Below are 72,089 nucleotides of genomic sequence, written 5' to 3'. Positions count from 1 at the left end.
TTGGTATAAAGTCTGTATGCAGAGCGTCAGGAGGCTTATACAGCAGCTCAACTGTGTCATGGGGGATTTAGTTTTTTTCTGTCTTAATACTTTGCCATGCATAGCATGATGGTTGTTTGTCATAGTTATAGGATAGTCGCTATAACTCCTGGCACTATGTCTGTACTCACAGCAAGGAGAAAGGGAAATGAGTGTCTAGTCTTTATTTAAAGAGGGAAATAAAATTTTCACAAAAAAATTTCTAACATATTTCAAATTATGCATCATTGACAAGACTGTAGCACATGACTACCCACATCTGCAAGAGAGGCTGAGAAAGTGAGTATATGGTATTTATAGCCTCCATAGTGAAGGTAATCAAGAAAAGAACAGGGTTGGGAATGGGTGTTAAGTTAGCTAATCTAGAGTGTAGTTTATATTGATTACAAAAACAAAACAAAGCAAAATAGAAAATCCAATGTCATTTAAACAAAAGCTGATTCATTTTTACATCTGTTAATTTTCTTAATGAGTGACTGAATGCATGAATGCCTTGTCAAAGTACACAATGTCCTGTAAAAGCCTGAATAATTGAATAAATGAATGAATGGCCTAATACGACTGCCACAGGCAAAAGATTGTCTTCAACTCTTGATGGACAATTGTTTTGGCTATTTCTACTACTTCAATTGCTGATTTCAGTAAAAATTATCAACAAGCCTGAATATAATCTTAATTATTATCAAAGTTAGCATGCTTTAAAAAGTTCCACTCAATAGTCATTTATTAAACAATGACTATAAGGTAAATACTGTACTAATCCTGAGAGTTGCATAGAAAAATAAGACAGTATTTAGGCTGTGCGCAGTGGCTCACGCCTATAATCCCAACACTTTGGGAGACCGAGGTGGGTGGATCACAAGGTCAGGAGTTCGAGACCAGCCTGACCAACATGGTGAAACCCTGTGTCTACTAAAAATACAAAAATTAGCTGGGTGTAGTGGCACGCACCTGTAATCCCAGTTACTCAAGAGGCTGAGGCAGGATAATCACTTGAGCCTGGCAGGTGAAGTGAGCCGAGATCACACCACTGCACTCCAGCCTCAAAAAAAAAAAAAAAAAAAGAAAAAGAAAAATAAGATAATATTTCTATGTCAAAAGGTAAATGCTCAAGAAGAAACAGATAAGCAGATCTGCACATAGTGGGACAACTAACTCTGCCTGGGGGAGTCAGAAACGTTTTCAAAAAGAGTTGTGTATGTGCTTTTCTGTTGTGTGTGGAGAAGGAGATGAAACAGAAAAGGAAGACGAGGAAAGAGACAGATATAGGCTTTTTCAGGTGAAAGGAATAGCATGTCAATGTCACAAAGGCATGTGAGTACACATTAAGTAAGGGTAACACTTTGGTATAGCTCTGTGGCATGGTACAATGTTAATGAATGTCAGAATCATGCATACCTGAGTTTGAATCCCAGTTTAGGTTCTTTTTTGTTGTGAGACCTAGTAAGCTCCTGAATGTCTCAGTTTCCTCATCTCTAAAATGGGGATAAAATATCCATTTACTTGCATCATAGAGAATTTGGAGCATAAAATGCCATGATACATGCACAAGAGCTATGATGCCTGACACAAAGATAATATCAGTGTCTGTATCTGTTGTTGTTATCATTATCATAATAATTACCAAAACAATGTTGTGTTTTGAGAGTAATGGGAGACAAAGAAGGAAAGGTCTGGAAGTATAGGTCATGAAGAACGCACGGCAAGGCGTTACTAAGGTATTAGAAAATATAGCCACAAATTTCTCACAACCCTGTAGACATCCTCTTTGCAATGTAATGTTGCTGTTCCTTCCTTCAGGAGGTAAAATCTATTTCTCCAACATCTTGAATCTGGGCTGGTCTTATGATCTGTTTTGACGAATAAAATGTGGCGGAGGTGACATTGTGCAATTTATGAGCTGAAGCCTCAAGAGGTATTTCCAGCTTTCAGTTTTACCATCTTAAAATCCAGCTGCCTTACGAGAAGATCCCAGCCAGCTTGCTGGAAAGCCCATGCGGAGGGGAACTGAGGCACACTAGCTGAAAGCCCTAGTCAACTGCCATCTGGGACCAGCTAGTAGCTAGGTGAACTGCCACCTGACCACAAAATACATAAGTGAGCCCAGCAATACCCCAGGGAGCAGGGACAAAGTATCTCAGCTGATCTCTTCTTCAACTGCCAAACCCAGAATTGTGAGCAAATACATAGTGACTGTTTTAAGCTACTGAGTTTTGGGTGTTTTTTTTAAATGGCAATAAATAACCGAAAGAGAAGCATAACAAGTTCTACTTTACCTAGGAGATAAGAAACAATCTTCCAAAGATTTTTAACAAGGCAATGACCTCAACAGATTTTTATTTTAGGAATTTCACCCAAATGCCAGCATAGAGGGTTCATTGAATAATGTTACTGAAAACAAGTACAGAAGATACAAGGTATTAGGAGTAATAGTTAAGTAAAACTTGATGAAGATCTGGGCGATGGTAGAATAGCAAGAAAAAAGCTACTTGCCTGAATGAGGAACCTCAGAAATGCCCTGCACTCTTCATTGAATGCTCTGCAGAATCCTTCCTAAAATTCTTAATACTTTTTGAACAAAGAGCATGCAGTTTTACTTTGCACGGAGCCCCGAAAATTATGTAGCTGGTTCCAAGGAAGGAATTCACGGAAACTGAGTTTCAGGCCTGACATATTAGGAGGTAAAAAGAATCTGACTCAGTATATTCTTGGTTGTGGCAGTTTTGAATTGTATAGCCACCAAGACTCTCAGGTTTGTGAATGTTTGGATCTCTCAGTGGCAGTCAAGCTTTGATTACTCTGAGGCTAAAATCAGTGGCAGTTCCACACAACAGAAACATCAAGAAAAGCATTTCCAATCTTCTCTTTCCTAAGAGCTACCTGAGTGGCCTTGAGTGAATCAACCTTCTCCAGCTTCCTCATTCATGAAATGCAGTGCTAATCTTGTCCCTACACAGCCACAGGATTGTGACAATTAAACAGACATGTGAATGAAGCACTTTAAATTCCCCACAAAGGAATGCATTCAACTAAATAGAGGGACTAAAAATAATTCTATTAACAACCATAATCCTCAGGCAGTGTCCTCAGCTCAGGTCCTTCTGAGGTGGCTATGGCTGCATGCTGTTTAGAATTTCTGAATCAAAATGCCTGACGCTTTTCTGAGAGATAAAGAGAAGACAATAGATAGATAATCATTTGATTGGGCTGGCTATGTGTTTATATGTTATAAACTCCTTTTCCTTTTTATTTTTTTACACTGTCTCATAATTTAAATTTTCTGCTGTATTCAATCATCAAACATTTATTGAACATATTGTTATGTACTGGGCACCATGCTGTGGGCTAGAAAAGAGGAACCAGTAGGGGCCCCTGCCCTCAAGGAACTCGTAGTATATAAATTGGAGATTGATACAAATAAACAACTAGAAAGTAATGTGCCAATGTTAAAAAAAAAAAGTTACAAGCCAAGTGTTAGTGGAAAGAAACCATTTATAGTCTCGAGGGACAGAGAGAATAAAGGCTTCTCTGAAGAAGTAACATTGAGTTTTTAGGATTTCATTCTGGCATGTTAAGAAAAAACATAATCAATATGGAATGAATTTTCAAGATTGAAAAATATATCCAAAATGTGAAAATAACCTTACATTGATAATGCCATATACATAGGGACTTTTTTTTTTTTTTCCACCATGCTTCTGAGTTAGTCGTGTATTCTTCATAATTTGATACTGACTTACTATAATACTGATTTGGCAATTGAACCAATGTCAATGAATATTTCTAGTCCCTAAACCTTCTGAGCCTGTTTCTTTTGAAAATAAGATATTTAGAGATAACACACAAGGTTGTTTTAAGATACAAATTCGAACAGACTTTTAAATGAATACATCAGAACTTACACTTGTGAAAATGTCAGAAATTTGAATATGGCTCTTCTGGGAGACTATATTCACATGCTAATGGTGTTACCATTGTTCAAAGCATTTTTTTGCAACCATGCTTTAGAACTGACTTAATGATTTGAGGATTTGATAGAATAGGAGAACAACCCAAGGAATGGGGAAAATTCCTCTCTGGGATAAGAAATCCCCTTGGAGACAGAACAATCAGAGTTTGCATCAGAGTGTATAAGCTCATTCTCTCTTTCTCTCTCTCTCTCTCTCTCTCTCTCTCTTTTTCTCTGTCTCCCTCAGGTTCTTTATAAGCCAGGCTTTGTTGTACCTACCCAGCCTAGTCTAAAGAATTGCAAGTAGATAACAAATGGTAAGGTTATGTGAAATTGTAACCATGAAGCATAATATAAATATCTTCCTTTGAGTATAAACTTGATTTTGGATCTGAGCCAAAAGGCATACAAAGTATTGTCAGGTAAATAAGGTGAATGCTATTTTGGGTCATAAATGACCATTGATTTTTGTCTTCAATTTGTAAATAGATTCCAAAGGTAACTCAACAGGATGACTTTTAAGAAGTGAAAGGACTTTCTTGTTAGTCCGAAGACATGGTATCCCAGCTGCGCATGGTGGCTCATGCCTGTAATCCCAACACTTTGGGAGACCGAGGCAAGAGGATTACTTGAGCCCAGGAGTTTGAGACCAGGCTGGACAACATAGAGAGACCCTGTTTCTACCCAAAATAAAAATTAGCCAGGCACGGTGGTGTAAGACTGTAGTTTTAGCTACTTGTGAGACTGAGGTGGGAAGATCACCTGAGTCCAGGATGTCAAGGCTACAGGGAGCCGTAATTGCACCACTGCACTCCAGCCTGGGCAACAGAGTGAGATCTTGTTTAGAAAAAAAAAAAAAAAATGGAAAACATGGTATCCCAAGATGACTACTTTTGAAACATTACCAATTTAAAAACAATTGTAGTACCAATACTAGAGTCATAATTTATAAGGTGTGTTTTGTATATGATTTTGAAAAATTATCAGTGGTAGAGATTAGTATCGTAAGTCATGTTTACAAAGGAGTGAGCTACTCTAAAATGCTCAATGATACATTTGTATGGACTTTACCATTTAATAAGTGCTTTGTACAAATCATCTCATTTGAGCCTAATCACAACACTGTGAGGTATGTTTTAGTTTTATTCTCAGTTTACAGTTGAGGAAATTGAGGATTAGCTGAAAAATGATACTGGGCCAGTTGTTAAACTTCGTGAGCCTTAAATTAGCCACAAGGCAGTGTTTCAGTCCCACAAAGCCTGAATCTGAAGTCCTTCCATGCTTATACACATATTTAGACTACTAGATATCTTCATTTTACTGATGAATTTATTAAAGCTATGTCAAATTCGTCTGGATGTCTGGGACTGTCCAAACAGCTGTGTCTTCTCACCTACTCAGGATGCCAGTGATCTGGGTTTATGACATGTTTAAACTCATTTCTTTGTGTCTATGTCTTGGAAAGGGGCTGTTTCCCACCCTAAGGTTTCATCTGGTAGTCACGTGGCATAATGAGTAATGGATTCTTTTCCCCTTTTTGAAGGTATGTAGCATGGCTAGAAACAGAGATTTGACTTGCTCATTTCCAACCTCTTCCTTCAATTGTGCTTAAGCCCTGGCCTTGAAATGAGGCACCTGTTCGTGCTCACATCGCGTAATAAATAGTCAGTAAGGCAGGGTTCCTAATGGACTCCTGGGCCCGCACCAGATTCCCTCTCTATGGTTTGCTAGCCACACCTACCAACTCTCTTGTCTTTTCCATCCTCCTTCTCTTCCTCCTTTTGTCACACACTCTGTCCACAGATGTCAAGTGTAGAAAAAGCCACGTGGTGTTAATGCTTTAGTGCTGGCACAAGTGTACTTCCTGAAGAAGATATGGCCCCTCGCAGAGTTGCTCCGCAGGCTGCCCATCCGTATTTATCACTGCCTAGTGCTGATTCTTGATTCAAATGGCTTGACAACTTTTGAGCTGGCATGATGCCACCCAAGATATCAGTCAACGGGCCATCTAGCCGTATCAAGTGCGGCTGTTAAGGGCAGGAATCCTAGCCAGGAATTTCTAAGCTGCTGTCTGTGAAGAGGTTCTATGCATTTTGGCTGGGGAAAACTTCCAAAAATAAAAACTAGATACAGAGGCCATTTGTTTGGACTTTGTGAAAGAGTTATTAGTCACTGGGGAGAGGGAAAAGACAGCAGAGGAGACAGCATGAAATTAAATCTAATTAATCATTCTGACAAGCAGAGGGAGAACTGAGCCCACTCTTCCCAGAACAATTGTTGGAAACCTAGGAAATGGAAAAAAAAAAAAGCATTTAATCTTACTAAATTGTATTTATTTATTCAAAAATTGGAAAGTGCAGATGAAAATAAGTACATGAAAGTAAACGATGTAGTCATCTGAGGAGTATGTACACACTTTCTTAGACTTTAGATGGAAAAGGGTCAAAATGAAGACACTTGTTTCAATCTTTGTAATTGCCTTATTCCACATGATGTTTGCTAATTTAGACCTTCCTGTTGGAGGAGCAAATCCACTGCTCTTTTAAGTCAGGGCTGTGAGTGACTTTGAGGGTCTGTGAAGTCTCTCATCAGGGCATGAGGGGAGTTGATATATACCTTTGTTAAAAGCATGGGCTCTTGAGTCAAATAAAACTGGAATTAATCCTTGCCCCCTCACTGGAAAAATTGTTTTCCTTCTCTATGCCTGTTTCTTTGTCTATTAAAAAGGGCTACTAGTGATTCAACTTCATAAGATTATTTTGAAGAAGAAATAAGAAATTACACAAAGAGCTTCCTGGCATTAATAAGTTCTCAATAAATATTAATGAACATAAAATTGGTCCACTATATACATGACTCACATAGCATAGGAGTTTTTGTGTTTGCCTTGTCTAAATATTCTCATGGCTTTTTATGCCTGTTTTCTTTTTCCTGGTCTCCCTGGGATATGCTGAAGTCACTTCGTGCTGCCTTGTGAAGGCAATTGTTACTTTTTTTTTTTTTAATTGAGATCTGGTTGTTAAATACTGCCAATATTTAAAAAGATAAAAGAAACATACAATTAAATAAGTTATATTTGAAACAAAGTTGATAATTGAACCTCTGGCCAATCACCAAATACAAATAATATAAGGTTCCAAATGTGTTCTAAAAGTACGTGAAGCAAGATATGTTTCCTACCAGAGTAAAAGATTCTTTTTGCTTATACAAAGATTCATAAAGAACAAATCTAAGACCAAGATTGATAAGCCAGTTTGTGATTTTATATCTATTCAATAGGCTTTCTTTATAAACAACTGAATATATCTAATTTACTCAGAAACTTTTGAAGTTGAGGCTTGTCTCAATTTTAGTTTGAATGAGTAAAATAATGTATCTCTAGTAAACAGGGGAAAAATGGAAATTTCAGGTTTTTTTCTACTCAATGCTTTATAATACATTAGAGTACTGGGGTGTAAGTAAGAGAGCTAATTAACATTCATCAAGTTATATTTGGTTACATCTATTCTCTTCCTTTCTAGCTGACTTACCTTTCCGGTTCCACAGGTTCTTTTCAGTTTAGGCTCCTTGAGATCCTTTATCCTTACAACCCACCCCTCCCCACCAATCCAGAAAGTACCACAAGGATGAGTTAGAAGTAAGTAAGGAAAACAAAGGAATGCTTTGCAACTTTCTTTCTAACTGATCACTTTTTTCTTGTTTCTTTTTCTCTGAGCCATTAATTTTTACAGAACGGCTATGAGTACTCTTTTAATAAAAGTATGGCTGCATTTTCTAAACGCATTTAAAGGATAAATGCAGTAGAATTAAAAGTAAACACAAGGTCATGCAGATCCAAAGTGGTTTAAAAGAAAATAAACTGGTAAAGGGACATGCAACGGTAGCATGTCATACAACTTTAGTGTGATAACAGAAGATGTATAGCCTTACCATATCCCTTTTTATTCATGTCCTAGGATTTGTTCATAACTTCAAGAATCAAGATGCAAATCATGTTCATAAAAATTTATCCAAGCATGAAAAGCAGGTTGTGAAAGAAAATGTAAAAAACTGTAAATCCGGTATAAATCAAAATTTAGCCAGCTTCCAACATGTAAATTTTTTTCACAGCAGATTGAGCGGAACATCTTTAATTGATAATACCTGGTGCTTATGGAATTAGAGCAGGGATAACCACTTGTGCTTTGCAGACATTATTCTATTCTGAACTGATTAGAAACTCATAAGTGTGTCCTTTTATAAACATGAGGATTACACAGCAGCCAGGAAGTAGTCTCAATGGGGATGTCCAGTGAAAAGGAGTAGAAAGAATGAAGGATTTTCCTATCATTTCTGCTTAAGTTGCCATTTCAAAGTCCCCATATTTGTATTTTTTTGCTTTGCACTAAAATAGATAAACTCAAATTGCTTCAAATAAGTTAGTTGTTTGAAGCATAAAAGAGAAAGATTGTAACAAAAGCATCCCATTGTTACAAATTCTCACTCTAATTCCCTTTAATTTTGTCTTTCTACCTTCACCTACCATACACACACACGTCAGATGCTTCTCTCCTTTATGATTTCTCTGACTTCATTCCTATGTCCTGACAATTCTCTTCTATTTTAAAATGAAGTTCTCTGGCCTATAGAAAATGTAAATTTGGCTTCTTGTCTATTTTTATGCCTTCCATATAAATGCAGTGCAGCAACTCAGATGGAGGCACTCAAATTTTAGAAGAAAGTCAGATCAGGAAAAGCCCTTAACATTGTGTAGAGCTTCTTCATTTTAATGTAAATATAAAAATGGACTGGGCACAGTGGCTTATGCCTGTAATCCCAGCACTTGGGAGGCTGAGGTGGGCGGATCACCTAAGGTCGGGAGTTCGAGACCAGCCTGACCAACATGGAGAAACTCCGTCTCTACTAAAAATACAAAATTAGCCAGATGTGGTGGCGCATGCCTGTAATCCCAGCTACTCGGGAGGCTGAGGCAGGAAAATCGCTTGAACACTGGAGGCGGAGGTTGCAGTGAGCTGTGATGGTGCCATTGCACTCCAGCCTGGGCAACAAGAGCAAAACTCCATCTCAAAAGAAACAAACAAACAAAAAAGCCATTTCTTTCCTTCTTGACTCAAAACAGTCTGGTAAAGAGAAGGACCTTTAACTATAAATTTAATCTGATTTTTTTGCAATTAAGTATTTCAAAACTTGCGCTGCTATGGGCAGTCAGAAGAAATGTGTGCTATCAAACTCAGGTTTCCACGTCCAGTATCCAGTCTCCTGCTCCTGCTTCTGGTTGGCTCTCTCTAATCCTCATGTACAATTTCAGTCTGTTTCATGTTGTTTTAAAAAGGATTGCTCAGCAGCATCATACTTAAATATGAAGAGTTGGAGTGCAGTGGTGTGATCTTGGCTCACTGCAACCTCTACTGCCCAGGCTTAAATGATCCTCCCACCTCAGCCTTCCGAGTAGCTGGGACAACAAGCATGTGCTACCTCTCCTGACTAATTTTTTGTTGTATTTTTAGTAGAGACGGAGTTTCACCATGTTGTCCAGACTGGTCTTGAACTCTTGAGCTCAGGCAATCCACCCACTTTGGCCTCCCAAAGTACTGGGATTACAGGTATGAACCACTGTGCCCAGCCAAAAATTACTTCTTTTTAATGTCATCTTTTTTTAAATGACTCAATAAATGCTTCCAGTAAAAAATTTAATGCATACAACATTTAGGTAATAAAACTAGGGATCCAGTTGACCTTTGGTATCTAGTTTAATTCCATATAACTCTCTAATATGTGGAAGCTGGGAATATCTTTAGAAAGGCATATTCCAAAGGAATCCTGAAAACATTGAAAATCATGAGCATGTCCCATATATGGTACCTTGGATCTGTGTATAAGGATGACATTTCTATTGCACTTTTTCTTGCTGTCTCCTCTAGTAGCAAGATTATGAATTCTGTTAAGATTTGCTCTAATAACCTATCTTATATTTTTTCTTAAGAAAACATTTTTTTCCTTCCATTATTAAGCTATGCTAATCAGATCTGTTTTACTCCACCTGAGTATGTAACGGCAATGTTGCCTTCATTCAATAAGCTCTGAGTCTCAGAGTCTACTGTGAATCCCCTTCAAATGAGTCATCAGTTTGCTCTCTTAACATACGTCATAGATTTACTAAATGTTTTGTCATCATGTGTGTCATTGGTTTAAGCAACTTCAGTTCATTTCATTGACTTCTTGTCTGACATTTCTGTTTTTCATGAACTAGAACAGAATGTTTTCCTAGACAAACACCGAGAACTTAGTAAACAGCAAACCAAATAAACAAACAAAAGCTGTGATTAGGCCCTGACTGAGTGGTGTTTTGCATTCATGAACAAGATTGCTAGTATCTTGAGGAATATGCTCTCTTAAAAATTCTGCATCAGTCATCCTTGTATATACTCTTTAGCTCCTCCCAATTCCCTTTCCTGTTACATTTTTTCCCCTAGTTTTGCTTAATGTGATCTAAAATGTTCTTAGACTTTTATATGACTAGACTAAGAAATTCATAGACTTGTTTGAGCCTTATGGAAGATGGAGATGCTTTAGAGGTCAAAGGAATGTTTTACTCATTTAGAGAAACAAAAAAGTTCTTTAGACAATGATTCATCAAGTCACGGTGTGATTCTCTTAAAAATCGTTCATATTAAAGATTTCTTAAGCAGTTACTACATATCAAATGGGTACTAATAAAATGTCCCCTGTCTAGTGAACAGCTGTTATTATTGGTTAAGCTCGTTGAAACAAGAGAGAATTATAGCCAGCTGCAAAACACATTCACGAGTGGTGAGAGAAACTGGCAGCTGTTATTCCACTTGCTATAAATGTTTTTAATTAAAATTTGTCCCCTGGTTTTTAATTTGCGTAATAGCAGGGATTTTAGTTAGTTACTTTGGCATAAAGGGATGTCTGTCTCTTCAAAAAGAGCTTTTTAGTTCTTCCATTAACAATGACTGTTAACAACAGTGGCAGCACCCTGCTGGCCAATAGAAAAATGAACTGTGAAACTCTCATTCTTGTCTAGAATTATATTTACTTAGTGGTGTTTTGCATTCATGGGCAAGATGGCTAGTATCTTGAAAAATATGCGGTCTCGTAAGAAACACCAGAAATATTGCATCAAAGTCATCCTTGATACACTCTTTAGCTCCCCCCTACTCCCTTAACTGTTACATTTTGGAATTTCAGTTTTGTTTACTTTTAATACTTGCATTTTCATAGAAAAGTTTCTGCTATGGATGGTGAATTCTTATAAAGAGTGAAGATAGTGAATAGAATTACCTTAGAAGTATCTAAATGGGACCACCATTAGCAATAAAACACTTACACACACACACACAACTCCATACATTTTCACACTGAAATTCTGCCCTTTTGGCTTATAGGACTCTCCTCCCACTCTTGACAGTTCACTTTAATCTCCTCATCCATTTGCTCCTCAAACATGGATGCTATCTAGAGTTTAGTTAACCATGATCTATATATTAATGATGTAAAAAAAAAAAAAATCTCATTCTGTAGCCCTGCCTGCTCACCTAAGCACCGTGCTTATATATCTTGTTCCTGAAGGCACTTAAAAACTTATAAATTTTCTCATGTCTGCTTCTTTTTCTGTCTTCCTCATCTCATTTAATGGCACCACTATGCACTACATCACTGAAGCCAGAAGTCTTGGAGTCACCTGAAACTTCTTTTTTCCCCTCATATTCTTTGATAAATCTCATAGTCTCTAAGCCCTAATGATTTACTTCCTAAATATTTCTCAGTTCTGTTTCCTACACCTCCATTTCTATTGTGACAACCCATTATCTGTACTGATTCTTCCTTAGAATATTGAAATAGCCTCCTAACTGGTATCCCTATCCCTCGATTCAGCCCTTCAAATTTATCATCCACCTAAAATGAAATATGACTATATAGTCACTTCCTTGCTTAAAACTGCTCAATGGCTTTCAATCGTCTTCCAAATAAAGTTTGAAATTGTTAGCATGGAATATAAGGCCCTGGCCTCACACTATTTCTTCTGCCACTCCCTACTTTGTAGCTAAGGCTGAATGGTACTGCATTGTGGTAGTTTGTCACACATCATCCTTTGGAAATGTAGCTCAAACATGTCAAAATATAATACTCTGTTTACATGTTTATATCTTGTATGACTGCACAATTCTTTGATCAAGGACTGTTCTTGTGGTAACTGGCATGTGGACAGATGATTCACAATATAAAAAGAAAGAATTTTGAATAGTAAAATCAGATCAGTATTCTTGGGGGTCTTAACTGTATTAATTGTGGAAATGAGAATTTTAAAAAGCACCCATTAGTTTTATTTTAACGAGATGGACACTTTGTTAATGAACATGAGAGAAGATTTTATCTTTTATTTAAAAATGATATTCAGCCAAAATCATTTATTCTTCTGTAAAATAATGACATGTTGGAATTACTCCTTATTGATTTAATTAATTTCCCTCCAATGACCTAAGACTTATGCTTTAGATATCTTCATAAGATGAATAGCTATTATGATGTGTCATCAATATATTTATTGTTACAATTTAAATAACCTTCAAAACACATTTCTTTACGAAGAAGTTTTATTTGAGCCTTTCTTAGTTGAGAAACCAGAAACTAGAGATGAATCCAAGGATCTGGATGCAGCCAGTAAAAAACACATGGCTGAAAATCTGTTTGATTATATAAGTTGACTGAGCACTACAGGAAAATACAAAAAGCTTCACAGAAAGGAATGTCCCGTGTAATCTAAGCTTTTCTGTATTCATGAATTAATCAAACCTCTTCGTTCTGTCAATCATGTGGGCCAACCTACTGTGGAACCCCTCTTATCATAAATAGATGGAAAGGCTATATACAATATAACCTAATAAACAGACAAGTCTGTGTATGTGCACACCCCTCCCCACACCTACCCCTCACATATAAATAGCTGATTAAATAAAAATTTAAAAAGGAAATCTTAAATCATCATCAGAAAAGAAAACTTTACAGTCAGTGTAACAGTCTTGTAATCTGATATCTCATTGGATCTTTCATTGGCAGTTAGGATTGGGTAATACCCATGTTAGGACAGCAAATTTGGTTTTTGGTTGTGAACTGAAATACTGTAACTGAGATGCCCATACAGACATATGGAGCATTGTTAAGGCTACGAGATGAGTCACAAGAAAGCTTATCTTGGCCTAAAGCTGAGTGAAAAAAAATTCCACTGGAAAATCTATATACAGATATGGAATCCAAATTTACATCACTAGTTTTGTGTAGAATTCCTGAATTGAAAAATAACCAACAGCATGGTTCTGGACATTGTTAAACAATAAGTACCTTGAGGTAACCAGCAGAAGCAAATATAAAAATGCTTTGTACCAACAGTTCAAAAAGTAGGATGCTTGGGAATCCCACACTAGAAAAATAATCTTCAACTAAAAGTTAGCTCACAATTTTACAAAAGGTACTAACTACACAAAGAACATTTATTAGGTAAAGTTAGTGGTAATAACCATTTGGAGGATAAACACTCTATAAGAGCTTGGCTACTAGAACAATCTGAAAAATACTATAAAATAAATATGTTCAATGTATTTAAGAGGTAAAAGAACTAGAAACCAAGAAGAATAGGATACTGAAAATAGAGCAGACAAATATGAAAAAGAATCAAATAAAACTTATAGAAATGATACAGCTAAAAAGGGAAATACTGAATTAAAAGAAACCTCTAAAGAAATGGCTTAGAATGAAGCATAAATACAATATCGAAAAGTGGTTAAGAGAAGTGGAGTACAGACTAAGATAAACAAAACTCTAATGAGAATTTCAAAGAGAGAAAAGAAAGAGTGGGGAAGAGATAATATGTAAGGAGACAACAGATGAAGATTTTTAGTAGTAATGAAAATACATGAGGTTACAGACTGAAAACACACGGGTGCTAAGTAGAATAAGGAAAACAGAATCCACATATAGACACATTGTGGTAAAACTACAAAATGTTAAAGACAAAGAGAACATTTTAAAAGCGGCAAGAGGAAAAATCAAAGACTACCTACAGAGAAAGAATTATTAGATCAATAGCCATGCTATAATCAGCAACAATAAAGGCAGGAAGACAAGTGAATAGTATCCAGAACATTCTGAAAAAGAATGTGAACCTAGAATTCTGTACACAAAGGAATTTCTTTGAGTGAGAATAAAATAGAAACAGGTATATTTCAGGAGGAAAGGAATTGGATCCATAGAGGAAGAGTGGCAGTAGTGAGCAAAGAAATGTATAAACATGTAATTAGGACTAAATAGGCTCTGACATAAAAATAAACAAATATGTATGTATGTATGTGTTTTTTTTAATTTGTGGATATTTTAAAACAATGTTTGATATTTCTATTCAACATTATATTGAGTGTTTGGGGCAGTATGACAAGAAAAAGTAATAAAAGGTTAAGGACTTGAAAGAAAGAAAAAACTATCGTGATACAGAGACTCTGTAATTATGTAAAAACCTCATGAAAATCTATAGACGAATTAATAGAATTAATGAATGTCCTGAATGCTTGCTACATATAATATTGATATATAAAAGTCAAACAATTACATTCCTAATTGTCTACGATAACAGAAAATGGAATTGTATGAGACATCATTTAATATAAGAACAAAGTTGTTAGGTGCCTAGGAATACATCTATTAATAAAAATGGGCAGAAGTATATGAAACTTAATGGAAAGACATTTAAGAAGGCTTAAATAAGTGGAAAGACGACATCATGTTTATGGATAGAAAAACTCAGTATCATGTCAATTCTTGCCAAATTAATGTTAAATTCACCGTGATCACACAGTCAAATCCCAACACCATATCTCAATCCCAACATCCCAAAGACGTGTATGTATGTGTGTAACTTCAGAACTGATTTTAAATATTTCAATTAAAAAGCAAAGGGCAAGAATTTCTTATGCAATTTTTTAAAAAGACAAGATGTAGAAAATCTCACTACTAGATTTCAGTATGTATGATTTTTAAAAAGGATAGTGTTAGTATGAGAATAAGTAAGTAAACCAGTGAAACAGACTAGAAAGCCCATATATGGAAGCTTAATCTACGACTGAGGAAGCATTGCAAAACCCTAGGAAAGGACTACTTAATCAATAGTCCTGAGATGACTGGTTTTTTTATTTGGAAATAATACAGTTTGATTCCCACTTTACACTATGCACAAAAATCAATTTCAAGTGAATTAAGACAAAAATGTAAAAATAAAATCTTGATAGCCTCAGAAAAAAATGAGAATATATTATGATAGTAGTTTGTGAAGAGAAAAAAATCTGAACAAGATACATAAACCTCAAATCATAAAAAAGATACTTACAAATTAGAGTTATGAAAATTTTTAATGTCTATTCAACAAAGAAAACCATAAAAAATAAAAAGAAAAACTACATACTAGATGAAGTTGTTTGCAAGACAATGTGATACCATTCTATGATTATCAGACTGATATAATTTGAAGGCTAAAAACTGAATGTTGGTGAGGATATGGAGAAAAGAGAATACTTATTTATAGCAAAAATTGGCACTATTTATGAAAGATGAATATTCAACTATGACCCAGTTGCTTAATTTCTAGGTGTATTTTCTAGAGAAATTCTTACGCATTGCAGAATACATGTACAGAAAAGTTCATTGCTTTCATGACAGTAGCAAAAACAATAATTAAAAGTATCTATAAATAATAAAAAATAAGAGTATATATCATGTTAGAAGTTAAAGGAAATGAATGAGAGCTGTGTGTACTATGATGTATAAATCTCAATAATACAGAGTACAAAGCATGTTGCAAAATATGTTCAGTATACCATGTTTATCAATTAAAATGAACATAAAACAATACTGTATGATTTTACGGGGCATGCACATGTAATAAAAGTATAAAAGTATGCATGGGAAAGACTCTCCACCTTTAAGATAGTGATAGTAATTGGGCCTGAAAGGTTAGGAATTCTGAAAAAAAAGAAAAATAACAAAATGTTATGTAGATACCGGGTACTAAGTGACTTTTGTTTCTGTAGTTTTCACATGCTTAAAATATTTCATAACTAAACAAAATCTAAATAGGCATTCAATTTAAAATAAATACATATACACATATGTATATATTTGATTAATTGGAGGATATGTAAAAAATTGCACGATACCTTCTAGTCAAAATTATATTGGATTTTTGTTTTTTAGAGAAGCAATGGAAAAATTATTTCTAAGAAAAGTCTTATATACCTTAATCTGGACACCCAAATGTTAAGGCTATACTGGGCAAGTAACTTTGATCCCTAGCAGGATGAAACAAATTGTGTTTTCAGCCCTTGCGCACACCTGCATCTTCACGTAGTGCTCTCTCTGAAATGATTTGGGTACCAAAGATGAACTGGACAGAACGGAAAATTGGCAGTGGGTAAATCTGGTCTCCTAATAAATTGAATTACTGAAAATGTTGAAGGATACAGATATAATTTATTGATATCAGCAAATTCGGTATAAAGCCTAGGATTGTGGATGACTGAGTGAAATTTATGCTTGGATAGATTTCAGTTTACATTTTTTGTTTTAATGAGAATGCAGAAGAGGACCTAAACAGGGTCAGTGCAGTGATTTTTGTCTCTCTGGATCACACCTTGCTGTCCCTTGTTTGACATTCAGACCAGCAACGTGAATACATGTTAAAGAGCCCGCCTACTAAGCACTGATGGCTTTTCCTAGTTACTGGCCTAAGCCAGGTTTAGGAGCTTCTGTTTATGGGGGTGGCAGAACTGCCTCAAGGGTGCTGATGGGGCTGTAATGGTTTTCTGACGTGTAGTACAAGATTCTCAGGCCCTGCAGATCCCCTTCTATGCGACTCTTGTCTCTCTCACACCACCTGGCAAAGAAAGTTTCAAGCCACCCTGGTTTTCCTCACTCCCTCCTCTCTTCTCAGGTTTACTTCTGTGATAGTACCTACCACCTGTAACATAGCATGTGTCTTTGGAGTTCTGTATTTATGGATTTGGGGCTCCTTTAGGGCAAGAACTATGTCTCAGATAATATGCAGGTAATTTGTACATTGTAGACCTACAATAGTATCTGAGACAGGTCTCAATCAGTTTAGAAGTCTACTTTGCCAAGGTTAAGGACACACCTGGAAGAAGAAAACATGGAATCACAGAAATAATCTGTGGTCTATGCCTTTCTCCAAGGATGAATTTGAGGGCTTCAATATTTAAAGGGGAAAAAGTGGGCCAGAGGGAAAGAAGGGTGGTTATGGTAACCCACATGTTGCAAGAAAATAGGATCAGGTAGGGGAATACTCAATTATGTATTCATCTGCCAGCACTTTACATAAGATAAGGTGAATACAACCTTTTATTTGTAGCTATTTGCTTAGGAACAAAAGGAAAGGCAGCTTCTTGTATGACTCTGCTTTCAGTTTAATTTTTTCCTTTTGGCATAGTGAATTGGGGTCCTGAGTTTTTATTTTCCTTTCACAAATGTTTGTGGGAAAATATATCTGCTGCATGGATACTATTTGGATACTCTAACAAAGAAATTATGGGATTGTTGGCAGCAGTGAATCCATACAGGTCTGCAGCAACCTCACTTCTTGCCCCATCAGAAGAAATAATTCAACCAAGGGGCATAAGGCAGAGGGAGAGACCGAGGCAAGTTTTAAAGCAGGAGTGAAAGTTTGTTAAAAAGTTTTAGGGCAGGAATGAAAGGAAGTAAAGTACACTTGGAGGAGGGTCAAGTGGGCAACTTGAGGGATTCAAGTGCCCAGTTTTACCTTTGACTTGGGGTTTTATATGTTGGCATTCCACATGTGTAGTGGCCTGCCAGCATTTTCGAGGGGCCTCATGCACAGTGTGTTTACTGAAGTTGTACGCATGCTCTCTTGAGGCATTTCTTTCCTTACCAGTCGAGTGTTCCTAGAGAAAGGTTATATATGAGTTAAATTCCACCATTTTGCCTCTTAGTGTGCATGCTTGAACCCACTTGCCCAACTCCTGAGATCTTATTAGGAAGCTGCTCACCACCAGCTTCGGGTGTTTTTTATCTATTGGGAGACTGCCTTTCCCTGGCATCAGGGAGAGACAGTTTAACAACTACCCGACCATCACCTGATAGTCACCTGACATTCCTGGGTGGTGGGGGGACCCTCTTCTGCCCTGCTCATGTCTGTCTAACTACTTACTCTAACAGGATTACATATTAAAATGTCTTTGTCAATTCCAATTTAGTGAGCCTGGGATGCGCATGTGTGCACACACACACGCACACATACACATGTGAACACATTTTTAAACTGTTTTTTAAATATATTGATGTTTCTGTTATATTTGTCCCTAAATCAATGTAGAATGCTATATTGCTTTTTAAAAATATTCTAGGCCAGGCATGGTGGCTCACGCCCATAAGCCCAGCACTTGCGGAGGCCGAGGTGGGCGGAACACCTGAGGTCAGGAGTTTGAGACCAGCCTGACCAACATGGGGAAACCTTGTCTTCACTAAAAATACAGAATTAGCCATGGGATTACACATGCCTGTAATCCCAGCTACTCAGGATGCTGAGACAGGAGAATCACTTGAACCCGGGAAGCGGAGGCTGTGGTGAACTGAGATTGTGCCATTTCACTCTAGCCTGGGGAACAAGAGCGAAACTCCATCTCAAAAAAAAGTTATAAATTGTGACAATGCTTTGTTATTAAGCGGAAATATAAATTTTGGAATTAGGTAAGAGTTCATTTTAATCAAAACAGCAACACCATCACATGGAATCACTTAAATCTGCCAAATTTCTAGTTAAAATGCATGAGTTGGTTGGAAAAAACATTTAAGAATATTTGATATGTTTATACCAATCTAGGACTGCTTATCTCTGGATACTTTACATGAAAGAAAATAATCTTCTAGGTAGTTTAAGCTGCAGCTTTTTTAGTTTGTTTTGTTATTTGTAACCTAACAAAACTAATGAAATTCATAACAGATATAGTACCTAAGAATGTGTCAAATATTAACAAGGTAGCAGACATCAACTTTTTATCTAACCTGAAGTTTAGAAAATTGCAGTTCAGTGTCTTCAGGAATTTCTTGATTCTACCTGTTCTGTAGTGACAGAACCTGAAATCATTGTTTTATTGTCTCTCTTTGCAAGTGTTTGGGTATCCCCAAGCATGCCTAAGGGAAATCAGGTACACATGTTGAGTTCCCTTCTCTGATCAGTTTACATTTTTATTTATAGTTATATTTTTGTGTTTTAGGACAATACATGCCAGTCAACTATAGCATAAAACTGCTGAGGAAGGCCTATTGTTGGGCAAATCACTCTTTAGAAGACAAAAACATCTATTATTAATACAGTGCCTAGATTCTATGTGTGGGGTCTGCAGAAATACAAAATTGGCTTCTTGAGACTTGAAATTTGTTTCTTGTCTGGTTCTGCTTTCCCCTGCTTGAACATGTTAGATTTTAATACATAGTTCATACGGTTTCAATTTAATTCCCACACCATTGCTACACTACTTGAACAGAACAAACAAAACTAATAAATAACAAAGAGAACCCAAGCAATTGAAGTCTTTTCAAAATACTAGTAACACTGTAGATAAAAACAAGTTCTAGGAGTTCAGAAGTTAGTATACAGAGACATTGAGTACTTTGTGCTCTAAATATAGCTCTTATATTGGCCCCTCATAAATGTAAAGTAACAAAGAGTTGCCCAAGGGATTTTCTTTATCTCCTTTCCTAGCACTCACTCACTTGTTTATTTAACAAACGTTTGTTAAGCACCTACTATGTGCCAAACACTGTGCTCCACACTGGGCAAAAATGTTTCTTGCCTTCAAGGTGCTTCAAGGACTCCAAGGAGTCTAGTAGGCTTACATATCATCTACTTAAAAACACTACTGATGACTTTTTATCCATGAAGACCCACGTAACTTAAACACAGGTAAAGAAATGTAATATCAACCAAAAATGAAACATAAACCTTCAAGGTAAAGATTCTGTCACAATAATTGTAATTGATAACATTTACTGGAAATGTAACTGTTATCCAGTAGATGCAGTTTTAGGAGGTAATTGTTATAACTCCTTTTTACAAATGAGGAAACTGAACATTACTGAAGTTCCATAACTTGTCAAAATTGTACTGCCAGTAAGGGTTTAAAAAGGATTTTAGCCAGGTAGCATGACTCTAGAGTCTAGAGTGGTGATGTTTTCAAAACTTTTTGTTTAATAAGAAATGAAGAACCTCTCCTATTCCCAAAACATTCAAATACCTGAGGGATGTTCATGGGAACTTTTATTTAACATGCCCCATGATATGTAGCTTGAGACAATCTTGCATTTTTTAAAACAAATATTTTAGTCTTAGACTCTCTCCCTCTGAATGGGGAACAGCACCTCACTGTTGAATTCAGAGTGGTCACAATGCTGAGCTTCTCAAAAGTAAAAGTGTTTTAATCTTCTTGTCAATAAAGATTGGGGCTGGCAGCTTTGTTTCCATTTAGTTTGAATATTCTAATATTTATTGATCAAAATCTTATATCTAGAAGATAAAATACTGTGAAATAACAAGGATGATTTTATACAACCTAAACAAGTATGAAGATATTCTGATCAATTTTAGGCTACTTCCAAGTACACCAAGGCCACCCTGAAGTTTCTATATGTGAGCTTTCTGTACACAATCAGTATTATTTTTAGAAGTTGATCAGTTAGAATTATATTCATTGTGACAAACAAAAACCCAGTAAACACTTAAATATCAGGTTTAATGAAGATTGTTCAAGGCTGAGGCAGCTTCTGTAATATGTCATCAAAGAACCAAGTTCATTTTCTTTCTGTTCCATCAACTTCACCAATTACTTTCATCCTCACAGTTTCATGATGGCTGCTGTATTTCCAGCCATCACATGCCTGTTCCAAACAGGAAGAATGAGAAAAGCAAAGCGATAGGAAGCCCTTTTGGTTTCTAGGGACTTCCACTACATCTGATAGGCCAGAATTGAGCTACCATGACTTGTAAGAGGCTGAGAGTTAAGCATTTCCATTTTCTGGCCTCAGTAGTAGAGGAAAACAAGAGAAGGGTTGGAAAAGGTATTGAAAGAGCCATACTATAGCATCTACTACAGAAGTCATAGAAAACATAGGCAGGTTTCTATTTCTCTGTTTATGTGACTCTTCCCCTTATTTTGGTAATGAAAGGTTAACAAGAATAATTTGGGGTTCTTGTTTATCTACTTGATTACTTAAGGGAGAAAAATGAGAGGATACAACCTTCTGAGACAGCACCTTTAGGGCACGTGACAGCTCACTATGAATCAGAAGAGAATAGTACCCCTACCTAGCTTGGTACACACACAGAAAAGGGGCATTTGGGAAACAGACAGTAAGACCCTACGGCATTCCATAAGGACTTTTCTTCCTAGGGTATTTCCAGTAGAGATGAGTGAGCATCCCAGGATTCTGAAATCGAGCTTCACTGCTGGCACTCTAGGGATGGTTAAAGACATAACTATTGTCTCTACTTAGTCATTAACAAGTCCTCAAGTTATTCTTGCAGAGAATATGCCATGTGAATATGGTTTTGGGATTGGGAAGATTTGAAAAGGATTCCAGCACCTTATCACTGAAAGGGACTTTAGAAATCATTTATTCCAATTCCTCTTACCTTTATCGAAGGAAACCATAGCCCAGGAAATTAAGTCATTTGCACTTGGATACCCAGATGAGGATCACTTTGGTGTCCTTTTCTACCAGTTGGAAGAAGGAAGGACATTCCTATAACAGGTTTCCATAGCACTATGTGCTTGCCATACGTAACACTTGACTGCAAACATGTGTTTAGCGCTGCTTTTTAGTTTACTGTAGTTTGGTGTCTCCCTTCACCTCTACACTGCAAGTTCATAGGCAGGTTAGGAACAACTTCTGTCTCATTAAATGCAGTATTTGTAGGGCCCAGTACACTTTGGGGAACAGAGAAGGCACTTGATATATTTTTATGGAATAAATAAAAGACTAGATGGTTCAAGAGATGCGAGCCAACATTGGATAGAAGTTGTAATTTTTATTTCAAATTACCAGCATCTCTAAGGCGATTGTTATTTAGGTCATCTGCAGAAATTGGGTGAACAGCCAATACTACATTCCGCTAAGAGAACATATTTCTACCTGCGCCATTCCTGAACCCCTCATCACCCACTTTCCCAGGACTAAGGATAATTTAAGCCCCCACTGTGTGTGAATCTGTGAGTGAAGGCAAATAAAGATATTTTCAGTAACATGTTCCACTATCTGGGAAGACATTGGTTACCTGACAGTGATATAAACCCAGTAATTCTTGGTGGGGATTGAACCAAACATATGCTTTTAAGTGAGAGCTAAAGGAAGTGTAACAGTATCTGTCATAATAAATCCCAAGGAATCTTCATTGAGCTGTTTAGAGTGGTATGGAATGTGTAACCAGTTTTCATATTCTCCACCTTGTACCCTATATCCGGCTGGAGTTCAATGATATAAAAACACTTTTAAAAATTTTTGGCATATCTTTAGGATCTGCTGTTTATCTTATGTTTTTACCAGCTTACTTCTGTGAGGTAGTCTCAGGGTTTGTAAGGTTACAGTGATAATTTTCTATCTAATTTTATTCCAAATAGAGTTGCTATTTGGATGGCTGGAGGCTACAGAATGCCCTCAGATTGCCTGGTCAGAAAGGAATGCAAATAGTTGGAAATCTTTCAGTTATTTGTTATCCAAGGTAAGAATGCAGTTTAGAAGGAGAAATCACTTGTTGCTATTTCTAAATCTGTTTATAAATTCTTATGTTTGCTGAAGGATGAGACACCCTAGAATTAGGACTGATATAGATTTTGAAAGCTCAGATGGTAATCTTAAGACCTTTTGAGAGCAGATAAGGCTCTCCCTAGAAGTTAGAAAAGAAGAAGTTCTAATCTTAAAGGTTAGAATTTCTACCACTTAAAGGGATTATTATATAAACTGAATATTAGAATTATATTTTCTGTTAAATTACAGTCTAAACAAATGTCTCTGGATGTTAAGCTGATTGTCCTAACCAAAATATTATCTCACTATCATTCATATTTAAACACTGGTGCATCTCAACCACTATGTGTTCCCATTTTGCCAAATAATCCTATGCTCTAAAATTATAATTATAATAATATCTCATTGAATTTTGTTGAATTCTGTACCAGTAATTCCTCATCTACTTAGTCCACAAATATGTGACAAATATAAAAAATGGCAAAAAATCTTAATTTATGTGATTTTTTTTTTCTTTCTGTACCCTATTACCTTTCATTGAAGACCAATTTATTGTAAAATTTCTACTGGGATTCATTGTAGTCAAGGAAATTTAACTTATCTCATTAATATCATAGGACTTTTCAATGAGGTTTTCATGAACAGGCACTGTAAGATTAACTTTTCTGGCATTAGACCTTTAGGTTGTAAAATACATCAAATTTGCTGTTTCTTTCCTCTGTCCTCCTGCCTCATTTCCAACAATAGACTTCAACTACCACATAATTATTTTAAAACTAATATTATTAAGTTTTCAAAGTGGTGACTCTTGATAAAATATCATAGATGCTTAGATATTGCCAGTTATTGTTGGCCAACTAAGAAATTTGTCTTAGAAGAAAGCAAAGTTTAAAAAGTCAGTATTTAAGTAAAAATACATTCAAATCGAATTCTAACAGTAACAATCTTCACTTTTCCCAGATTTTATCTAAAGGCAAATAACCTCTATGAGGGAAGGATTACATTTACAGGCACACGTATGTGTGTGTATATATACGTGTATATATATGTGTGTGTATATATACATCTGTAGACATATATACATGTATATGTATACATACATGTGTACATATACATATATACATATGTAGACATATATATGTATGCCTACAAATGATTGAAAATAATTAAAATACACAATACAAATATAACATATATACAAATATACACATATACATGTATATATGTATACATTATACACACACACAGACAATGTTGCCAGCATTAGCTGTCAATGGTTAAGTGTCTATTCTAATTTATCAAGAGTCACCATTTTGGAAACTTAATATTAATTTTAAAGTAACAATATAGTGGTTGAGAGTAATTAAGAGTAACTTGACCAAGATCACACTGCTAGTAGGTCGCAGAGCTGGGTTTCAATAGACACTGGTCTCTTAATCCGACATTCACTCATTTAACAAATATTTATTAAGCATGTACTATGGGCAGGATATGGTGTGACAGGATAAATAAGCAAATAAATTAAGACAGAATTTCCTCTTTCAAGGAAGTCATTGCTAATTTCAAAATAATGTGGAAGGGTCTCAACAGAACATTCATGGGATATCACAGAGAACCATGCTATGTATGTGAAAGAAGAGTGGTTTTTCTAATTGTTTTATGAAAAATGCCCTTTCTTCAGAAGAAAATAAGTAACTGAAGCCTTCCAGAAATGTAGGAATGGAAAATATCTAGTTCCTTGATTCTCTTGATTCAAACTTATTTTCATTTGAAGAAATAGTTTCAACTTCTATTTTAGATTTAGGAGCTACATCTACAGGTTTGTTAGCTGGGTATATTTTGTGATGCAGAGGTTTGGGATATAATTGATCCCATTACCTAAGTACTGAAAATAGTACCCAGTAGTTAGTTTTTCAACACTTTTGCCCTCTCGCTTCTAGTAGTCTGGAGTGTCCATTGTTGCCATCTTTATGTCCATTAGTATCCAGTGTTTAGATCCTACTGGTAAGTGAGAACATGTGGTATTGGGTTTTCTTTTCCTTCATTAATTTGCTTGGGTAATGGCTTCCAGCTGTATCTATGTTGTTGCCAAGGACATAATTTTGTTCTGTTTTATGACTGCATAGTATTCCATGGCATGTATGTACCACATTTCATTATCCAATCTATCCTTGCAACTAAAACAAAAATTGACAAGTGAGACCTAATTAAACTAAAGAGGTTCTGTACAGCAAAAGAAACTATCAACAGAGTAAACACACAACCTACAGAATGGGATAAAATATTCACAAAGGTCTAATATCCAGAATCTCTGAGGAACTTAAACAATCCAACAAGCAAAAACAAATAACCCCATTCAGAAGTGGGCAAAAGATATGAACAGACACTTCTCAAAAGCAGATATACAAGTGGCCAACACACATATGAAAAAATGCTCAACATCACTAATCATCAGAGAAATACAAATCAAGGCCACAATAAGATACTATCTCACACCAGTCAGACTGGCTATTATTATTATTATTATTTTTTGAGACGGAGTTTCACTCTTGTCACCCAGGCTGCAGTGCAATGGTGCGATCTCCGCTCACTGCAACCTCTCTCTCCTGGGTCCAGTGATTCTCCTGCCTCAGCCTCCCGAATAACTGGGATTACAGGTGCCCACCACCATGCCTGGCTAATTTTTTTTTTTTTTTTTTTTTTTTTTGTAGTTTTTCAGTAGAGATGGGGTTTTGCCATGTTTGCCAGACTGGTCTTAGCCCCTGGCCTCAAGTGATCCGCCTGCCTCAGCCTCCCAAAATCCTGGAGTTACAAGCATGAGCCGTCATGCCTGACCTCAGACTGGCTATTATTAAAAAGTCAAAAAAACAACTGATGCTGGTGAGGCTATGGAAAAAAGGGGACACTTATACACTGCTGGTGGCAATGTGAATTAGTTCAGTCACAATGGAAAGCAGTTTGGAGATTTCTCAAAGAACTTAAAACAGAACTGCCATTTGACCCAGCAATTCCATCACTCAAAGGAAAATAAATTGTTCTACCAAAAAGACATATGCACTCATATGTTCATCACAGTGCTATTTACAATAGCGAAGGCATGGAATCAATCAAGGTGCCCATCAAATTCATTTTCTTTGAGTATCAATGGCTCTGTCTTAGGGACTGTGTTAATAGACAGTATGTGGACCAGCAAAATACCTATACCACCAGTGCTAGCATATTCCATTTTTACTTCCCTAAAAAGCTAATAAGGTAGGAGGAAAACATCTAACCCACCAGATCAGTTTCAGTGTTAACAAAGCTAAGACTCAAAAATGTAAAATGGGAAAGCTCTGCCCACACCATGAATTGTGGTATTTACTCATAAACCGAAACTGGTAATTAGGTTACAGATAATTAAACTGTATTACAATCTCGCAGTGAACATTTTCTTTCTTTTTTTCTGTTTGTTAGTTTATTGCTGATGCATTGTGGGGAACCCTTAGAAAGACTCTGATAATAATGCCATCACGTTATCCTTCCCAGATTAATTGCATTATCACCAACTGAAATTATCTTTTTGCTTTGGTTGTTGTTATTTGTCTTCCCCAGTTAGGATATAAACACTATGAGATCAGGGAGCTTATCGATCTCATTTAGCCCTACTGACGTTCCTTAACTTATGATGGGATTGTGTCCTGATAAACCCATCATAAGTTAGAAAATATAATCTAAATTGGAAATGTACTTAATATACCTAACCTATAGAACATCAGAACTTAGCCTAGCCTATCTTAAATGTGCTCAGACACTTATACAAGCCTGCAACTGGGAAAAATAATCTAACACAAAGCCTATGTTATAATAAAGTGTTTGATATCTCATGCAATTTATTGAATACTATACTGAAAGTGAAAAACAGGATGGCTCTCCAATTTATGAAGGTTAGACTGGCAATTTTTTGACTTTCCGAGTACCATCAGAAAGTCAAAAAATTATAAGTCTAACCATCATAAGTTGGAGACTGTCTGTGTATAATCCATATGTTAAATGTTGATAGGTGTTTCAAATATCTATTGCTGTATAAGAAACATGCCAGAACACAATGGCTTAAAAACAATCTGGACTGAACAGTTCTTTTGCTCCACATGGTATCTACTGAAGCTGAAATGTCTAAGATTGCTTCTTCACTCACGTCCAGAACCTCAGCTGGGATGACTGGAATATCCCAGATATGGTCAGGCCTGTTTCTGTCCCTCTTTCCACATGGCTAGCTTGGGCTTTCTCATAGTGAGATGGGCTCAGGGTATTTGAACTTCTTATCCTGCATCATTCTTCCAAGATAGAGAAAGCAGAAGCTGCCAGTCTTTCTAAAGGCTTGACCTAGAATTAGCAGAGTCATAGTCCAGTATTCTATTGATCTAAACAAGTCACAGGGCCAGGCCAGAGTCAAGGGGGTAGACTCACTCTCTTGGTGTGAGGAGTAACATGCATATCAACAAGGAAGGAAGCTATTAATGGTGGCTCTCTTTGGAGATTATATGCCACAATAATGAGGTGGTTCTTCTCGAACTGCCTGCCTGTCTGTCTTAAAAATGCTGTAACTCTGTCCCAGTGTGTGCCAAGCAGAGATGATGAACAAAGCAGTGTGTGAAATAGGCTGCTATTGCGCCCTCCTGGCGCCTAACTTGATGTGGCTGACATATTGACGTTACTTTATTGCTTTGGAGTGGCAACAGCTCCAGCTAAGCCACCACTGCCAAACACTTGCCCATCTGTCCTAAAATATGACTAATTATCATTATAATGATTCTTTAACTTTATTAAACTTCTGTCTTCTGCAAAATAAAATGAGATTCATGAAGACTTTTTCATTAATCATCACAGCATCCCTGCTGAGAGCTTGAAAGAGGTAGGTGTGTTCTTATTTAAGAAATGAAGAAGGTGCAACAAAATGAAGCTCTAGGAAGGTTAACCAATATCACAAAGCTGGTTTGCTGGAATGAAGAAAAGAGGCAATAAGTGTGTGTATGAGAGAGAGAGAGTCATGTGTGTGTGTGTGTGTGTGAGAGAGAGAGAGAGAGAGAGAGAGAGAATTTTTCTGGGAAAAAAGGAAGGAAGGTGATCAATTTTTTTTTCTTTTCCATTTCAGTGTTACATGGCAATCATTTAAATGTCTCAACAAACTAAAAGTTTCCAGAAGCAACAAACTTCTGGTATAATCAGAGGCTATGAGCTGTCCCCTAAGAAAAATATTGCAAAGAGATTTAACCTCTATCAGAATCGAATTTGTTTTCCTTCTTCTAGCTATGTGTCCTTTGACAAGACCCTGACCCTCATGCATTCACAGGCATAAGTTTCAAAGCTTCATTATATAGGTTAAGTGAAAAGACATGTAGCACATGTGTACAACAAGTTGTTCATAATAGGTACCCAATAAATAGCAATAGTTGTTATCATAAGTTTTGTGATCTTAGGAATTTTAACATGCTAGTTGAAATGAAAAAGATAAAGCCTTCTTTATTTGTACCTTGTGACTCAGAAATAGCAGCATTAATTAATAGTTAACTGATTGGCACAATAGGGTGACTGTAGTCAATAATAATTTAATTGTACACTTTAAAGCAACTTAAATAGTTTAATTGGATTGTTTGGAACTGAAAGGATAAATGCCCAAGGGAATGGATAACCCATTCTCCATGATATGCTTATTTCATATTGCATTCCTGTATCAAAACATCTTATGTATCCCATAAATATATATACCTATGTATAGATGTATAGGTATATATCACAAAAATTAAAAATAAATGTATAGGTGTATATCACAAAAATTTTTTAAAAATGTTATTAACTGCAGCTGAGTTCTTACATTAAGATCTAGCCTGTGTGAATAAGTAAGTTAATGTCTGTGGGCATTCGTATACTCATCTGTAAGGCAACAGAGCAGATAGTCTCTTAAGAATTTTTGCTTCGACATCTGAGTTGTATGGAAATAGAGAAAGCCATCATTTGTGATCATTTGCCCTCTAGTGGCAAGAACCAGGGAAAATTATTCCTACCGAGAAAAAGTTTCACGTCTGTATCCCCACCAAAGCCTGATACATTGATAAACGCTTAGATTTGCTTCAATATTGTGTTAGTTATGTTTGTCTGTGTAAAAATTATTCCCCAAATTAGCAACTTAAACATTTATACAGTTTCTGAGGGTCAGGAATTTGTGAGCAGCTCAGCTGGGAGCTTGCAGCTCAAGGTCTCCCAGGAGGCTGCAATTAGGTAGCGCTGCAGTCATCAGACAGCTTGACTAAACTACATGAGCTGCCTCCAAGCTCTCTCACGCGGCTGTTGACAGGTTTCAGTTCCTTACCACAGGGACCTCTCCACAGGGCTGCTCACAACACGACAGCTGGCTTTCCTCAGAATGAGTGATCCCAGAGAGACAGAGAGAGAGTAAGAGCTAGAGAGAGAATGCAATGAAGATGGAAGTACAATGTCTTTTATAAACTAATTTCAAAAGTTATTTACTGTGGATGAATGAACTAGCCTTACAAGGATTCAAGATGAATATATCTAAAAACAATATATTCTACATAAAAAGCAAGTTTCATAAGTACATGCACATAATAATTTTGTATATATAATATACATATACATTATATGAATGTAACTAATATAAAATAGTTATATAATAATATACATATTAAGTATTATGTACAATATGTTATATAGAACATGTAAAGCCTACTTTATCTTGTTTAAAAATTGTATGTTTGTATGTGTGCGCGTAGTAGCCATAAAAACAAAAATATGCATGGAAATGATAAATACCAAACTAAATGTAAGTGGTCACTTGGGACTTTTGATATAACTCTTCAGAAAAAGAAGCTCTTCTTCTGTTGAGAATGTACATCCTAGAACTGCCGATAGACACAGAAGGGGGACAGAGAGAAAGAGAGAGAGAACACGCCAGTGATTGAGAGAGGGCATGACTGTCTTGATGACACTGGTGCGTTCCTCCAGGTGATAGGACTATACGTCCTCTTTTTTACTTAAGTTACTTTGAGTTTCTATGACTTGCTGTCAAAGGAGTCTTGAGAAGTATAGTTTTATGCAACTATTTAGTCATACTGAAATCATAATTGTAGAAGGTGGCATATGCTTATTTATTAAAGGTGAAGAGTTCTTCCATCCCCTCTGCCTCCCCTGGGCAACTCTAAGAGCAGGGCACTCTAGTGCTTATAAGATCAGATTGAGGCTTCTGAGACACTCCTCTCATGTTGCGTTATGACAAGGCCCCCTAAACGGGTAGCCTGATCCTCTAGGGACTCTATGGAAGAGTGCTATTATGTCTATGCAAACGTGTGCTCTTCTGGGGAAAGAGTCTCTATTTCATCACATAGTAAAGGGAACGGTAAACAAAAAGAGGTTAAAATCACTGTTGGATGATAAAGTCTTATGTTAAAGCCTGCATTTACACCTCCCAGTGTCAGGTAGCTAGACTTTTTAATTAGAGAATTTGAAACAATGAAGAAGCAAGGCCACCATCTTATTAACATCATGAAATCACTTTTAAAAATATAAATCTATTAAATGTTTAAAATATTTCACTTAAAGTGTTCATTTTATTATGGGCCATCTGCAGTTACTGCCATCTAAAGGATGGGAAAGGCATGTAGCTTCAACAAATGACTAAAGATTTGCTTTCCAGAAAAGTTCAAATGTTCTTTCAGTGTTATGTTTACAAATACAAGACTGTCATTTGCTTTTTATATTAGCATTAAATAATAATTCTCAGTAGTATCAATACATTTCACATGCCACTGATTAAATCCTGAATATTCATGCATGCATTAAAAAGCCTTCTGTTGCTATGGTGGAACCTAATATCATGGAATGTATTCCAGCTTTCCTTTAGGGGGAAGAATGTTCTAACTGAAAATTATATCAAAGTTGGTCCTTATCAATGAAAACAATCACAAAGAGAAAGAGGGAAGATTGCCTGTAAATTATAGGAGAGGCTAGATTCCCAATGAAAATATGAACCTTTTATTGGCTTGGGGCCTGAAGAGACTAATATTCAAGTAGTAATGAGTGTCTTTCAACTCAAAGGGTCCACTGTATGTACAAATCCCAATGTTTTTTCAGGTCATGAGGCAACAGAATTCCACAATGATATGGTTGAGGAAAATGGAGAACTGTCCACTGAGGAGCCCAGCATAATAATGAACAACTATCTGGAATCTTTGGCTTCGGTACCAAGCTAATACTGCCCTAGGTAGGTTAAATTAAAAAAAAAAAAAAAAAAGTGGAAAATAACTTTGCTTTCATGGCATGCTTGGTTAGGCACTTACTGGCCCTTTAAAGTAGAATAACAGCAACTCAGAACACCTTTAGGCCAGAGTGTCTTATCCTTGGCACTATTGATATTTTGGGTTCAATAATTCTTTGCTTTTGGGGGGCTGCAAATTCTCAGGGCCTATTACACTACTATAAAGTGAGAGTGGCACCACCCCTCCAAGTGATTCTGAGGCTGGTTAAAGTTTGAGGAACAGTAATCTAACCCAACTCTCTCATTTTACAATAAAAGAAACCAGTTGGTTAAGCCTTATCTCAGATTAAATGTCTGGTTAGAGTCAAAACGGTACATTATATCTTATTCTCCACAGAATTTGCTAAGTGTGGCCTTGGAGAAAGAGGTGGGTATCCTGCAAAGATATTTCACCCAGGCACCACCAACTACATGAAACATCCTGCTGCAAAGCAGAAAGCATTTCAAGACTTACTGAATATGTTTCATAAATCTGGTCTCTCTCCTAGATTCCCAGGGTTCTTGGGTTACATGCAGAACAATTCACTTTTATCAACACTTTATTTTTCTAAAGATAGGTTAATATTATAAAAATTTTATGACTGATTATGTATAATCAGTTTACAGCCAGAGTACTTTTTTTGTGTGTGCTTGATTAGATACCTATTTCATCATGAAATAGGCTTACTTTTACAGCCACAGGTATTATTACCGTTATTGATGTTGCTAGATATATTGATTTAGAATTTTAAACTTTTCCATAAAGTTGACTGGAATGAAAAGCAGCTAATATATGCTAGAAAATAAAAATGTACAAAAAACCCCTGTGACACGAGTTTAGCTATATAACAAGCCGGCATATGTACCCCTAAACCTAAAATAAGATTTAAAAAAAGAAAAGAAAAATGTGTCAACCTTATGTATTTGAGAAATCCTATCTAGATTATTTAAAAAAGAAAATAAAGTTAGCAAGAAAGTAGATTGCTCTGCAAAATTAATTTTTATCTCTGATAAATGAGTGTAGAAATGTTAAATAAAAATAAACCACATTTATTTGCCACTTTCCTGTTTGCTTTAATAAGAGATAATGCACTCTCCAAAGACATTGTTAAATCTCATCCTTACTCTTTCTTTCCCCTCTATCCTCTGGTTACTGTGAGAATTAAGGTCTTTAATTCCAAAGGAGAGTTCTTGTGAGGCCAATTTGTGCTGGGTAAGAACAGGTGGACCACATTTCCCACAGGAAGATGATGGTGGCTGCATGTGGGTCTAGATTGCCTAAGAAGCCAAAGGGGAGAGAAGTCACAATCAAAAAGGGCCTGCCTGTAATCCCAGGACTCTGGGAAGCCGAGGTGGGTGCATCATCTGAGTTCAGGAGTTCAAGACCAGCCTGGCCAACATGGCAAAACCCCATCTCTACTAAAAATGCAAAAATTAGCCAGGCGTGGTGGCGGGCGCCTGTAATCCAGCTTCTCGGGAGGGTGAGGCAGGAGAATTGCCTGAACCCGGGAGGCAGAGCTTGCAGTGAGCTGAGATAGCACCACTGCCCTCCAGTGTTGGCAACAGAGTGAGACTCTGTCTCCAAAAGGAGGCAGAGCTTGCAGTGAGCTGAGATAGCACCACTGCCCTCCAGTGTTGGCAACAGAGTGAGACTCTGTCTCCAAAAGGAAAAAAAAGGGCCTGCCTGTGGCTGTGACCCAAGGACTTTCCAATCTAGATTCTAGATTTGTGCCAAGAAACCCTTTAGAGACGTCCATTTTTCTTTTTCCTTTTAGTATCATTTAAGTACATATTATATTTGTTTATTTATTTACATATTTATGTCCAGATTTCCAAGGATGTTAAAGAAAAATGATGTATATTGTGATTGATTTACAACTGTATTGCTATTTAATTGCCATACTTTGAAATGTCTCTATATTGAGAGGTAACATAGTCAACATACAGATGACCGTCTTTTCATGCAGAAACACACACAGTCGTATGTAAATAGGATCATATTATACATGCCATTTTATCATGGACATCTTCTTTTGTCTTTTTGCCTAGTTTCATCTTCTTTTCTAATCACCTTAATCTCTAAGTTAGCCAGTCTTAAAAGCTTAATGTGTATCCATCCCAATTTTTTATTGTACAATCACATACAAACTCATATATTCATATATTTATGTTCAGCACATAGAATATAACCAAGTATTTAGAACAGTGTCTTGAACATTATAGGTGCTCAATAAATATTTGTTGAATAAATGAATGGTTTGTCTTAGAAAAATGAGATCATATTATATATACGTGTGTGTGTGTGTATATGTATGTTTATATTATGTATCTGGCTTTTATTGCTCAATATTCTATGTATTTTTAATATAGATTTAATTAATTCTTATAAATGGTTGTATAATAGCCCATGGTTATGAAAGTAACATCAATTTATTTAACTAGATCCCTAATTGATAGTTCAAATGCTTTTACTTTTTGCCAGTATAAACAATAATAGCTAATACCTATTGAGTGTTTACCATGTGCTAATTTTTTTTTTTTTTTTTTTTTTTTTTTTGAGACGGAGTGTTGCTCTGTCACCCAGGCTGGAGTACAGTGGCGCGATCTCGGCTCACTGCAAGCTCCGCCTCCCGGGTTCCCGCCATTCTCCTGCCTCAGCTTCCCGAGTAGCTGCGACTACAGGCGCCGTCACCTCGCCTGGCTAGTTTTTTTTTTTTGTATTTTTAGTAGAGACGGGTTTCACCGTGTTAGCCAGGATGATCTCGATCTCCTGACCTCGTGATCTGCCCGCCTCGGCCTCCCAAAGTGCTGGGATTACAGGCTTGAGCCACCGCGCCCGGCCTTTTTTTTTTTTTTTTTTTTGCACTTTACATGTATTAAGCTCTTGAGGGTTTAGGTTATTCTCCCCATTTTGAAAAACTGAGCAGGAGTATGTAAGAAACTTGCCGCAGGCTATATAGCCAATACGTGGCAAACTAGTCAGTATGGCTCCAAAGTATATTTCACTAAACTACTTTTATAGAAGGTAATAAGCAACACTATTGTACAAACATTCTAATGAATGGTCTTTTATTTCTATTCAATAGTTTATCTGGTGTGGAATTACTGCAGAACCATATGTGTATATTTTATATTGCTAAATTGCTCTGCAAAAAGGTAGTAACAGTTTATATTTGCCCTAGCCGTGTATGAGAGTATTATTTCCTCTAGCAGTATTATTTTTAAAAATGTATGTTTATTATTTCTTTTCTTTTTTTTCCAATCTGGTGGGTGAGAAGTGATATTTCATTGTTAAGTCTGTATACTTGTTGACAGTAGTGAGGTTGAACATCATATGTTTGTCAATCATTTGGATATGCTCTACTATAAACTGTTGTATTAATTAGGGCTCTCCAGAGAAACAAAATGTATTAGGGCTCCCCAGAGAAACAAAACCTGTGTGTGTATGTAATTTATTTTTATTTATTTAAAAAAATTGGCTCACATGTTTATGTTTATGGAGACTGGCAAGTCCAAAATCTGCAGGGTAGGCTGTCAGGTTGGAGACTCAAAGACGAGACAATACTACAATCCAAGACCAAGGGACTTCTGCTGCAGAATTCTTCTTTCTCAGGAGAGGTCAATGTGTTTTCTCTATTCAGGTCTTCAACTGATTGGATGAGGACCACCCACAGTATAGAGGACAATCTGCCTTACTCAAAGTTCACTGATTTAAATGTTAATCTCATCTAAAAGTACTCTCACAGAAACATCCATAATATTGTAGGACCAAATATTGGGACATTACCCAGTCAAGTTTAACCATCATAAATATCTACTAATATATTTTCCGTTTTTCTTTTTTTCCCCTTTTTTTTGAGATGGAGTCTTGCTCTGTCACCCAGGCTGGAATGTAGTGGCATGATCTCGGCTCACTGCAACCTCTACCTCTTGGATTCAAGCGATTCTCCTGCCTCAGCCTCCTTAGTAGCTGGGACTACAGTTATGTGCCACCATGCCCGGCTAATTTTTTGTATTTTTAGTGGAGATGGGGTTTCACCATGTTAGCCAGAATGGCCTCAATCTCCTGACCTCGTGATCCGCCTGCCTTGGCCTCCCAAAGTGCTGGGATTACAGGCATGAGCCACCGCTCTCGGCCTTTCCTTATTTTTCAATGGAATTGCTTACATCTTTTTATCACCTTGAATATTATTGTAATCAACCATTAAATGTTTTGTGAATATTTTGCCCCATCCCTCTTATATCCTTTATTTTTCGTATCCTATTTCTCATCATTTTAAATTTTAAATTATTATTTTGAATACTTTATAATCAGTGAATCACTGAAAATGAGATGAAAATTTGGACACTATCATTTTGATAATCACTTTTGAGTTTATAGTCTTTTAAGGTGATTTTAGGAGATTTTTCAATATTTAGTTTCAATATGTATTCAATAAATATTTACAGTATTTAATTATTATTCAATATTTATTTAAAATTAAATTGTTCTTTCAATTCTAATGAATTTTTGGAAGATGTTGAAGTTAGATCTGCTCTTTTCCAAAGTAAGGAATCTAGAGCAAATAGTTCCCACATGTGGAAACTATTGTTTAGAGGTTTTAAAAGTTTAAACCATTCATATGTAATATTGTGGTTATAATGTTTAATTCTTAGAAGAACTAGTCGAATTAATTTCCGAATTTATTTATTCCATACCATGTTTATTTTAAAATTTTTCTTCAAAACTGCTTAACACATAGTCTAACCAAATTGTTGAAACATTGTCCTCATTCAGTTTGACTGTCAATTTTAATTTTTAGTAGTATACATATGTGCCATTCCTGCTTGTCAAGCCAAAATATGAAAATTCAGTTAATGAGTAACAGTATTGAAGCATCAGAGTCTGTTTTAAAACTGAAAAAAAATGTATGTGTACTAAGGAAAAGCTTCAGCCTGTCTTACGCAATTATTTTTCTATTCATTTAATTTTTATACATTACTTCTTATAACTACTAGCATCAAATTAATATCTTGCTATATTTTTATCTCATATTATCACAGAGGAAAAAGTACTGTATAATTATATATACTCTTCAGTATATGATTATTAGTAATTATAATATTTTTAAATTAGTGATTTTTGTTGCCGGATTTATTTTTTAGTAAAAGTTTTTATATCCTATATGTAAGATAACTCCCTGTTCCTGTGATATAACTTGTATTAGATTATTGGCTTCTGGAAGGCAAATAACAGACTTTTTAAAAAAATTCACTTAACTTGCAATCATATATTGTTTTTATATTGTATATTCAGTTGGTTGACAACGTGAGGGCTTTTGAATTAGGCAAGGGAAAGAATCATTTAATATTGAAATAACTTATTGCAGGAGCCTGATGAATCTTTTCCTTTGGAAAGCAGACAGGACAGTTTTAGTGTGGTGTCATCTATAATAGGAGGTCTAGAAGACCTTAGAGAATCTTAGAACTCAATTATTATCTATGTTTTTACACCCCTTTCAGTAATGATTTGGAAAAAAAAGGTAAAAATTTCAAAAAGGGAAAGATGAACCCTGAGCTCTGCATAGTATGGTAATTAAAAGGTTGGGTTTTACAAACAGACTCAATATTGACAAGAAAAGGATGGGTGGGTTTTCATTTTCCCATCTCCATCATATTCTCAATATTTCTCAAATAAGAGCAATACTAAGATTAAAAATATATATGTAAATGGGAATAAAAGCCTATGTAGAAAATTTTGCTAGAAAATAAAGGGCTTTTAACACAAATATTACTTCTAGACTATTCCCTCCCCTTCACCCCTATCAGCCCTCTTTCTAACACTTTTGAAGCTCCTAATGAATAGTAGCCCCCTGAAGCTGCTAGGTCAAACTGCCTGGACTTGAAGACGGGCCTTTCACTTATTAGTGATTGAGTTACTTAAAATAAGGATGATAAAAACCTGCTTCATGAGGTGTACTCTTCACTTTATAACTTTAACCTGTTGCTATTTGTTCTATTTTAGGGATTTATCATTATTTTTTTGAGGAAATTAAAAGAACAGAGATAAAATCCCTGTCATTTATAAAACGCACAGGATAAAAGCAAAAAACCTTTGCTCTGTCGTTTGGGTTCTTCTGTCCATATGTAACAATCTGTTTCATACATGGATCTCATATATGAAAACCTAAATTTTTGTATAAGATACACGAGAGTGGATTTATCAGACAAACGTGTATTTCACTAATGCAAGGAATTTAACCTATCAAAGACTTTCCCTATTTGCTGCAGAAAATTTTAGAAATGCAAGCAATAAAATCAATAATTTTAAAAAATCTTGTCTTTGGCATGTCAAAGAACTTTTATACTTCTAAAAGTGTAGTTATTTGTAGTCAGTGATGAACCTCTCTACACACCTTAGCCCTATGCAATGTTGGGGGTAGAAAACGAGTAGAGATTTTGAGAAATCTTAGGCTAGTTGAAATACTTCTGAAACATCAGAATGTTGAATTACCATCCCTCTGACTTAGAAAGAGAAATACCAACACTCGGGAAGATTACCATCAGAAACAACTTTGGAAAGTTTAATTTGGTCATTGTTTTTAAAATTAGAAATAATGTAAATAAAGTACTGCAACAAAGCATTCTCACAATAAATAGTAGCTATTCCTGTCACTTCTTACAGCAGAGGCCCAATATACATTGTATTCTCATATTTGTACTTCCTCCCAACATCTAGCGCATATTTGGCCAACATATAAATTTTTATCGAAAGAATGAATGACATCAATGACAGGCTGGTCGCACTCCGGTGGTCCAGGTTAGCCCGTGAGGCCACGAGGAAACTGCGGATAACACAGTGTCCAATTTGCCTATACCGCCTGCTAAACTACAAGTCCCAGTACGCAAACGCCATGGTTGCAGTGCATACTGGGAGAAAGTCTCCAGCTCTTCATTGGCCACGTAGGAGAACCTCCGGTGTGTGTAAAAGCGCGGGCTTTAACGCACGTACGCACGGAAAACTGCGCAGATCTCCTCGTCTGAGTTCCGCGGAACTCATTTTGAGTGTAGGCATTTTAGCCGGTAGGATTTAAGAACAGTTTCATTTCCGGCGTCACCGGAAGCAGCTTGAAAATGGCGTCTCCCTCTTTAGAGCGGCGAGAAAAAGGGGCTGGAAAAAGTGAATTTCGTAACCAGAAGACAAAGCCGGAGAACCAAGGTGATGTTATGTGGGAACCGAAGGCTGGGGTTTGTGGACGTTGAGTTGCGATGTTTTTTTTTCTCATTGCTTGTGGACTTATAAAACCACCTGGAGCCTGTACTGTGTATTTCAGTACCACAATAATCGCTGATAAGATTGTTGGCTGGGCCCACAGGAACGACTGGCCGATATGGTGCCACCCACGTGTTCCTAATTCATTCCTTTTGCTAAAGGGTCCCCAAAGCGAAGCCGTTGCTGAATACGTCTTCTGTAAAAGATTATTAAGAAAATGCCGAGGGCGACGCGGAACCCTGTAGCCTGCAGGGGACTGAAAGTCATTGACGGAATGAGGAATAGGGTGAGGTGGGAGCAGGTAGTTCTGATATACAGGAGTCGACCCTGATAATGGGGTGAGATATGGGGAAAGGAGCTATCTGACATGTCCTTAGCTCTAGTTTGTCAGTAAAGACAGTTTGAAAGATTTATCAATTCCTGTTTGTCAGATTGCTAAAATACTAGACGACACAGCCCTTACTCTTTAGGTTGTGCTACCTTTTAATTGTTAACTCCTGCGTTGTGGTCTGGTTTTACCCGTTTTCTTCAGTATGAATGACAGAGAAGTCAGAAATAGCCTGGGGATCTGTTCAACCAGGCTCATAGGAAGTGTTAAAAACATTGAACTCTCAATTTAGATGCATTGGGAAAGTTTTCAAGGTTTCTTCGTTGTTGCTCATTAAATGATTATGTAACGTACATAGCAGAGGATACAACTTATATATAGTTTAATAAAACCATGCAAGAAACTAGCATTCAGACTGTTAAGTAAAATAGAGCATTACCATACCCCTCAAACCCTTACGTGCACTTCTCAGATCATATTCTCTTTTCCTGTCACAAGTAACCACTCTGAATTGCGTTGCATTCTGTTCCTCTTCTTGTAGTCACGAAGTGGCTTAATTTTGCCTCTTTTTAAATTTTATATACATGAAAGTGGACCGTATGCATTTTTCTGTGTCTTAGATTTAGCTTTGTTTTTCAAACAGGGTGATACTTGTAGGTGTAGTTTTAGTCTTTTCACTGTTATGTGGTGTTTCCTTGTATGACTATACCCCAATTTTTTTTTTTCATTTTACAATCGGTGGACATTTGGATTGTTCCTATTGCTTGCAATTATAAACAGTACTGCTAAAACATCTTTGTACATGTCTTCTGGTTAACATGTTCAAGGGTTTCTTTAGGTTGTGAACATAGGATTGGAATTACTGAAGTGTAGGGTGTGTGTAAGTAATGCTAACTTTTTTCCAAAGTGCTAGTGTCAGTTTTGTTCCCACTAGCAGTGGACGAAAGTTCTCATTGCCTTACATTCATATGAATACATGATGTTACCTGAATTTGGAATTTCTGTCATTTTGGTAGGTATGAAATGGGATCTGGTTGCAGTTTTAATTTGCATTTTCTGATCACCTATGAGGTTGCGTATCTTTTCACATGTTTTGGGCCTTCCTTAATTGTGAAACTCCTGTGTATTTCTTTTGTCAATTTTTTTTCTGAGATTGTAGTGGGGACTTTGAAAAAATTGATCCGTAGCCTTTGAAGTGTTTAAATTGGATAGGGACTTGGTCAGGGAAGCATTGCAAGTAACCAGTTGCAGTGACTCACGCCTGTAATCCCAGCACTTTGGCAAGCTGAGGAGGGGGGATTGCTTGAGCCCAGGAGATGCGCCTGGGCAACATGGCAAAACCCTTTCCCTACCAAAAAAAAAAAAAACAAAAAACACAAAAATTAGCCAGACATTATGGCACATGCCTGTAGTACCAGCTACTTGCGAGGCTGAGGCAAGAGAATAGATCGCTTGAGTCCAGGAGGTCCAGGCTGCAGTGACCTGGGATGGAGCCACTGCACTCCAGCCTGGGTGACAGAGCGAGGCCCTGTCTTAAAAAAAAAAAAAATGTATATAATACATAAGTAATCACTTTTGTGGAATTTGTGTTCTTTAAAGGACATTGGAGAATCCTTAGATTAGCCAATTGTCTGTGATTTGAACCAGAAATAGAAATAGAAAAGTGGATGTGAGTATAAGCAGAAAGTTTACCTGAGGTTGATAACATAGGGTAATGCCCTGCTTTTCAAATTTTACTGTGCTTAAGAGTCTCCTGTTGAGCATGGTAAAACACAGACTTCTGTCCCTTGTCGAAGAGATTCTGATTCAGTAGGTCTGGAGTGGGGCCCAATAATTGCATTTCTGACAGACTTAACAGTTTATACTGATACTGAAAGTCTATGGAGCATACCTTTTAGTATAACTGAATTAGAGTATAGCTGTTGAATTTAAGGAGTTCTTAAAATTCAGTACCACGTTTTTTAAATACATGATTCAGAAGATAATTTATGGCCCTTAGGCATTTTCTTGTAGTGAAAGGAGTCCCAGGCTGAGTCAGCTTTGTGTTCCCTTAGGCAAGTCACTTAGCCTTTTTAGACTATCTTCTATAAAATGAGAATAATACAGACTCTACCTTTTATAGTTATGAAACGCATGTGGAAATAAGGCACTCAAAACGCTTAGGAAAATCTAGAATTACTCGAGATTATTAACTGAAAGATAAACTAGAATCCTCTTTCAGAAGTTGTATACAAACACATACACCCAGGTTCCATACACTCCAGGAAAGTCAGAAAGGTTAATTGTATTTAAAATACTAAACAAAATGGCATTGAGATCTTCAGTTTTATGGTAGTGTAATGCAGTACACGTTTCTGGAGTGCTCACTGTCTGTCTGGCATATGCCAATTGGCATGAAGAGGGATTCTGCTCTTAAGGAACTTTGTCTTATGAGGCAACTGAAGTGTGTACAGATAATTTTAATACAGTGAATTGATAATGACAGAGGAATGTTCTTCGACTCTTGAATAATATAAAAAGCGGGGAAAAGGAAATGCAAGAAGTACTGGAAGGCTTATGAATATGTGCATAGGATGTTCATAAAGTGTCCAAAAGACAGTTAAAATGTGATGTGTCAATTTTTTCCTTTCTGTAGATGAATCAGAACTCCTTACTGTTCCCGATGGCTGGAAGGAACCAGCTTTTTCCAAAGAGGACAATCCCAGAGGACTTTTGGAGGAGAGCAGTTTCTCAACTTTGTTCCCAAAATACAGAGAAGCTTACTTGAAAGAGTGTTGGCCATTGGTGCAGAAAGCCTTGAATGAACATGTATGTGTATCTTATAATAATACATTTATTTGAGACTTTGCTCTTGCTTATGCCTTTAAGTGTATGTATGCAGATGCATTTTTTTTTTAATGGTGCTAACATAGCAATGGTGCTGGTTACTTTGGTTCCTTTGGTATTTTAAACTATTTAGGTACATTTTCTTCTTACCTAATGTTCATTTGTTTTAAATTTTATGAGTAATAAATTACTTTGAAAAATTTGCATACCTTTAATATTTTAGGAGCTTCACAACTGTCTGAAATTCACCTGTGAAGTCTCAATTTCAGAATGCCTGCTCCAGGCCATGAGAGTTGTCATGTGTCTGTCCCAGTCTGAGCTGAGTCATGTTTCTAAATGGATTACTTTTCATCTTAAATGGAAGATGTGGATGTATCCAACTTTTCCTTGTTTATGCTGATGCTGTGCCCCTAGATAACTGCATTTTTTTTTTTTCCCCAAACTGGGTATTGAAACCCATTAGTGTATTGAGAAGTCAATTTAATGGCTATAAGGAGCCTTTAGAAAACGGCATATCCATGGTAAAAGTATGTTTTTTTCATATTGGCTTAGTTGTGTGTGTGTGTGTGTGTGTGTGTACATTTATTAGGTTGTGATATAAAATGTGTTTCTCACTGTGGGACTGCTCTGGAGTTGGTTGTGCCATTGTGGGTGAAGGTGGCTCAGCAAGCTGCAGGTTGTGTTTTATAGCTGCGTCTGGGATTGAGCTCTTTTTTTTTTTTGTAAACTCATAGCGACCCAACCATATATTGAATTGTTCAACACTTAACTATGTTGAAATATTCTTGAGATTATGCTCACAAGTGAGAAAATAGCATTTTAATTTGCTTTGTTGAAATCTGTTTTTTCCTGTTGAAAGTTAATGCTTAAGTTTTCTAATCGTTGCTTTTTTCTGAAACTATGTTAATTTGCTTTTACTTAGTATTTAGTCCCCTAATTAGCTAGGAAAAAAGTTTGAAAGGGAAAGTCAATTCTTACCCAATGGAGCAGATGGTAGACTGGAGCTGGGTCCAGAATAGGGAAGCTGTACAGCTTTACATTTTTATCTTAGTCAGATTTTAAGTATGACCCCATTTGTTTCATTTATAATTTTAAAATTAGAGGCAATCTATATTCCAGTGGGTACAAAGTATTCTAAAACCAAGTGTAAATGGTTTCAATTGCTCCAGTTTCTTATAGTCTGTAAAGTGTGAAAGTAATTGAGTATTCATTATTTATACTTAACTACCTAGCTTCTTCAGGGAAGTAATTGATAGGAATTGAGAGGTGACAGAAATTAATAGGTTGGTTAGGATAGGCTTTATATTTATCTAAAAATAAACTCATTTTTAGACAACTGCTTGTTTGCTCTTTCCTTTTGTAGCATGTTAATGCAACCCTGGACCTGATCGAAGGCAGCATGACTGTCTGTACTACAAAGAAGACTTTTGATCCATATATCATCATTAGGGCAAGAGATCTGATAAAACTGTTAGCAAGGAGTGTTTCATTTGAACAGGTAAATCTAAAATTACAGAGACTTTGCTTTGTTTGCATCAGTGTTAACCTATAACATCCCATCTTTTCCGCCTTCCACCATCAAGTTTTCGTATTTGTGCTTAGATAACAATAGCATGGGCTTGGAAAATAAATGTAATTGTAAAAAATGTTGATAATGTCTGTTTTTTTTTTTTTTTTTTTTTTTTGCAAAAGGCAGTACGAATTCTTCAGGATGATGTTGCATGTGACATCATTAAAATAGGTTCTTTAGTAAGGAATAAAGAGAGATTTGTAAAACGAAGACAACGGCTTATTGGTCCCAAAGGATCTACATTGAAGGTATTTTTTTATTAGTGGAAAACTTGAGTCTCTCCCTTAATAATTTTTCAGAGTAATGAATTTTAACCTGATCTCTTGATACAGGCATTGGAACTCTTAACTAATTGTTACATTATGGTTCAGGGAAACACAGTTTCAGCCATTGGACCTTTTAGTGGCTTAAAAGAGGTGAGAACTATGTATTATCTTCAATTCATTTTCAGCAGAGAACAAATAATTTGGTTATAATATAGTTTATTGGATAATGCTTTATAATTTTATTTTTTTAGAATGTGCTTTGATTTCCCATTAGTAAATACTTTTTATGTCATATAATTCAAGGGAATCATCATTTCTGGACCCTAACATGTTTTGGCCAACCTTGGCAACTAAGGAGACATGCATTTCTGAATTAGAAGGTCCGCACACTATTACTCCTCCGCTATAACATTTAAATGAGCATTTAAGATCTTCAGTCTGTAGCACAGACGAAAAACGTGGAATAGTCACATATGCCCAAATGATGCGAAAATTGAGCAAAACTCCAGTTATTTGCAGTAGTGTATACAGCCAGTAGAGGTCACACTCTGAAAACTTTTCTTCAAGATATGTTTTCTTTTGTTTGAATTTTAGTATAATGTTTAATAACTTTTCATGAACATTTTCTTTAACTTTTTAAATTAAATGTGAGAAAATCTGTGGAGCAAATGCTATTTCTTTTAACTCCTTTTGGTACTATTACTGTCTGGATCTGGCTTGTGAGGTTGTGCTTCCTTTCCAGGGCCTTTAATAGTAATCCTATTGGCCCTTTTTGTCATAAATTGTCTGCTCTTTTCTCATGGAGCAATAATTAAGTATATTGAATACTTTAGTTTTATAAAGTCTTTAAAATATTTAATTCTTACAATAGAGTCTTGAGGTATATGATTTTATCTTTATATTACAAATGAGAAAGCTGGAACAGGAAAGTGACCTTCCTGTATGCAATGGCAGTCCTTGTATTCCAGCCCTCTTCTTCCTAAATCACGTTGCTATACAGTGTTGTATTAGTTCTCTGTGCTACATTTTAGCAGTAATTGAGAAACTGTATTGTATTCAAGGGAGGTTTGACTGCCTCTATGAAAGATCTAATTATTTAATTAAATTATTTAATTTGATACCCATTACCTGATTAGATATTTTGCAGTATTTATCCTCTCCTCCATAGCTCATTAAAATCCTTGTGACTAATTCATTTTTCTTTGCAAATTTCAGGTTAGAAAAGTAGTCCTAGATACTATGAAGAATATTCATCCAATTTATAACATTAAAGTGAGTGATAATTCTATGTGACTACCAGTGATTATCATACTTCTTTTAGCTACAGAATCCTTTCTTGAAATTAAATGTTTTATGAAATTCTAATGCACAAACAGATAAAGCAGAGCTATTTTGGGTAAATTAGGGGTAGAATTCAGCCTACTTTACCCCAGTTTTGTAGGTACTTCTTGGAAGCTCTCTATGGAGCACAGTGTGGAAACTACTGAAGGGGGTAGTGTGTAATGTGTTATATAGTTCTAATCAATGAAAATAAGCTTCACAGAATTTGTTGTAGATCATATCAGTGCAGTTTTCTTAGATTATGCACCCATATATTTAAAGATACGATTTTTCAGAATTCTGCCTTTTTCTATTAAAATCTGGAATATCTCATGTTGCATTAAAACCTTTTTTTGAATTTAACACTCAAATTGTAGCCCCTTTGAGAGAGATCCATTATATCCCAGTGTGCACAAAGTTTGATTATTCTTGGAAATGTAACCATGGTATATAGAACTATTTTATGATGGGTTTGTTGAGCAATCCACTTAAATTTGATGAACTTAAGTTATGAAGTCGCTGTTAGATTAGGGGAAAAGTGATTTTGAGTTACATTGGGATATTGCAGATAAAAACAAAGCTATATGTCTGATCCCTGGTTTGTATCCTCTGATGTTCCAAGGTCTAAAATTTAAATGGAATAGGGAAATGTGAAAGTATCGGTTTTCTGTAATCATGAGAAAGTTTACTTTTGCCTTTTTCTATGATATTTCAGTTGCTACTGAAAACTTCCTGTTTGCAGGGAATATCAGCTAATTAAGAACCCTCCCGGCTTTTATAAGTTGACTTTTAAATGTTTTAATGAAATAATAGTTGAAAAGTCAGTTTTATTTTCATCTCATTTTAACAATTCTGCATTTTGTAATTAAATTTCTAATGGTTTTCTAATAATTATACATGTTTGTGATAATTTACCTTTTTCCTTATGTGATTGGTTTAATTTCACCAAAGAAACTAGAAACTGTTTCTTTTATTATTTATAGAAGCAATATTTATGTCTGAGTTTGATAAATGTGTGACTTTGGAAAGTAAAAATTTTTACTTTGTTGCATGACTAAAGAGCTTAATGATTAAGAGAGAGCTGGCAAAAGATTCTGAATTACGATCACAAAGTTGGGAGAGATTTTTGCCGCAGTTCAAACATAAAAATGTGAATAAACGCAAGGAACCAAAGAAAAAAACTGTTAAGAAAGAATATACGCCATTCCCACCACCACAGCCAGAAAGTCAGGTTAGTACTAAATGTTGAACTTTATATGAAGGGGAATCTATTTTAGTATATTTGGTCGGAAACTTTATTGAAGGTTATTTCAGGTGGGATATGTATATATATATATTGCGTGTGTGTGTGCAGAACTATAAGAAACTAAGGGTAAATATAAATAGGTATATTTTGAGCTGCATGCATGGGGGTGTGCAGTGGGGCCTTCACATTGATTATAAACTGCATTCAGGCAGTTTGTGTCCCTGTAGCCACTGTAAATGTTCCATGGATAAAAGTTCAACAATTTAGTCTGCAGTACTCTTTCCTCTGCTTTGGCAACATTCTTGTGACTGTATGCTCTATGATTGTTCTAGTTCTGAAATCTTAAATTGTAACACCCACCGTTTTTCTAAGTTATGATTCCTTTCCATTTTGTCAACTATCTTCTTCATTTCCTTTCCCACCATGACCAGTTGCCATTTTGTTCTTGCACAGCATTGTTTTGATTCATGCCCCTTTTTAGTTCTGTCACACCTTCTCAGCAAAACTCTAAAACTTGGATCAGTCTAAAAACTTGTCTTCCCTATAACGTGGCTACCAAATTAGGTTAGAGAAAGTTTTATCTTTGGATTAAATTCATTCAGAATTCATGTTTCCTCTTAATTCTCTCAGTGCCCTTCCACGTTTAGCAGATGACTTTGCATTTTATTGAAATATGAGACCACCAGATAAGAACCCCTTCTGTTTCCTCTTCTCTCACGTCTGTGTTTTCTTCCACCTGCATCAGCCTTTTCTATGTGTTCTTTGAATTCCATCTTCACCTATCTCCTGGGGGTTCTTGCTTCATTATTCCCTTCCTTGGCTATATCCTAAAGCCTTCCCTTTCTACTTCTGCTCAGCGTGTGAACTCACTGATTTCTATGTCTCTTTTTTCCACAACCATGTTTGGAGTCTTTCAGGAAAGATTTGATGATTGATGGGAAAAATGATGATCATAGTGAAAAAACAATGGAAGTGTTGGATCATGGAGGAAATTGATAGTAGTTGCAGGGAAAAGGGAGTGAGGCAGTCATTAAACCATGCTTCCGTAACAGCTGCCTTACTTCTTATGACCCTTTCTTGGAGTTAATTGACTTATCTTTCTTCCTTAGCTGTGTAAGCTTCTTGAAACAGTGATGTCTCGATTGTCTTGTTCTTACTTATTCATTATGTGACTGGGCAAGTTATTTATCCCATCCGTACTTAAGTTTCCCCATACCTAAAATGGGAGTAATGATAATACCTGTCTTAAAGAATCGTTAATGAGGATTAAATGAATAATTGTAAAGAGCTTAGAACAGTGCCTTAGATATAATAATGCTGTATAAGTGGCAGACAAGTCGGTTATACACATTTTACATGTTGGCTGTATATTGAATGAACAAGCTGTTGCTTTTGCTAATTAGTCACCAATTCCTGATCGTTCTGGCTTTTATTCTGCATGCCACTACGTTTATTCCAGGCTCTCATCTATTCCTCATTCCTCTCCATTAAAATTGTGCTTTGGTCTTTTCAGTCTTCTCGGAAACCCACAGTCATTTCTAAATCTTATCTCTCCTACTTTATCTGCCATTGAAGCTTCTTCAAATTATCCCAAAACTCACTCTCCAGTTTCTTCTCACACTTTCCATACTGTATCCCTGAACTCCTCTGGGTTGTATTCCATGGAGGTGCTTTCCTACCTCCACACTTTTGTGTATGTATTCCCCTCAGCTTAGACTCTGCTTCCTTTATGTCACTACCATTTTTATTAATAAATCAGTTTGACCCCATTGTTTTTACCCTAAGGATATTGTGACTTGCTTAGGACCTGACTTCTCCTCTACATTATTTCTGATGTAATTGTAAATACTGTTTTCAACAGATTGATAAAGAATTGGCTAGTGGTGAATACTTCTTGAAGGCGAATCAGAAGAAGCGGCAGAAAATGGAAGCAATAAAGGTACTTTATGTCTAGCTCACAAGATTAATAGCAAAGTTCATAGATACTTGAATTATTTAACTATAAATACATTTAACTAATGTATTTTTTATTAATGTAGGCTAAACAAGCAGAAGCCATCAGTAAGAAACAAGAGGAAAGAAACAAAGCATTTATTCCACCTAAAGAAAAACCAATTGTGAAACCTAAGGAAGGTAATGCTTTATGTGATGTAAAAGTCTTTATTAATTATGAAAAGTAAACCCATAGTGAATTTGTCTGAATCTCTTTAAGAAATAATCATATATTTTCATCAGTTCTCTTAGCATTTCAGTAATTACTGATCCTAAGGACTTTAGAGGCAGCTAATGCCTATTTCAGTGCAAACTGGATTGACAGTCCTCTCCTGACCTCTGGTCTGTGCTCAGGAAAGACTCTTTGTTGTGAAAGATACAAACCCAGGGCAGCCAGTACGTCTTCTGTAGAAATGCAAGCAAGACGATCCCTGAGCTCTGCTGTCATGCCTCTCAAAGAGGAATTACCAGAAGTTGTACTTTTTCTTCTCTTTATGTGATTTTGGCTTAGAGTTTGGCTTCTATATTGGTAACATGGATTTCTCAACACTTTGGACTAAAGGACACTGACAGGTCTTATTCATGAGCTATTAGTGTGAAAGTGATTGTGGTTTTTAAATGGCAGAAACCACAATCACTTTCCCACTAACCTAATATTTAAAAGACACTAAGAGAAAACATTCTCATAACATTTCTAGTCTCATTCTGATGCATCTTCTCCTCTTCTGCATTTTTCCTCCCTGTGGTAGCACTTGTCCTCTTCCTAAAGTAACCCTCCAAAGTGAACAGTGACACTGAGGGGAGAGGGCCCCCCAGCAATATTGTACAGACTTGGTCAGAAACAGATATAATACATTATTTAATATATTGCTTGTTAATAGTTTTTAAAATACTATATTCTGTGGTAGATTATTGGTTATATAAAAGGTAAAAATGTCATAAGTATTTTAATTTCCAGTTTGTACAACCTGTCAGTTGAGTGCTTTGAAGGTACTCAATAGCTAGTTAACCTAATGTAGTTTCTCCACACAGTGGAGGCTTTAACGCTCTGTGCTTCTCAGGTTGCTGGGTAGTTTGTACATTATGATGTTTTATCTTATGATTCTTTTATGCTGTGATACTGTACTTTGAATAGTAAGAAAAAGTTGCATTCTTTTTCACTGCTTCCTTTCTGTTTTGCTCCGACTTTTGGCATTGATTAGTTAGTTGGGTCCTGTTAGGGGAACTTCCAAATATGCCCAAATTGTCTTTATTACCAGAATGTTGTTAAATACAGCAAACTCTTGTTAAATAGAATACTATTAGTCATTCATTGAATTAATATTTGGAAAACTTTAAGTTTTTGTTTTGGTATTAGAGGAAGTAGATTTTGACCTCTAGCTTATGGTTAGCTGATTAAACTTACTGAGAAGGGATACATGTAATTTTAAATTATTTTAATGTGCAAGATGGAAAATAATGAGGACTCAGAAGTTCCAAAATATGGAAAAGAATGTAGGTAAAATAATTTAGTCTGAAGTAGGATTTAAGGAAATAGTGTTAATATAGTTGAATCCAGTAATTGGTTCAATCAATCATGCCATTTTTATGTATTAAAGTATTTTATGATTTGTTTTATTAGTCTGAATAAATTTCTGACTCCTTTAGGCAGGTGTTTTTATATTTTATACTGTGATTTTTCAATTATAAGAGGACTCTGAAGTTATTGCTTTAAAATATATTCTTTGTTTTACTTGGTAACATCTAAAGTGTTACATGTATTGTGCTTTTAATTTGTCTAGCTTCTACTGAAACTAAAATTGATGTGGCCAGCATCAAGGAAAAGGTTAAGAAAGCAAAGAATAAGAAACTGGGAGCTCTTACAGCTGAAGAAATTGCGCTGAAGATGGAGGCAGATGAAAAGAAAAAGAAGAAAAAAAAGTAAAATATACCCCAAACTCCTTGACTAGAACCATCTCCTTTTGTAAAGGATTTTGAGATACCAGGCATTAGTTGCCTTATTTGTGAGAAATTTTCTGAGGGTTTTGTTTTGGTGGTGGTTGTTCATAGAAGAGTGTTCTTTATAAATTATTATATTTTTGTGTGTTTTGAAAATTTTGTACTAGAAAGTGGTATATATGTCTTTGTATACATTACGACCATTGTGATTATCCATTAAATCGTGTCTGATACCATTGGTTAGTCTTCAAATATAATGATGTCCCAGCATTTGATGCTCCCTTTAATGATAACAAACAAATATTTAGGTTTATCCCTTTTGAAAATTTGGTTTTACTTTTAACAGTCCACATGAACAGAAAATTAAGGCCTCTAAAATCAGATCCCCTAGTTACTCCTCTGTTCTGAATTTGGGGAAGTGGTAAACCAGAAAGACATCAGGTTGCAAGAGAACAGGGAAAAGAGTCGAAGCTGCATGCAAAAAGTAATAATGGCTACTGGAGTTACTAAGAATCACCTTAAAAAGTGCTACTGTACCTTGCTCATTTTGCAGATTTAGAAGCTGAAACATGGGTTAAGTTACTTACTGAAAGTCCACCTGTGGCAACCTGCAAACAATGCTTATTTATAGCAAACAATGCTTATTTATAGAAAAGTAGGAAGTAAAGATGAGTTTATATGATAGAGTTAGGAAGTTTCTTCTTTTGAGTAAGAGTATGGCTGCAACGTATTTTCTTTTCTGAAATGTTTTAAAATAGAAATACACCTAATTGTTATTCACTATTATTGGTTTTAAAAAAAAAGCCATATTTGAATAAGGTTGATTTTTGGGTTTTTTCTTTCCTGGATTGTATTAGTCCAAAAGAACTAAATTAGGGTACTTGTGCTGTACCAAAATGGTAATTATAACAGACAGTATCATAATTACTGAATTAACAATGAGAAAGAGAGAAGTGTATCTGTTACGTGGATATATGGGCCAGCCTGGATACACAACAGAGTAGTAACCTGTGAAACAAACATAGAATATCCTCTTAGACATTGTTCATCATAATGCACTGACAGAATTCACATAGCTCTTAATGAAACAATTTAAGATTGGTGTACATACGTTTGACTTGGTCTCGCTGTTGGTTAACTGTAAAGTTAGGGAGAAGAAAGAAAAAAAATTAAAAGGGTACGTACAGGTGAGGGTTTTAAAAAGCTAAATCTTTAATTGTAACCATTAACTGGCTTTGGCTTTATTGCAGTGACTATCCAAGTTTATTCAACATTTTTTGAACTGACTGAATTAACTTGGTATTTTTAAGTTGACTTTCTATATAAACTTTATAAACCTTTTATAGAAAGGAAACTATACCATTACTATAAATGGAAAATCACTTTACATATAACTAGCAGGTAATAAAATTTAAAAAATAAAAAATATTAGAAATAATGTGAGAAATTTATTAAACTATATTTCTAAAAATAAGTTTCTTCCTGAGAAGAGTGACACTGTTTATGATGAGTCCATAATAAAAAGACAGTGACCTCTCTTTCATCCAGTCTAATATGTCACTAACTCATCATTACGATGTTTGGCTATCAAGTCATTAATTATACCCCTCCTTTCACTGAGCTTTATTCAAATTTTGACATTCAGAGCACTGGGAAGAAATAAATTCCACAACTGCCTTTAGCCTTCTGGATACTTTCTTTTATGAAATAGAAACCTTTTCCACAGCAGTTCTGCAGCAGTTGCTAATAGATGCTCGTGGTAGAACCCATCAATCATCTGGTCCTCTGGGCACTTGTGAGCATCCCTGGTCTTCATACCTGTGAGTGGGCTTTGTCTGTGGTGAATTACTGTAAAGATGCTACCCTCACTTTTCTTGGCAATTATGTCCATGAAATCAAGAGTGTGATGTTCTAGTTATTTTTTCTTATATATATATTTTAAATGTTCAATATTCAACTATTGAAACAAATGTACATCTGTGAACTAGCTAAAATCATCTTATGTACCACTAGTATGCCCAGCACATTTTTAAAACAGTCCTGATTTGGCCTCCAAGGGTATTTATTGAATTACCAGCAGTATCTAGGAGACCACAAAGGAATTTATGCTCCAGTGCTAGCCATAATTTGTCTGAGATGGAATCTGTTAAATAAAAGCTTTTATCCTCTAACCTTTACCTTCATCAGACCTTATAAAAGGTCAAATGGTGATCCTTAAGTTTTTTAGTCACATCTTACTTATTCAGTATTAGTGCGAAGAGTAGAATACTTTCAAGTAAGCTTCAAGTTACATGAAAACAAATTACATAAATCTAACTTTGAGAATAGGAAATTAGTGACAAGATCAATCTGTAAGAGCACTTATCTGAAATAAATGAGTAACGAGTTTCACATCTTATAAACACAAGTTAGCATGTGTTTTCTCAAGAGTCCAGGGGTTTTCATTATTGGACTACAGCTTTAATCTTCTAAATGTTATTCCCCAAGATTAAAGATCATCTCAAGTTAGATCACCAAAGATCAAAAGCTAAAACCAGAAGTGTTTTTGTCATTGTGGTGGTGGTAGTGTTACTAATTGCCTAGGTTTTTAAAGGGAAACTTATTTTTTTCATTAGATTGTTTCACTGAAAAAATAGAAGCAGAAACTTGCCCAAAGTCACAGTGGTCGAACTGGAAATTGCACCGAAACTTGGCATACTGGTTCTAAAATCCAAAGTTTTAGCCCTTATGTATACTGGTTAACTTGGAAGGAAGAAATATATATATGTTTTGAAAGGCTACAGCAATGTGAAAGGAAGAATTCAGTGAATATATGTTGATACCTTGATATTAGCTGCATTGTGGCTACATGTTAACTGAGTGTTCTTCACAAGAGTGATATGAGTGAAATAAAGAATGGACTGGGAGAAAAATGGCTCAGAAAACTTTGCAAAAGTACTATTGTGTGTAAAGATAAGTATTCAACATTAAATGGGAAGGAGGAGAACAAGCAGTTTAATAGGTAAAATTTTATAATTTTAGGCCTGGAAGGGACCTTAGAAAACATGTGAGCAATGGAACACTTTTTTCCAAACTAAATGTCATGCAGTGAAACTTGGCCCACTCTGTCCTTCCTCTATTCTAAGCACCCTACTCTAGCCCAGCTGCTCTGAGTTCAGTTTGTTACAAATATGGACACAAAAGTACCACAGGATTTGCACAGCTTAATAGAAGTTTCCCCTTCACACCATGGTAAAAATAAAAACATACTGGGATGGAAGGGCTTGTATCTAGAACAAGAACCAGAAATAAATTCTTGGCCAATTACTAATATTTCAAAATCACAAAGCAAAATTTTGCTTGGATGTTTAGTAAAACATCCTTGAAAATTTACCTGCATGCAGGTTCTACACTTCTTCATTAAATGCTGTCTGGCTAATAAAAAGTGCCATGTTGCAGCTTTATTTTCATTTTTTGGAGATAGACCCTCACTGTGTCACCCAGGCTGGAGTGCAGTGGCACGATCTCTGCTCGCTGCAACCTCCACCTCCCGGGCTCAAGTGATTCTCCTGCCTCAGCCTCCTGAGTAGCTGGGATTACAGGGGCCCACCACCACACCCAGCTAGTTTTTGTATTTTTAGTAGAGGGGGTTTTACCATGTTGGCCAGGCTGGGCATGGTGGCGTGGTAATCCCCACTACTTGGGAGGCTGAGGCAGGAGGATCGCCTGAACCCGTGAGATGGAGGTTGCAGTGAGCTGAGATTGCACCATTGCACTCCAGCCTGGGTGACGGAGCAAGACTCCGTCTCAAAAAAAAAAAAAAAAAAAAAGAAAATTCTATTTGGATGACCAACAGGATACTTATTTCTGATCTCGCTGAAATTAACAAATCTTAGGAATCTTGGTCTACAGTTTCTGACAGTTTTTTTTTTTTTTTTTTTTTTTTTGACCAATGAGAACTAAATAAAAAGAATGTGATTTTCACATTTAAATTTATCTTAAACGTATTCCTAGAACAGTAAGCCATTGGTTTAATTGCTACTTGATGCCAGTTCCCTTGAAGATAACCGTTAGGATAAAACATGGTTTCACTGTTAATTCTGTAGAAAGTTACATGTTACTGTTACATTATTCTATTGGTAGACTGTTCCTTTTACTCACCACAGAGATTGTCCAAACACTTGTCATTATTGGGGCAGGCACCGCAGGTGGCTCCTCTCTTATATGGCCAAGTTGGGTAATTGCCTCTGTAAAGTAGAAGAAGGATGTCCATTAGGAGTTTTTCAGTTTTTTTAAAATTGGAATTTACTATGAATCTTTAAATAAATCCAGAAGAATAGTAAAGTACAAAGGTTCAGAGTTGGTCATAGAAGTGAAGACAGGAAGGCAGAAATGGAAGGCTGCTAATATTTGCAGAGTTCATTCTATGTACCTATGTCTATGAACCTGTTTTAATCTGTACCCCATTTAATTGTGACAGTTCCGGGAGGAAGTTATTGTTTGTTTTACAGACGAGACAAAAGATGTAAGATGCCTTTAATCACAATTTATACATTTCAGAGTCAGAGGAAACCTAGATTTAACTCCAGGGCTGTGCTCCCTCTCTTTACCTACCCTCTGGCCTATATGATTACTGCCATTCAAAAAACTGTCCATCTTAGAAAAGCTATGGTGACCCACATTCAATCTTCTCAGTTGGTCAACCCTCCATAATTTTCACTGGATAGGAGCCATTTGGCTGGTGCCTTCCAAAAAAAATAATAAATAATGGTATGGGGGAATTTCTAAAGTGCAAATTGTTTTCACATACAAGATGTGATATGAATAATAGCTACTAATTAGTGAGCACTCACCATGTGTTTGTCTTTGTTCTAAACAACCTTGAATGAAATAATCTTCACAAAAACCCTATGAGGAAGTTACTGTTATCTATTTATCCCCATTATATAGCTAGAGGCTGAGTTACAGAGTGTAAATAATTGACCAAGGTCACAGACTAGAAAGGGAAATAATATCCAAGCATTTTATATCCCCATAAAATCCTCATAGTAGTAATGGTGAGAGGCTGCACATTTATCTCAATGAACCTGCCAGTGCACTAAATTTTTTTGGAACTCTGCTTTTGGAAAAAGTTCTAAACTTTTTTGTGTAATCGTACCCTTTGGCAGTCTGGTGAAGCCTATGGGCTCTTTCTCAACATAGTTTGTTGTTAAATGCATAAAATACATAGGATTATAAAGGAAACCAATTAAATTGAAGTAGTTATCACAATATTTAAAACAAGATTTGTGATAAAGTAATATGTGCTTCTCTATTAAGATCTACCAGGGGGCTATCAGTTTCAAAGTAGTGATGAACATAAACTGTATTTTGAGATCTCTGCAGCAACTGAAATATGGTATGAAAATATGATATTCACAAAGATGATACTGCTAAGTCAAATCACATTGATTGCTAATATGACGGTGGAGTGTTGTCTTCATTCATAATGAAAGGAAATGTTATTAATAGAGGTTAGTGAAAATAAAAATAAAACAATTTTTTTCTAATCGAAGTTTATGACCCTCCTCTCCTCAATACTCTACAATTACCTCCAAAGTTGAGAACTCTCACCTTAGACACACAACTTTATAACGACACCTCATTTCCAACCCCAAATATAGGTTCTTATTTTGCTCCAAATTTTAAGTTGCTTCCGAAATTAAATTTGCCCTGTGCTTACTCTCCACCATGGAAAAAAGGTAATATAGTAGCAATTCTGATAGCAATTTCAAAAGATGTCCAGAATAGACATTAATCATTGGAATGTCTTTCATTGTTAATAAGCACAGTATTTATTAAGTGGTTTAAGCTCTAGAATGGTTTTAATAAAATCATTTATGATCCTTAGTTGTGCATTCCAAACTGTAAAGGAAAAGGTAAAAAATCCTACTTAAAAATAAGCTAAAAACCAAGACAGTTGGTGCGGTCTATGGAAATGGTAGTATCCACCTCGGGAGAAACATGTTAACTAAAAAGGCCCGGATTTGTCTAGATGGGAGTCGTTAAGACTGTGGGACCTAAAGTATTCAGCACAATAAAGCAACAGGATATTTCAGTGTTTTCCCTGGCAGCCTGAGAGAGAAGAGGGTTGGGGTTCTGGGACCCAGGGGAAGACAGAAGACGGATCTTTAAAGAAAAATACAAATATGGGTAAGGGTCCCTAAGGCAGTGATGGCCTAATAAGCACACTGGTACTGTCTTCACTATCTTGTGGTCAAAGTTATGTCCTCTTCTGTGCTATAATCCTCTCCTCCACTAATCCACTCTGAGTAAAGAACCGTTATATACCATACCCTTGTTCATGGTGCCCAAGGGAAATGAAGAGGAGAGTGTTACAGGCAACTGGAAGATTAAGCATCCCAGCCCCCATTCTGACGTATCCTCAGAAATACTGAGGAGGATACTGGACTTCCTAAGATTATGTGGAATTGGGGCCTACAACTTTTTCTTTGTATATAGGAAAATAATACCTCAGAGGGCAAAGGGAAATGAGGACATTCCTAACTGGTTTCTGTTTTACCTTTTATGCTCCTCTAATCCATTTTCCATCCAGACTGATCTCCAAATTTAAAAGTCTCATCCCTCCCCTGCTTAATATACTTGAATGGCTTCTTATGTAAACTTTGCCGTGATCTAAAAGTTCCCGCTAGATCTGCACTGCCTTCCTCCCCCACGTTTCATCTGTTGAGCAGACCGAGGGCACCAGTTTCTGTGATTTCAGCTTGCCAAACTTTTCTTCACGGAAGTTTTGCTGTTCTTTTCTCCACTAGACGGCTGTTCCAGAAGTTCTTATGTTTGATTCCTTCTCATTCTTCATGCCTAAGCTTAAATATATCACAGGAAGCCCTTCCCTGATTATTTTAAATAGGGGCCTTGCCTATTGAAAGTTTCTATTACAGTATTATTTATAATTGCCCCTAATTGCCCGTAAAATGATGCAGTTATTTTATTTGTATTTTTATTATCTGTTTGCCCCATAAATATTACTCTCGTAAAGGCAGAGACTGCCTTATTCTCCTTTGGAGCTCAGTAAACAAATATTTGTTGAATAAATGAATGTTTGAAGTTAGTCTTTATGGAAGCATTATAACTTTGGTTATAAGTTTTACAATTTAATATTGTTTATAACTTTGAAGATAAGTGAATGTAAACCAGGAAAATTTACATTTGTACTTTGACATAATAAAAATCATGAATACTTATAAAACATTCACCATTGCCAAGCATTATATATACCTGATATTTTACAAAGCCTTCTCTTGTCACTTTCACAGCTACTCTAAGTGGTAGGTGCTGTTATTCTGATCTACTGGAGATTAAAATGAGATTCAGAGTTAATTTGTTTAGGGTCACACAGTAAATTAACTATCTTAACCATTAAAAATGTCATATGAGGCCAGGTGTGGTGGCTCATGCATATAATCCCACCACTCTGGGAGGCTGAGGCAGGTGAATCACTTGAGCCCAGGAGTTGGAGACCAGCCTGGGCAATATGGCAAAACTCTGTCTCTACAAAAAATTAGCTGGGCATGGTGGCATGTACCTGTAGTCTTAGGTACTAGCAAGGCTGAGTTGGGAGGCTTGCTTGAGCCTGGGAGGTTAAGGCTGCAGTGAACCATTAGCGAGCCACTGTACTACAGCCTGGGTGACAGAGCGAGAGACCCTGGTCTCAAAAAAAACAAAGTCATATGAAAAGTTACCACTAATTGAATTTGTCTAACTGGCATTGTCTAGTTTTTTCTGGGTTTTCTTTATTTTCCAACTCTGAGATATTCAGTCAAAGCTGTCATCTTCTGAATGATGCTTGGTTTGTCTCCTTCATACCCACAGCACTCAGTCAGAATATTGAGTATGTCTTCTGCACATTACTTCAGGGAAATGGCTTTCTTTCAGCCAATCTCCAGGAATCAAAAAAATTCAAAGGCAACAAATTAAAGATCATTTTATATATATTGCAAATGGTTAAAAAAACTTTAAAATATAAACAACTTTTATAAATAAGAAAAACTAGTAGAAAAATGGTCAGCCCACATGGTTCACAGTAAAAGGAATATAAATAGACAATTATGTGAAGAAATTTATAATTACTAGTAATCACAGATGCAAAAGAAAACAAATGAAATGCCATTTCCATCAAATTAGAAAATACTAAAAAATTATAATACCTAGTACTGATGATGGAATACAAATTGATAGAATGGTGGAATGTAATTTGGCAATATGTACTTAAAACAAAAATGGTCACAGTCTTTACATGCTAGTATCTTAAGGAATTATAGGGAAATAGAAGTGACTGAAGATAAATGTACAAGGTTGTTCATATATTAAAAGAAAATATAGTGAACAATCTAAATTCTTCAACAGGATAAACTGTTGTGGTACCATCAACAGCATGGACTCTGGAGCCAGACAGCCAGATCAATGTCCATCAGTGATAGTCACTAACTGTAGGACTTTGGGCAGGTTGCTCATCACGTGTGTGCCTTGCTGTTCTTATTTGCCAAATGGGTAATAATAGGACCCATCTCATAAACTTTTAGTGAAGATGAACATATGTGAAGCACTGTAACAGTGCTGAGAGCATTGTAAGCATTAAATAATCTATCATTTTATGATTAAAATCACTTAAAATTTTGATAGGAAAATTTTCACAGCATAATTTTAAGTGAAAATAGAAAATGTATATTTTCAGTATGATCAGTTTTCTAAATATGTGTATGACACAAGCACACATATGTAAGTTTAAAGAAAGCAGGAGGAAGGTGTTTTCCCTGTTTCCCAAAGTGGGAACTAAGTATCTGTTTTAAAAACAACTGTCAAGGATTTTAAACTAGTTCAACCATTCTGGAAAACAGTATGGTGATTCCTCAAGGATCTAGAACTAGAAGTACCATATGACCCAGCCATCCCTTACTGGGTATATACCCAAAGGATTATAAATCATGCTGCTATAAAGACACATGCACACGTATGTTTATTGCGGCACTATTCACAATAGCAAAGACTTGGAATCAACCCAAATGTCCATCAGTGACAGACTGGATTAAGAAAAGGTGGCACATATACACCATGGAATACTATGCAGCCATAAAAAAAGATGAGTTTGTGTCCTTTGTAGGGACATGGATGCAGCTGGAAACCGTCATTCTCAGCAAACTATCGCAAGAACAGAAAACCAAATACCACATGTTCTCACTCATAGGTGGGAACTGAACAATGAGATCACCTGGACTCGGGAAGGGGAACATCACACATCGGGGCCTATTATGGGGAGAGGGGAGTGGGGAGGGATTGCACTGGGAGTTATACCTGATGTAAATGATGAGTTGATGGGTGCAGCACACCAACATGGCACAAGTATACATATGTAACAAACCTGCATGTTATGCACATGTACCCTAGAACTTAAAGTATAATAATAATAAAAAATTAAAAAAAGTTAAAAATAAAAACAACTGTCAAAAGTAAATGAAATAGGTTGAGGAATTTGTTTTGAAAATTGTATAAAATTGCCAAGTTTTTAATAAACCAATAAATATAACATCAGTTCTTCCACTTTGTGGTATTTTATTACCATATGCAATTTATGTCCCTGACAAACATTTTAGTCTTACCACTCTTAAAAATATGTGCGTATGTATTTAGATAGTATATATAAAGGATGTACACACACACACACTCTCTCTCTCTCTCTCTCTCTCTCTCTCTCTCTCTCCAGGAAAAATGTACCAGAATGTTAATGAAGTATATCTCTGGGCAGCGGAATTAAGGGTTATGTTAATTTTTTCTTTATACTTTATTATCCAGATTTTCTATAATGAAGAGGAATACTGCTAAAATAATTTTTTTCTTGTTTTTTTGGGGGGCGTCTACTATAAACCGATTGATTCAGGCACTTACCCTGGTCCGTAGTTGCATATAAAATGTGCTCCATTGGAAAGAGCATCAAAGCCAGAAACTTTAGAGCAAAATTGAACTGCGCAGCCAACTTTGTAACTATCCGCCCAAACAACCTGAAAGGAAATAGGGATTTTTAACAGAGAGAAACCATAAGATAAACACTGGGTATGACTAGGTCTTCATAAACATGGTGATGGTGAGGTATATCCACTCTAGTTAGAGTGCTTAAAACCCAGGAAGGTTTAGATGCTCAGAAATCAGCTGGATAGACCGGTAGTTACTATTATTCGGGGGAGGGAGTGTATGAAATAAACGATAAGATAATTTTTGACTGTACAATGAAGGAATAAAACAGCGTAATGCAATAGAGAGTGACTGCTGGTGAGGTGGTGCTGATTTAACTTGGTTGTTCAGGGAAGACATCTCCGAAGAGGATGCATTTGAACTGAGACTTGGATGATGAGGATGCAGCACTCAGGACACACATTCGGGAAACTTAAACAATGGAGGAGGAGCATTCCAAGCAGATGGAACACCAGGGAGAAAGGCCCTGAGATGGAATTTGCTTGGCATTATAGAATGGCACGAAGAAAGCAAGTGAAGCCAAGATCTGATGAGTTGGGGAGAGTTGTAAGCAGTGAGGTCAAAGGCAGAGAAACCGATCGCAGAGATTCTTGTGAGTGCTATGTTCTTTTTCGTGTTTTAGATCACTTTGGTGGTTACGAAGTGAACAGACTGAGAAGAGCAAGGGAAACAGGAAGGAGGTAATTTTGGAAGCTGTTTCAATGGTACAAGAATGAAAAGATAGTGACTCACACATGGGTGATGCCAGTGGAGTTCCCGAGAATGAATCAGGTTCATGGCTCAGCTTAGAGGTAAAGCTAAAAGGATTTGCTTTTGTTTTGAGTGTAGGGTAAAAGGGGAAGAGAGAAAGTTTTGGTTTGAGGCCTGAGAAACATTTACTGAGATGGAGAAAACTAGGGAAGGAGGAGGGTAGGTGGGAGCATGAGCAGGGGTTTTGTTCAGAACTTGCTGATTTTGAGATGCCTAATAGACATCAAGTGAAGATTGACTTGGTGGCTGCAGTCCAGAGGACAGGGTAAGGCTAGAGATGTAAATCTGGAAAACATGGGGCAAGATTAGATCACACAGGCAAATATAATAGATCAAGTAAATGAGAGTCTGGGATAATGAAAGCAAACACAAAACCAGCCTGCAAAACAGACTGAAAAGGAGTGGTCAGTGATGTAGGAGGGAAACCAAGAACAGAGAGACCTGTGCTGTTACCTGGGATCCAGTACTCAAAAGAGCTCCATGCTTGGTTTAGGTCAGTGCTGTCACATATTTTAGCACCTTTAGTGGTGCTTTCCCCTTGCTTTCTGAACAAAAGATTCCACATTTTCATTTTGCAATGGGCTCCACAAATTAAATTATAAAGCCCATCTTGACCAAGAGTGTTTGGTGTCACAAAAGCCTAAAGAAGAAAGTATTTAAAGGTGGATACAGCCAGCAATTAAATGCACTCCTTTTTACAGCAGTACCAAATTATATTTTAAACTATTTTATACTCAAGTTTTTGAGCAATTTTTTCATAAGAACTGTGCTAAATACAGCAGACACAAAAATGAATGAGCTAGAACCAGTGGGTACATTCACAAAACTTAGAAAAAAAGCAGTCATGAAATTCATCAGGGGAGGGTTTGACCACTGTGAATAGGAAGTGAAAGATGCTAAGGGCTTATATGGCACGGTGCCTGTCTCTGAAGAAATGAGGTGGAGCTAGAGCTGGGATGAGCTGGTCTGGAGTCCTCCAGCAGAGGGCAGCATCCTGTGTGAACCTAGGGTGGGGCTGACCCATTGACAAAACTGAAAGCAAAGCCAGCGTGGCTACAGAAAACGAAGACTTTACTTTAAAAATGAATGAAATTCGCTCCCTGTGTCAGGTGTTGGAATTAGAGCAACTCCATCTTGGTGGTGGTGGTGTTTTTTTGTTTTTTGTTTTTTTTTTGAGACGGAGTTTTGCTCTTGTTGCCCACGCTGGAGTGCGATGGTGCGTCTCGGCCCACCACAACCTCCGCCTCCCAGGTCCAAGCGATTCTCCTGCCTCAGGCTCCCAAGTAGCTGGGATTACAGGCATGTGCCACCATGCCTGGCTAATTTTGCTTTTTTAGCAGAGATGGGTTTTCACCATGTTGGTCAGGCTGGTCTCAAACTCCTGACCTCAGGTGATCTGCCCGTCTCAGCCTCCCAAAATGCTGGGATTACAGGCGTGAGCCACCACGCCCGGCCCTAACAACTCTGTCTTGAATAAAGGCTGGGTAAAATGAGGCTGAGACCTACAGGGCTGCGTTCCCAGATGGTTAGGCATTCTAAGTCACAGGGGAGATAGGAAGTCAGCACAAGATACAGATCAAAGACCTTGCTGATAAAACAGGTTGCAGTAAGGAAGCCAGCTAAAACCTACCGAAACCAAGAGGGCGATGAGAGACCTCTGGTGTCCTCGCTGCTACACTCCCACCATGACAGTTTACAAATGCCTTGGCAACATCGGGAAGTTACCCTGTGGTCTAAAAAGGGAGGGCATGAATTATCTGCCCCTTGTTTAGCATAGTATCAAGAAATAACCATAAAAATGGGCAACCAGCAGCCCTCAGGGCTGCTCTGTCTATAGAGTAGCCATTCTTTTATTCCTTTACTTTTTTAATAAACTTGCCTTCACTTGACGGACTCACTCTGAATTTTCTTGCCTGAGATTCAAGAGCCCTCTCTTGCGGTTTGGATCCCGACCCCTTTCCCCTAAGGCCTGGAGGGAGAGTAGGAAGTAGGGCAAGAGGGGAGCTGAGGTTGGAGTCTCAACTTCTCCAAGATTTAAAGGTGTGGTAGAGGTAGGGACATGACTAGGGACATAGTGGGCAGAGTGTGGGCTGCCTTCTCCTTGGTTTGGCAACTGGAGAGGGTACCCTCCTTTGGCAAGGTAAAGTGTACTTCCCTACTCCATGATCTAAAAGGGGTGTTCCCTAGAAACATTTCTTTATCCCCAGGAACCCCCTGCAGGAAACTCCAGCCTGAACAGGCAATGAATCAGCTTAAGGCCTCTGTCTCACTGAGAAAGCCCAGCTTTATGAGGACTGTTAATCCTCAGGTTTGATCCTTAAACTTCTACTTTCTAATCAGTTTTGTTTTATTTTTCAAATTTCTTAATTTTATTCATATATCTCAAAGTGATTTTACCTAGAGTGCTTTGTTTAAAATCATCTTGGGCCCCTCTGAGACCTACTGAATGCCAGTCACTGGAGTTGCTTTTGGAGTCTGCATTTTAACAAGTTCCTGAGGTGATTCCTATGCATGCTGTGTTCAGTGTTGTCTTTATTCCTTTACTATCACCTTGGCTCATTTTATATTTTTATCATTTGGTCTTTGAGCACTTTCTTTTGTAGCATTGTTATATCAAAAGTATTCTTAATCTTTGGATCCCTTCCCCATTTTAATACTTTTTCCTCAAAGTGTGCGAATGTTAGTTACCATTCATTTTGTGTGTTTTAGTTGGCCTCTTTTTTTTAAGTGAGGTTTATTAGGGTATAATAAACATACAATAACATTTATGATTTTTAGGTGTACATTTCTATGAATTTTGACAAAAGAATAGTTGTGTAGCCACTACCACATGCAAGACATAGAATATTTTTATTGCCCCAGAAAGTTCCCTTGAGCCCCTTTGTGGTCAACCCCCACTCCCAGACCCCAGCAATCATTAATCTGTTTCTGTAGTTTTGCCTTTTCCAGAATGTTATACGAATGGAATCAGTCTAAATACAGCTTTTTGAATCTGGCTTCTTTCACTTAGTATAAGCATTTGCTGTATTCATTTGTAGTCACTGCTTTTTATTGCTGAGTAATATTTATTACATGGATGTAGCACAGTCTATCTATCTATCTATCTTTCCAAGTTGGTCTCTTTTTAAAAGCTTCATGGGCACTCTGGTTTTTGGTTAAACTTGTGGGCTTTGGAGCCACAAGGCTTGAGTTCATATTCAAGCTTTGCCACTTACAGTGTGACCTTGGTCTTAGGTTCCTTATCTATTAAACGAGGATAATAACAATACCAACTCCATAGGCCTATTTTGAAGTTTTTAATGAGCTTCTGGAACATAGCAAGCACTCAGCAAATGTTTTTGTATCATTCCCTTACCACTAAGTTTCTTATGCTTAAAAATTCTTAACACTTTTTTTTTTTAATCAGGCAGGTTTCTGTTGTATGTTTTCTTACTATAGTAAGCAAAAAAAAAAAAAAAAAAAAACCCATAATTATAAGAGCTACTCATTTTTGAGAACTTAGGTGTACCATTAAGCATTTTACATGTGACATCATGTTTAATCCTTATAACAACTCAATAAATAAGTGTTATTGCTCTTACTTTTGTAGGTAAAAGATTGGAACCTAATTCTGCCTGGCCATGAAATAATGTGAGGACAGTCTATGCCCTCAGCAAGATGCTTTTAGAGTGGTTTCTCTTTTAGCAAGCTCTTCAGAACCAGGAACCACTCTTTAAACCTTTCTTACAAAAGCACTACACCTGGGGAACCCAGAGGGGAGGAAGATGTCTCCTTTATAGGCCCACAATCCCTTTCCAGCATCTTTCCTTTTCAGTTCTTGATATGAGCTCTTCTGGTTCCTTATCAGGAGTATGGTAACACTGTAACATATATGAAACCTACTACAGAAATTATGAAACATGTCACATTTCCATGGTTCTATGAGAATATAAAAATAGATATCAAGAGGGTAGGAGAAGGCAAGAAGAGAAAAACTAAAATACGATCAGTAGTGCCATCTAGTGGGAAATCCTGGCACTATCAAACCCAAGCAATCTGCTACCCTGCCCAGATACTTAAACTATTTCTAAACTTTTTAAAGTTGAACTGTCAGCAACAGAATGTCGAATTTGAATCATCTTCCATTTTATACACCAACATTTTTCCTCAATGTTAGTCTATCTCCAGTGAAGATAAAGCTGAAGTGTTGAATGAACACATCAAGAAATATCATACATTTTGTGAGGAGATAATGGGTCTGAATCTATGTTCTTTATTCTGTACAACCTCCCATCATCAGCCAAAATCTGCAAATAGCTTGATTTTTGAAGAGAAGATGAGGATAAGTAGGAGGTTGTAATATCCACTTAAAGTAACTGTCCAGCATGAATTTAACACAGCAATTGAGTAGTTTTGAGTCCCCCAGGAAGATTTCTTGCCATGATGAAAACAGATAGTCTTTCACCTAACTATCGGATCCTTCTTCCATTATAATTGCTGGAAAACCAGTTCATGTAAGGGATCTACCCTTTGTTCAATGCCTACTAAATACTAGTATTTTATTAGATAACTTGCACATATTTTATTATTTAAGCCTTCCAACTTATCTAATATCTGAACCTCGACTCTTCCTCTTACTAGCTAAATGACATCAGGGGAACAACTTATTAACCTCTCTAAGTCTGTTTATTCACCTGTGGGTAATACCATTAACATCTCCTTAATAGATTTGTGGTAATAATTGAATGAGGTCTTCAATGTAGAGAGCTAAACACTATGCCCATTTAAAAAGCGGTTGCTGCTGCTCTATCTTCCCAGTCCAGGGGGTTCTTGGACATTCTCCCCATGATAAGTGTCCCTCTTCTGAAGTGGGGGTAGAATGTAGTGGTCTCTTAAAGAGGATCACTTATGTTAGGATCACTGAGCTTGGGTTTTAATATCTGTAAGTATGGGACTGGGTTTTAGAAAATGAATCTTCTCATGACCAAAATATTAGCCCTCCTTTTTTCCCTTAGATGTAAGGGGAAATTTCACAAGTAAGCTCAGTTAATTTTGGGAGGGTCATCTGTGAAATCTCGGGCATTTATGACATAAACTCAAGTTTTCTCTTCTTTTGATTTCCTGGAATGGTGAACACGGAGTGTCTTAACTTGTGTATTGAGGTGGTTTAGGAGTCTGTTGTCAATTTTACAGTCTTTTGACCTCTATGTATTTGGCATGCTGAGCTTCTTGCCATTGATCTAAAGTACCAGGCCCATTCATACACATATGTATACTTTCCACACCTTGCTGAGAATTCTCTTCCCTTTCCTTTTCATCTGAAAAACTCCCACTCAGTTTTCAAGTACCAATTCACATGTCTCCTGCTGTGTGAAGCTTTACACTTCCTTTTGGCTGGATAAGTTGCTGTCCTCCTTGCTCACATGGCACTTTGTCAGCTTCTCTAGATTGTACTAGCCAAACACTGTCATAATCCATTTACACATCAGTCTCTCCCAAAAGGTCAATTCCTGAGGGTCAGGGACCATTTCCAGCTGTATTTGTCCTCCTTCCCTGGCTCATTCCCTATTTCTCCTGACTTCCACTTCTCCAAGATTGTACCCCAATAAAATGTTAGCTCATAAACTATTGTCTCAGGGTCTGTTTTCCAAGAATCTGGACTAAGACATATCACTAGTGCCTGTTATAGGATAGAAGCTTAAACACTGACTAATAAATAAATGAAAGTAGGCACCCTCAAACTGACAATTATTTCTGAGTATTTAAATACCGCAATGCATAACAGTACCAAGTACCACTTGTAGGCAATCTAGATTTAGCTTTCTTCTCCCTTAGGTCTTGTAATCCAAGGAAACTTATTTCCTGGTTAAATTTGTTTGTAAACGTAAACCAAAATTAGTTTATGAGAGAAATTTAGGAGAAATTCATTTTACTCTTATAATACTAAATGTTTGTAACTGCACCAAAGTTGGTTCATCTGTAACAGCACGAATGAGATCACAGGCTTTGTAGGGCTGAGCTGGAGCGAGAGAGTTTTTCTAACAGCATGTTGCTCCTTAAAACCACCTAATATTTCAATGTAACTGCCTTGATAGAAACGTTTTTGCCTTCATACCTCATTTCAACTGATTTTTTGTGCCCCAAAACAGTCAATTATAGGTTAAGTACCGTAAGTTATTGGTTTGACAAGGATGGCCAGGAAGTGACACTAAATAAACAAAATGTGGCCAGGAGAGGAAGGCAGTGTCTGAAGACGATTACGACAGATGCTCCCTAGGGAGTTGTTTCCATCACGCTGCAAATGTGAAGTAGGGTTAGGGAGCCAGAATCAGCTCGAGTAAAAATTTAAAAAAGAAAAAAACAAAAAAAAACCCTCAATGGGTGGCTCTGAATGTGGCTATTGGGACTAATAATGTGGATTCTGGGGGCAGAATACCCTCAGAATGGTTCATATAAGTTTACACGTTGGCCTCTCTATTGGCCTGGGACTGACTTTTTCTCCCTCCTTGTGTAGCACCGTGTGTGGCACATAGTGCATGGCACACAGTAGGTTTTCAGTCGATGTTTGAGAGAATGAGAAGTTGTGGAAGCATCAGTTCTTACTGATGTTTCTGTCTGAGAGGCTTGTTTCTTCCAATTTTATAGTCCCAAAACAACTGCCTCAAATTTCACTTAAAACTTATGCCAGCTGGAACCTGAATATCCTTTCACTCATAAAGTTCTTTGATTTCTCACAAATGGAATAAAGTCCTATGGGAGAATCGCTGTTACAGGAATTGTTCAAAGCCCGTCCAGGTGGGTGGGCCTCATATATTACCTATTATGTGTTTAGTTCCCACAACTAAACTTTTCAAGCACTATTTTCTCTGTTATTGGAGTCTGTTCTATTTATTATTTTTAAAGTAAGTAACTCCCTTATATTTACAGGTATACTAGCATACTATATATTTTCTTAACCTCATAGTACAGTTTTCTCCTCACACTTGAAAAGACAGTTTCAAGAAAATATAGGGCAGATACTTACCTGAGTGTAGTGGCCACAGACTTTTTTGCATATCCGATTCTTGAAGTCATAGTCCTGGATTTCATCATACCAGTTTGTGATGGCGGAAGACACAGAAAAGAGGGACACAGACCCAGTCCAGATGTTTTCTCCCAGTGAAGTGAAGTTTGGGTGCAGCTTGTAGGGTGGCTTCAGCCGTGTATTATGTGAAAACTGGCAATTTTTGGCCCATGCTTTTGCAATTTGGGCTAGTGCTGGGTCCCAAGTCTGCAAAAATAAACATTAAACAATAGGGGGGTCAAATTTTAAATAATAGGGGGCTCATCTACAATGTAACTGGGGTAAGTACAGTGGGAATTTTAATGGAAAACAAGGTGAGATAAGGAGAGAAAATACCACTGCATATGAGTCCTCTATGAATATGGTCTTCAAGCACTGAGTAGGGTTGGTAGGAAATGTGATGATTTAGTTTCATGGAATTTAGAATCTAGGTGAGGAAAACTGACATTTCACTGAAGGCTAATTATAGGCAAAATAGTGTGTGCTGTGTTTCACAACATTATTCCATAACCGCAATAGCCCATATCCTAAGAAGTTCAGAAAGGTTAAAAACCAGCTTAAAGCCACAGATCTGAAATTCAATCCCAAGCCTTACTGAACCAAAATCCCATCCTTTTCCCAGATGCCATTCTGCCTTCCTGAGCAACTCAGTACTTTGTCAGCAACAAAAAAAGTAAATTTAGAGGCAAAAAAACAAAAACAAAGAAAATCACAAAAATTAACATGGAAGAAAATAACAAAAAGAGAAGTAAAATCCACTGAAAATCAGAAAACAGGAAATGTTCAAAAAGAGAAGTAAAATGGGCTGTGGCACTTGCTTACGACAACAGTTGAGCAGACAGAGCTAAACTGGATGTGTTTTGATCACAGATTGTGAATTTACTGCATACATTAATCACACTGAAAAAAAATCATTCAGGATTACGAAGGCATTAACACCAAAGTCAATACACATTAGCTGTTTCTGACTGAACTGACGCCACAATTAATGATATTTTCCTTACCATGTATAGCATATCACCGGCTGTTGGTTTCACCTCTGATCGGAACTTGTTATGGATTCGAACGCAGTCTTTGATGAAATCTTCATTTTCAATATCTGGCAAAATATTTGCTGTGTGTGAATAACTGGAGACAAAAGAAACCATCCAGGCTATTGTAGCAAGTGTGACACGCATGCTTTGTCTGGCATGGAGCCTTGGGAGGCTGCAGTGCAGTGCCGCCGCAGTTTCTGAGAGAGTGATTGCCTCCCTGAGTGCTCAGCCCGCAGCTTTGCAAAGCTAGCCGACTTCAGCTTTGAGAAAACAGAACAGAGCATGAGTTCATCACTAGTTTTAAGAAACGGGTTTCTCCATATATGGTGTGCAGCTCACTTTGTGTTCTTAACCCTACCCTGTCTTTTCAGTGGTTTTCAGTGACACAGCACCTATTACGACATAGATTTTTATGAGGCTGTGTCAGACTTCCTTTTGAATTGGGGGATATTTCCAAAGAAAATTCTGAAGTCTCCAGGAATAATAGTCTCCAATTTTTCATGGAGGTTGTGGTGATAAAATGAAAACATATCTCTTACTTCTATAAATGCCTTGCAAAATGCTTTCAGAAATCTTTTTCTTTTTAGAGTCATATCAACACATAGTGGTTGGAATATCTGGTTAACATCATAAACGTGACCTAGAATTCATTCACGATGGTAGAAACACGTAAGCGTGTGTGTGTGTGTGTGTGTGTGTGTGTATGTGCGTGAGAGAGAGAGGGAGGCAGGGAGGGATTGAGAGAGAGAATACTAGAAAGAATACAGGACTCAAGTTGAGAATTTAGTTTCTGTTTCTAACTAGCTGTAAGACCTTGGACAGGATACCAAACTCTCAAAACCTCAGTCACCTACTGAATGAGGCTATGGGACCTTTTCTGCTTCCTTAATTATAGAGGTTCGGCAAGATCAAATGAACTAGCTAATATTAAATTCATGCCTTGTATATTCACCTTAGTAATACAGAAAGAAAAACACAGTCACTGGCCCTAAGGAGCTCACAGTGGTAAGAGCTGTGAGATGGTGACGACAAGGATGGTTACAACAGGGGCTGTTGGAGATCTGGATATAGGAAAGCACAAGAAGATATGGACACACAAGAGAGCATACTTAACCCATTCTGGAAAGGGCAAAGCTGGCCTCCTACATACAACAGATGAGGCCTTTGCTGAGGCTAGAATCAGCTAGGTGTTGATCAAGTGAAAAAGGGCTGGAGAGGAGAAGGGAATTAGAGGGATAGGAACTATATATCCAGTTGTGAAGTTGAAGACATGGTGTTATGGCAAGAATGGAGCAAGAACCTCTCCATGTTATCTCCCTCTGTAAATATGGTCTGTAAATAAGTACTGAGTCTGACTGGTAGGAAACTTGATACCTGGTGTCATGGAATTCAGAATCCAAATGATGCTTTCATGCCACTTGAGGGAGAGAAGTTAAGAGTCAGATCAGGAAGGATTTCTCAATTCTGCTAATGATTTTTGATTTTATCACCAAAGTAATGGGAAGTTATTGGAGGATTTTAGCTGTAGGTGGGGTTTAGACCTGGTTTTAGAAAACACCTGTATTTTAGAAAATTAAGAGATATGGAAAATGGAATGAAGGGGGAAATATTTCTAATGCAAACAAAAAGTAAAGAAACATTTCAGGCACACCTGTAGCCCCAGCTACTCAGAAAGTTGAGGTGGGAGGATAGCTTGATCCCCACAATTTGAGGCTGTGAAGAGCTGTAGTCATGTCACTGCAATCCAGCGTGGGTGACAGAGCAAGAACCCCATCATTAAAAACAAACATACAGTCCAGGTGCGGTGGCTCACGCCTGTAATCCCAGCACTTTGGGAGGCCGAGGAGGGCGGATCACCTGAGGTCAGGAGTGCAAGACCAGCCTGACCAACATGGTCTCTACTAGAAATACCAAAATTAGCTGGGCATGGTGGCGCATGCCTGTAATCCCAGCTACTTGTGAGGCTGAGGCAGGAGAATTGCTTGAACCCAGGAGGCGGAGGGTGCAGTAAGCTGAGATTGCGTCACTGCACTCTAGCCTAGGCAACAAGAGTGAAACTCCATCTCAAAAAAGCCCAACCAACCAACCAAACAAAAACCATTACAGAACCATAAGGCAGAATTACTGTTGCCACAGACACACAAGTAACCTTAAAAATACTCATATATACATTCAAATTTTGTCCAGGCTGCCTGATTTCCACTACCATGTCTTTATGTTATAGCAATCTGAGATAAGCAGTGTCTTGTTCAGGTCTCATAGGCAACTTTTTGATCATTGTCATGACAATAAACAAAGAGACCTTTCTCCAGTTTGAAGTGGTAACCATGCCCAAGGCCTGCTTCTCATCTTCTGGGTCTCTGTGAGCTAGACTGAGTGTTGAAAACAACAACAAGGAAAATGAGACCCCACGAGCAAGCAAAATCAGTGGTGTTTTGTGGTTGCTTGCATAATCCCTGTTATATACATACAACTCCCAAGAATAAGCAATGTGATCTTGGTATTGAAATGATTTAATATTTTTTTCTGGAATTTCCTGAAAACAATCAGCAAAAGGAAAAGTCTGCCATCACAGAGATGATTTTTGTGTTATGGTGCAGACCAGGTTAGCTCCTTAGAGCTACAACTCTAAGACGTTTCATTTCATACTACATGTTTGCTCCAAAAGCCCATAGAAGTGGTTTGCCACAGAACAGGAACTTTCACCTGGCAGCAAATGTAAGCCTTCACTTCTTAGAAGGCTTTGAACTTTGCTATGACTTTTTCCACTTCTTAACCCGAGTCTTCACCATGATCTCTTTGATAATTATGCATGTGTGTTAAGAGAGAGAGAGATTGGTTTTTAGTGCTCATCACTGCATGGTAGCATTTTAAAATATTTTTAACTTTCTTTTTAATTCTTCTCTGTATCATTTAATTTTTTTACAGTGAGAATATGCTATCTTTCATAGTAATAAAATAAACTGCAGTTGTTTTGGAGAGTCATGGGATCTTTAAAATCATGCACAAATTCATACATATACATGTCTTGATAAACCCATACATAGATGAAATACTAAAGGAATATCCACAATTTCAGTATTGTGGGTAATACTGCATAATGGACTGTCTCTCTCTATCCCAGCAAGTTTTACTCAAGTGTCTTATAAAAAGCAACAGTTTGTGTAGCTAGAGATAATCATTTATATTATGTAGAAAAATCTCAACCTTGCTATACTGTTCTAAATATATCCATTTATACACATGATGTGCTTTTTTATTTCTTGGGGAGAAATGATACAGAATTTTCTATAATCTCACACTTTATGATTAGATTCCATAAACATTTAGGCTCCAAAACCTCTAGCCACCTATTCTATTGGGGCTATATGTTGGGTGTGAGGATGGACCAAAGTAAAGGATTCA

The 72,089-nt window shown here is 36.7% G+C and overlaps 2 protein-coding genes across 4 annotated transcripts; one reads left to right on the top strand and one right to left on the bottom strand.

Annotated features, from left to right (window-relative positions):
- Positions 1-38,192: 38,192 nt before the first annotated feature.
- Positions 38,193-52,765, top strand: KRR1 (KRR1 small subunit processome component homolog). 2 transcript variants are annotated; one of them, XM_005571577.5, is made up of 10 exons: positions 38,193-38,313; positions 41,331-41,503; positions 42,885-43,019; positions 43,214-43,339; positions 43,424-43,507; positions 44,573-44,629; positions 45,738-45,908; positions 47,785-47,862; positions 47,963-48,056; positions 49,697-52,765. In XM_005571577.5, the coding sequence occupies exons 1-10, from the start codon at positions 38,229-38,231 to the stop codon at positions 49,837-49,839; spliced, it is 1,146 nt and encodes a 381-aa protein (XP_005571634.1). In that variant the 5' UTR covers positions 38,193-38,228; the 3' UTR covers positions 49,840-52,765. The 2 variants fall into 2 exon arrangements, with proteins under 2 accessions (XP_005571634.1, XP_005571635.1); XM_005571578.5 differs by lacking the exon at positions 43,424-43,507.
- On the bottom strand, positions 50,157-68,959 carry GLIPR1 (GLI pathogenesis related 1). Of its 2 annotated transcripts, XM_045365621.3 has the most exons (6): positions 68,655-68,959; positions 67,612-67,857; positions 59,775-59,887; positions 53,994-54,079; positions 50,965-50,991; positions 50,157-50,861 (listed from the first exon to the last, which is right to left on the bottom strand). In XM_045365621.3, the coding sequence occupies exons 1-6, from the start codon at positions 68,826-68,828 to the stop codon at positions 50,707-50,709; spliced, it is 801 nt and encodes a 266-aa protein (XP_045221556.2). In that variant the 5' UTR covers positions 68,829-68,959; the 3' UTR covers positions 50,157-50,706. The 2 variants fall into 2 exon arrangements, 1 of the variants encoding a protein (XP_045221556.2); XR_012420458.1 differs by lacking the exon at positions 59,775-59,887.
- Between the last annotated feature and the right edge of the window lie 3,130 nt (positions 68,960-72,089).

Source organism: Macaca fascicularis, chromosome 11 (genome assembly GCF_037993035.2).
Source record: "Macaca fascicularis isolate 582-1 chromosome 11, T2T-MFA8v1.1".
NCBI classification, from domain to species: domain Eukaryota; kingdom Metazoa; phylum Chordata; class Mammalia; order Primates; family Cercopithecidae; genus Macaca; species Macaca fascicularis.
Note: the sequence above shows the minus strand (reverse complement) of the source record. Positions and strands in the feature narration are given on the sequence as shown.

What these genes read in the sequence shown, in the direction of transcription:
- KRR1 (XM_005571577.5), top strand. Translation starts at nt 38,229, where the DNA reads ATGGCGTCTCCCTCTTTAGAGCGGCGAGAAAAAGGGGCTGGAAAAAGT. An exon ending in AGAAAGCCTTGAATGAACAT is followed by an intron (nt 41,504 to 42,884) that starts GTATGTGTATCT and finishes TTCCTTTTGTAG; the next exon opens with CATGTTAATGCAACCCTGGA. An exon ending in AGAAAATGGAAGCAATAAAG is followed by an intron (nt 47,863 to 47,962) that starts GTACTTTATGTC and finishes TTATTAATGTAG; the next exon opens with GCTAAACAAGCAGAAGCCAT.
- GLIPR1 (XM_045365621.3), bottom strand. Translation starts at nt 68,828, where the DNA reads ATGCGTGTCACACTTGCTACAATAGCCTGGATGGTTTCTTTTGTCTCC. An exon ending in ATATGCAACTACGGACCAGG is followed by an intron (nt 54,080 to 59,774) that starts GTAAGTGCCTGA and finishes TCTACTTTACAG; the next exon opens with AGGCAATTACCCAACTTGGC. An exon ending in ACAGCGAGACCAAGTCAAAC is followed by an intron (nt 50,862 to 50,964) that starts GTATGTACACCA and finishes TTTGTTTCACAG; the next exon opens with GTTACTACTCTGTTGTGTAT.